The sequence below is a fragment of the Mus musculus genome, chromosome 2 (genome assembly GCF_000001635.26).
Source record: "Mus musculus strain C57BL/6J chromosome 2, GRCm38.p6 C57BL/6J".
In the NCBI taxonomy this organism is placed as follows: Eukaryota; Metazoa; Chordata; class Mammalia; order Rodentia; family Muridae; genus Mus; species Mus musculus.
Genome location: NC_000068.7, coordinates 103,249,875 through 103,321,709, shown reverse-complemented (window position 1 = coordinate 103,321,709; position 71,835 = coordinate 103,249,875). Strand labels below are relative to the sequence as shown.

At 43.8% G+C, this 71,835-nt stretch overlaps 1 protein-coding gene across 9 annotated transcripts; it reads left to right on the top strand.

Moving 5' to 3' along the window:
• Positions 1-18,434: 18,434 nt before the first annotated feature.
• Ehf (ets homologous factor) lies at positions 18,435-58,279 on the top strand. 9 transcript variants are annotated; one of them, XM_006498703.1, is made up of 9 exons: positions 18,435-18,655; positions 38,090-38,189; positions 41,947-42,192; positions 44,876-44,938; positions 47,588-47,656; positions 47,757-47,825; positions 53,493-53,552; positions 54,548-54,743; positions 54,839-58,279. In XM_006498703.1, the coding sequence occupies exons 2-9, from the start codon at positions 38,093-38,095 to the stop codon at positions 54,936-54,938; spliced, it is 900 nt and encodes a 299-aa protein (XP_006498766.1). In that variant the 5' UTR covers positions 18,435-18,655; positions 38,090-38,092; the 3' UTR covers positions 54,939-58,279. The 9 variants fall into 9 exon arrangements, with proteins under 9 accessions (XP_006498766.1, NP_031940.1, XP_006498762.1 ...); NM_007914.3 differs by having other exon boundaries at positions 18,514-18,655; positions 53,490-53,552; positions 54,839-58,277; XM_006498699.1 differs by lacking the exon at positions 18,435-18,655 and adding an exon at positions 18,795-18,935 and having other exon boundaries at positions 53,490-53,552.
• The last annotated feature ends 13,556 nt before the right edge of the window (positions 58,280-71,835 follow it).

Here is a 71,835-nt window from a genome sequence, read left to right as displayed (position 1 = left end):
CTCCTTTTGTTTATTTGGTACATTTACCACCTACTTGATTAGCCTCTTAGATCTTCCTTTAAAATGAGTCACTCACTAAAGAAAGAGTTCTGGTGTTCTCCAGCATAGCATGGCGACTACAGTTCATGACACTCTATTTTACATTGCATAAAGAGTTTGAAGAGTTAATAAAAGCCACCAAGCTAAGAATCGGCAAGTGTTAAAGGAGATGGAGAAGCTCACTCCTCTGATTTGATCGTTACTCACTGTATACAGGTATCAAGCACTACCCCACACCCCACAAATATGTACCATTTACTGTATTTCAGTGAAAAGGAATATTCATGCATTTATAAAGCAATCATATCACTACCAGTAATAGAAAACAAACAGCAGTAGCTGTATACACACACACACACACACACACACACACACACACACACACACTTTGTGTGTGTGTGTACATAAATACCTATGCTAAAATCCAGCATGGGAATGAAATTCTCATATTGGAACTCCAGTTCTTTCTATGAATGTGAGATGTCTGTCCACAAATGGAGAGACTTCCTTTGAAGTGGGTAAAGAATGAAAGAGATCAGAGGAGGTGCACTTTTCTCTGTGATTAACTGGGTAAATCCAGGTCCCTAGGTAATCTAAAGCCATGCCATTTCAGGTGACCATTAAATACTACAGCATTAGAACGCCAACTTCATGAGGGCAGGGCTGCTGTGGTTTCCCTCTTGACGATCTGTTCATTCACTTGCTATTGTCCCAGACCCTGGGTCAGTGCTTGGAATGTATTACGTCTTCCATATCTAGTGAAGACATTGTTCACCGGTGCATGGCCCAATTTTTCCATCCCTTATCTTCTTTCCACACTGAAAAAACTGAATATAAGTCAGGAAGAGTATTCAATTGGCCACCAGACACCATGTTTGCTTTATCATAGCTCAACCACTCAGGTCTGAGAATGCTGGGACACTGATCAGTCCTGTATCAGTCTTGGCTTCTTCCAGTTCTTCAATGAACGTATGACTGTTGATGTGGGGATCAAATGATATTGTGAGTGGGTAAATATTTAGAAAGCAGAAAGCCTTCTGCACAGGGAAAAGTTGAGTTGTTTATAAATGGCAGAGATGTCTGATTGTAACTCACTAATGTGTGGCCCCCAGCTGCTGTGTGTGAGCTCCTTCAAAGCCTGGCTGTCCTCATTGTCTTTGCCTTCTAATAGAGAACCTATTGTTCAAGAGGAAAGCTCTCACTGAACAAGCTCACTGATACTATTGAGATGAGCTCCTGCATCCTACTGAGTGTTGGAAAGGGTGACCTATGAGGCTGATGCCATCTTCCCTGTGTTTATTTTTAGTAGAACCATTATTATACCGCTACTAATATTACTAATAATATTGTTCTTACTAATAATGCAGGGAAACTCCCACTTGTCTGTGACTGGGCCAGTTTTGCCTGGAGGGAGAGGCATGGATTCAATGACCTTCTGATCTTCCTCTTAGCCCTTTGGTTCTATTATGACCTTGTAAACCCGAGGGTGTTCTGTTTCTACCCTTAAGGAGTTATGGTTAGAATTAGCCAAAAATATCACCCAGTTCACCTCCCAGTGGTCACCGCCTTTCATGATGCGCCTGTTATTCAAGGCTTACGATTTTCTAGGATATGACAGTGAAGTGCTAGCAATGAAAATGAAGGTAGCAGGATTTATGTGTGACATGCAACAAGCTGGTGAGGCTGTCATTGTCTGATATGTGTCATCTACAGAGGAGGTGGCATCCAGATCATGCCTCATTCATTAAGTACATGTTTACAGATTCTTAGGATGCACCAGCCACTCTGCTGGTCCATCCCAAGAGAGTCACAAATAAGACATTGTAATGAAAGGCTCTAAGAGCTTAAGAGAGGAAAAGTCAAGGAGAGAGAATGCAAGAAGCCTGTGTCTGTGTGTGTGTGTGTGTGTGTGTGTGTGTGTGTGTGTACTGATTTGTGATAAGATAGTTAATCAGGAAAGGTGCCCAGAGGAAGCTGTGTTTGGGCTGTGATCTAAAGGATGAATAGCTAGAAGAATGAGTAACAAAGATTAATGAACATATTCTGGGCATATGCAGAGTATACTACAATAGTTTAGGGGAGAGTAGCATGCCCGTTTGTGGGAGTGTGATATTTTGAGATGTAGATTTAGGTTTCAACCAGTTTGCTGGCTTCCAACGCTTATATGTCTCAGAATCTCCAAAGTGATAAGTCTGAAATGATATTTATGATGATGAGTTGACTAATGGATGGCCACTACTAGGTTCCTTTAGAGTACAGCACTAACAATGGAAAAACACGGGGGCTGTCGAGATGGCTCAGTGAATAAATGTGATTGCTGCTATGCCTGGTGTTTTGAGTTGGATCCCTGGGACCCAACTGATGGAAGGAGAGAACTGACTCCTGCAAGTTATCCTCTGACCTACACACATATACAGAGGCATGGACACACAGCCCTCTATACAAGCAAGCAAGCAAGCAAGCAAACAAGCAAAGAAACAAGTAAACATTTAAGGGCAGTATATAAGGAAAAAAAAAAAAAACAGGGCTGCTGAGATGGCTCAGTGGGTAAGAGCACCCAACTGCTCTTCCGAAGGTCTGGAGTTCAAATCCCAGCAACCACATGGTGGCTCACAACCATCCGTAACGAGATCAGACTCCCTCTTCTGGAGTGTCCGAGCTACAGTGTACTTACATATAATAAATAAATAAATCTTAAAAAAAGAAAAGAAAAAAACAACTAGCCCCGTGGTTAGAGAGTTGTAGTTCAGTCCTGATCTGCACCTGTGAGGATGAGACAGGGTCTGGAAATTGAGCTAATCAACAATGATCAGTGATTTAGTCAGTCATGCTGAGCTCAGTGATGTTTCCAGAAAAACCCAGCAAGATCTGAGCCCTGGGTTTCCCGGAAGATGAACAAGAAGGCATCCACATGCTGAAGACGGTGGTCCTGAGTTCCATGGGAACGGAAGCCTATGCGCTGGAGACTCTTCTAGACCTTTCCCTCTGCAGCTCTTCATCTGGCTATCAACCTGCATCACTGAAATATCTATTACAACAAACTGGTAAATGTGTCTCCTTGAGGTATGTAAGTTGCTCCAGAAAACTAATTACAACTCAAGCAGCAGGTATTTGGGAACCCCAATGTACCCCTGTCTGAAGCACATATCCTGGAACTTATAATCCACAGAAGTTTTGTGGAACTAGGTACTTAACCCGTGAGGTCTGACACTATCTCTGTGTGACCAGAAGACACACAGCCAATGTCTTTTGTTGTGGGGGAAATCCCACAGGAATTTCATCACCAAAGTAATCTGTGTTACGAGAATTTTGTAGAGCAAACTGAATCTATCCTATTAGTATCCAGGCACTAAAAGGAGGCACTATGCCAGGTGAGAAATACTTAAAGATTGGAGATGTGGCTAGATGCCAAAGTTCCTCTGCATTATACCATAGAGACTAGTTTTCATTCCAAGAGGCAAGGAAGCCACTGGTGAGTGAACAAGAAGATCCACATTCTAAGAAGAACTCTAAGCTTTCCTGTGTTTCCACCTGGTGCTCTGAGTATATCTCCCTTAAGGGGCTCTAGGCAGGCATTCATATGACCTACCAAGACAAGAGTGGCATTGCTACCACCATATTGGAGTTTAGGGCCAGCTCACAGAGAGCCTAGAACAGGATGCCATTAAATAGCCAGTGCTAAGTTAACAGAGGGAAGGAGGCACATGTTGGGGTCTTGCTTTCCTGGTTCGCTGATGGCTTCCACCTTTAATTAAGAGTTACGACGTCAAGCCTCTGTGTCTTCTCAACCCTTCCTCTCCTCCCTTCCCCACCATGTCCTTCACTTCTCTTTGTCTCCCTGATATTCCCCCTCTTCTCTCAGCTTTCTCAGCTGGTATTCTGAGTTCCACCTATTCCAGAGAAGTGCTGATTTTGATCAGAGAAGAAATAGTGTAGATATTAGCTAAGAGGACTGGAAAAGGTACCTGGTGAAGGAAAGGGAAGGCCTGGGCTTCTGGACCTGCCTCCTCCAGTTACCCACTATGGCCACGGAGACAAAAACCTTTTCTTTGCTGATGTTCTGTTTCCTTATCTCTAGCCTGGGAAAACTATCATGGGGATGATCTCCATAATATCCACGGAGCAGTAGGACTTAAGTGAGGTTTCTGTTGTGAAACTGTTCCGTAAACTGCAGAGCTCTGAATATATATTCGTTTGAGAGTCTACATTGCTTTCCTGCAGGGTTCTACTAGAGAGATGGCTGGGATGGAAGTGGACAGATCTCTTGTAATGGGATATGTTGGTTTTCTTTCTATATAAACAAATTTTCATTTGTGGCAAAATTAAAATGAAGAATGTGGCCTTCCCCATTCTTACTTCCTAGGAACAATAACTAGGTGGTGTATATACTCTTCCAGACATACTCAAAAGGAATATATGTGTGTGCATTAATATGTATGTATGTATGTATGCATATATGTATATGTGATATGTCTGTAATAAACACACACATATATATACACATATATATTTCAAATGTAATCACTAGCCTTTTTTATAGCACTTATTTGTTTATATGAATTTTTTGTCTCAGCATTTAGAACCACCATAGCCACTACCTCCTCTTCCTCCCTTACCACCCCCCCCTTTTTTTCCTTTTTCTGCACAAAGATGGCACTCAGAACATGCCACACAGGGTAGGCAAGCACTCTACCAGTGATTTACATTTCCAGGCCCAGATCTACCTTCTCAATATTGCTTCATTGCTTTGTAAATGGCCCGTGGCTTATTTAAACACTCACCTACTTTCATTTTTCTGTCACACATTTGTGTGGCCTTTTGTACATATACCTGCAGGAGACATTCTAAGAACTGGAGTTGCTGAGTCAAAGGATATGAGTATCTGAAGTTGTGGCAGATGCTACTAATTTTTTCCCATGAAGATTGTACAATAATATCTGCCCATGTCTGAACTGACCATGTATGCTACTCATTTTGTTGGGGATTTCAACAATTCCTTCCTTGAGTGGCTGTGGGACACTGGCCAACCACATCTGTCTTATGCATGGAGTTCTTCATTACATCAGGAGATTAGATCATTTGAAGAATGGTTTCCATGATAAAATGGAGGGAATCAAGCCCTCAGATGTAGAGAAGACGTATGTTGAGGATTAAGCAGACTTTCCCCCAATTCCTAACCTGCAGTGCAGAAGCAATGGGGACACTGGACTTTAAGCACACAGTATTGTGTCCTTTATGATTTTGTTCTTAGAGGAAGTTTGTATTTGGAAGGGTGGTACTTAGAGAGCATGAGGTAGGCTAGCCATTAGCTTAAAAGAGTATGTCTCTGTCACTGTCAAGCTGTGGTTGTGCTCATGTCCCGATCACATGACCAGGCATCACAGGCCTTTGGTGTTACTAGATGCAAAGCTTCTGGTAACCAAATAGCCCTTCCATGGAAAGAGCTCATGGGCGGGGCTGTGTGCTAGAGAGAGAGAGCACTCTTGGAGTGGAGAGAGGAGGAAAGGGACTCTGCCGCCTCGGAAACCTTCAAGAGCTGTTGGAAAATAGCAGATTTGGTTAGAGTTTATATTAAAACACTGATCAAAAGCAACTTAGGGAGGAGAGAGTTTATTTTACCTTATTTGCTTACAGTCCACCATGGAGGGGAATAAGGGCAGGAACTCAAGGCAAGGCCCTGGAAGTAGGTGCTGATGCAGAGGTCATGGAGGAGAGAGTGTTTTCTGGCTTGATCTTCCTGGCTTGCTCAGCCTGCTTTCTCCTTCAACCCAGGACCACTTGCCTAGGGACAAAGGCCCTCCCAAATGAATCCTTATTCAAGAAAATACCCTATATACTTGTATACAGGTCAATTTGATGGAGATATTTTCTTAATTAAAATTCCCTCTTCTCAGATGACCCAGTCCTTGTTGACAGAGCAAAACAACTACTAACCAGAACAGATCTCTATCGTCATGACTGACAAATACAGCTGCCACCCCCTTCTCTGGGGTAAGAACTAGTTGAAAGCTGGTTCCCAGTCCCACTGTCTTCACTTTAAAAATTTCTCAAAATGGATGACTGGAGAGGTAGCCCAGCAGTTAGAAGCACATCCTGCTCTGGTAGAGGTCCTGAGTTTCTTTCCTTTCTCCCACATAAAGTAGCTTACATCCATCTGTAACTCAAGCTCAAGAGGATCAGATTCCCTCTTCTGACTCACCTGTATTCACATATGAACCTTGCCATCCATATCAACAGATAATTTAAAATAAAATAAATATTTAAAGTTTTATACGGCTGGAGGGATGGCTCAGAGGACTTGAAGATCTTACAGAGGACCAGAGTTTGGATCCAGCACACATCAGAGTTACTCACAACTGCCCATGACTCCAGCTCCAGGGGATCTGATGCCCTCTTCTGGACTCCATAAGCATCTGCACACACAAGCACACAATGCAATCATGCACACAAGTACACATTATTATATACAAGCATTATTTAATTGTATAAATAATAAATCTATCATCTATCTATCTCTATCTCTATCTATCTATCTATCTATCTATCTATCTATCTATCTATAATCTATGCCTGTCTATCATCTAACTATTTCCCAGAAGGTCAGGGGTCAAGTTTGCTCTACTTTGGAAAGAATGATATAAATGGAAATTGTGTAGGACTGATGGCCAAGAGCTTCAGAAAGAGAAGGTAGACAACAGGGTAACTTGGCAAATGACTCATTGTCATCAATGACCAATCTGGAATACAAAGAGACCTATCTTACTGTAGACCAAAATGCAACCTGGAGCATATGAGGTGTGACCTGCGGTTAGAGGTTGCTGCCACAAAGGCTGGATACATGAGAATGAAAGAGCTTCTCTTCTCTTCTCTTCTCTTCTCTTCTCTTCTCTTCTCTTCTCTTCTCTTCTCTTCTCTTCTCTTCTCTTCTCTTCTCTTCTCTTCTCTTCTCTTCTCTCCCCTTCCCTTCCCTTCCCTTCCCTTCCCTTCCCTTCCCTTCCCTTCCCTTCCCTTCCCTTCCCTTCCCCTTTCTTTCTTTCTTTCTTTCTTTCTTTCTTTCTTTCTTTCTTTCTTTCTTTCTTTCTTTCTTTCTTTCTTTCTGAGAAAAAATGAGCCATAGTCACAGGACAGTGGGACAAACCAGGACTTCCATTGCTGAACTCGCAAATATCAATTTGTACATATTTGACAAGTCTACCACCCTCTAACCTCACATTCTCTCCATCCTCTTGGAGAATACTGGGAAAGCAAGGGCCGATGATATGGACTTAGCAGATGTGACTCTGGAGGAATCCCATGGAGACCCTGCAGGGTGATCGAAAGCTCGTGACATGTTTGGTTTTGGTTATTTGTTTTACAAACTTTACTTGGGTCCACAGTACCTGGTGGAGTCTCTGGACCTCCTTGGAAGTCTTTGAGGCTGTGATTTATGACCCTGTAAACTAGACGGCCCTTGGCCTTCTTCTTGTCGCAGCTCCAGCTTGTAATTATATTGGCCACAAGTGGCTGCCTGGCTTTGTTCTGCAGTTAGATACTCCTTCCTCAGTCCCCTCTGTTCCTGAGTCATTCTCAAGCTCCAATATGCACATCCAGACTGGTGAGTCACTTGCCATCACCTGAAAGGGCAGTGTGGGTCAGGAGGAGGAGACACTGCCTTGGGGAAGGTGCTCCTGAGGACAGCCCCTTCTCTTCTACCAAAGCTCTTGGAAAGCAGGGGCTTGAGGGCTATGCTGCAAAGGATGGGAGCTGGGCTTGCCAATGTGGACAGCCTTACTGAGAGCTTCGCCTATGAGAGCAAACACAACAACCATGGGCAAGGCTTTCAGGTTAGATGGTCTGTGTTCTAGACCTTGTTCTACCACTATAGCCTTGGCCCAGTTTCCCACTTCTCTGAGTTTGGGTTTCCTTAGGTATAAAGCAAGAGTAAAGGTAGCCACTGTAGGCTGGGGATAGCTCAGTCAGTAAGGTACTTGCCTTGGAAGTGTGAGAACCTGAGTCTGAATCCCTAGAAACCATTGTAAACATCTGGGTATAATGGCACATGTCTGTAATTTCCGTGCCAGCGGGTGGAAGGTGGGAAGGGAGAAGAGGAAGGAAGAGGAGAAAGGTGGGGAGAGGAAGGGGAGGGAAGAGGAGAAAGGTGGGAAGGGGAGGTAGAAGGGGAAGGGAAAAGGGGTGGATGAGGGGACAGGTGGGAGGGGGAGGAGAGAGGGGAGGAGGAAGAGGGGGAGAGCAGTTGAGGAAGGGGGAAGTGAAGAATACTCTGAAGAGCTAATGGGCCAGCTCTATCTGCCTGTGATGGTGTCTCAGGTCAGAAAGAAACACCGTCTCAAATAGATGGGAGGTTCCTTGGGATGGACACTTGAGGTTGTCCTCTGATTCTACATATGTGTGCCATGTATAGGTGTGCCTGTATACACACACACACACACACACAAATGTAACCACTGCCTAAAGCACCAAAGGGATTTTGCACATTTAAGTGGCACCAGAGATAATGATGACAGCAATGACGACAGGGACAATTTATATTCATTTTAAAGATGATTAAATTGAGTCTCAAATTGTCCAAAGTGAGATAATTAGTAAATAGTGGAGTCAGATACAAACGTAGTCTGTTTCCAAGGTAAGAACCTCTCCCTCTGTAATTAGTCTGTGTGCTTGTTGTGGGCTGGCAAACAAGCTGCCCATGCTACAGTGGCAATATTCACCCAAGTGGGTTCTGGGTTTTCTCCTCGAGATGAAGCTGGAAAACGATGTAATAAGATTATGTAAATATTAACTCAGGGTTCTGGGAAAGCCAGCAGGGCTTCGGGGTAAGCCATCTCCCAGCAAGCAAAGGCTTGCCCGCTAATTCTCAGGCCTTATGAGACTGATCAGGTTGCCCAGTGTGGAGGCAAAGACCAATTTGCTTCTGTTTGGAGGGGAGAGCAGCTGTCTGCTCCCACTGAAACTAGGAGAGAGTTCCTTGTGCATAATTAGAAGGTGTTTAAGGAGAAAGGTCCTGAGGTCAGCCTCAGCTGGCTCCCATCTGGCCTTTCCACCAGTGTGACCTTGGGAAAGTCACCTAATTTTTTTCTCAGCCTCAGTGTTCTCATACTGAAATGTGGGATTATGGTGGTACTTTCTAGAGCCTTTTTGAGGATTAGGTAATAAACTACATGTTAATAAATCGGTATCCGGTGTGTAAGCGCTTGATCAAAATAATACAGCATGGCAAAGTGAGGGTTTGGTGCCCAGCATGCTGCAAACATGACTCTTCTTTCCTGCCACATGTTGGCCACCTGAAGAGATGGCTGCTCAGCCAGCATTAAGCAGCAAATGGGTTCTTTGATTCAGCAGCCGCTCCTCCTCCTCACATGGCTCTCAGTGTAGCACCCACAGGTGTTAATCAATGTAGGCATTCAGGGTACATGAGCTCCCTAACACACTTCTTCTCTGTTCCCCAAAGCAGTGTTGAGAGTGAGGAGTGTTATCAAGTCCATTTTCAGATGAGAAAACGGTCTCAGAGATGGCCTCTAGCTTAAGGATGCAGGGCTATGAGAGATGATCAGGCTGAAAAAATGTCAGTGTGGCATGCACCCAAGTTGGCCAACTTTGCTAGTTTACCTGGGAATGTGGGGTTCCACAGGACATTGAGTGTCAAACTGGGGCAAGATCTAGAATGGGTTGGCCACCCTAATGTAGCCTTCCTGCTGAGCTTGGCAGGGGTTCTGGAGGAGGGAAAGGGTAAGCAAGAAAAGGGGCAGGCGTGGAGTGAAGGCTGAAGGTCAGTCTTGCATTCTTTTCAATGATTCTGGCCTGCCCCTGTCCTGAGGTTCTCGGTGACTCCCTCTTTCCTGTAGTTACCACATGGCTACAGGATGCTTCTATGGGCTTGGTGCCCCATGAGGGTTGAAGCTATCTCCTTAGTCTTTAGCTTGGAGATCTCAATGCACTGCCGTAAGGAGGACCCTGAACTTGACCTCAAGCTTTGCCTGCTGTTTAAGAACTGTATGGACCCCAGAAACTCACAAAACCCAACAGAGTCTATATTATATACCAATGGAACACTGTGGGGGATCTAACAAATGTAAAGAGGAAACAGATTCTAAAAGATGAGCAACTCAGGAGGCAGAGGGAGACAGATCTCTGTGAGTTCCATGCCAGCTTGATCTATAAAGTGAGTACAGGAACAGCCAGGGCTACAGAGAGAAATCTTGTTTTGGGGAGGTGGGATGGGGTGGTGAGGTGGAGGGAACCAAACTGAGAAAGAGAGAGAGAGGGAGAGAGAGAGAGGGAGAGAGAGAGAGAGAGAGAGAGAGAGAGAGAGAGAGAGAGAGAGAGAAAGGAAGGAAGGAAGGAAGAAAGGAAGAAAGAAAGAAAGAAAGAAAGAAAGAAAGAAAGAAAGAAAGAAAGAAAGAAAGAAAGAAAGAAAGGAAGGAAGAAAGAAAGAAAGACAGGCAGAAGGCAAGATCTTTAGCCAACATTAATGATTAATCTCAACCCTGGAGCTGGTGCCATGGGATTTGATTCAACAAGTAGGTTTGGATGCCCTGCTACTTGAGTGGAGTAATGTTAGGCCTTCCGGAGACAGGACCACAAAGAAGACTCGGGCTGGATTTGCCAGACTGGCAGGGAAAAGTGGTAATCTGAAAGTTGACTTCATCACAGTCTGTATCTGCCACAGTGGACCTTTTTCCTGCCTACCTGTGACTGAGGCATCACTGCCGGGTACACCCTAAGCAGGAGGCAGAAAGCCCCAGGCTTTTGTTAAATCTTGAGTATTACTTGCTTCCACGAACAAAGGATCCTAGGAAATGCAAATTCGGAATGAAGGCAGTTGGGGAGGGCTGCACGGGAAGATGGGGAGGGGCTGTCTTGCTCATCTTCATCCTGTCTGGGTCACAACTGGACAAAAGGGAACAGGGAGGTGCAGGGTGCTTTATAGAAGACACATACTTGGTGTTGGGATGTACTCTCTGAGGTTGGAGGCTTAGAGACTTCAGAATAGGAATTTAAGTGGACACGCAAGAGGAAGTCTCTCCCTTGGCAGGATGCAGTACTGAGAGTTTGCTATTTGCCATGGCTCTAGCAGTGTGGAGTGCCCATCTTTAAGTCAGTTCTCCCTGCATTTCAATCTTTTCTGTTTCTTTGCTATTGTTTTTGCTGTTTCCATTTTTTGGGGGGTTACAGAACTTAAGAGTTTGCTTTCAGTTGACTCACTTTTACTTATTAATTTTTTTCACATCGAAATCACATAGCTTAAAAAAATGATGATCTACACTTGAAATCATCTTGCATGTCACCCGAGATGGTATGTTTCCCTCTGAGGAATATGAGCCTGGGATAGAGAACTGGCAATGATTTTGACAAAGAGAATGAATTGGATGCTGTTTTGAGAAGGTCACAGATGCAAGGGAGTCCAGAATAGGGCATATAAGCTGTATGTGCATGTGTTTGTGTGTGCCAGGGAGGGGAGAAGGGAGAGAAGGAGGGAGGGAGGGAGGGAGGGAGACTGAGAGAGGTGGGGGAAGGAGAGAGACTCAGATACAACTGTGACTAAGATGGTAAGATATTTTCCAAGTGGATTTTGCAGTCATTGGGTTGATTATAAGCCCCCAATCCTCCCTCTCTTTGGGTGACTATCTTTTCCAGCAGTTCTGCCCTGTGCATGGTGGATGCCATGAAGAAGAAGGGAAATACAGTGAATGGAAGGCTCAGCTCTCCTCTGAGAGAGGCTTCATCGTGATCTTCAGAACTCTGGATGCCTGGCAGTTACACCTTCACTGGTATGGTTTTTGTGGCTTTCTAGGCTCATCTTACTTGATTCTAAGAGAATGCTCCCCTCAGCCAAGGCTCAATTTCACAGAGCTTTGTCCTCCTCCTCAGCTTGGCCTTCAGTTCTCAAGTTAAGTTGACCTACTAAGCTGGGAGAAAAAAATGGATTAGCAAAAGTGAGGTGCTTGCCAGGGGTACCCATCCCTCACCATGACCACACAACCTTGAGCTCTAAGACTGGATTCCCTGAGGTTTTCTGCCCTGGTGATTCTAGAAACTTCTGAAGAGCTATAGGCCAATGAGTCTGAGGGCCATAAAGAAGGCTTTGAAATTTTTTGGTGTTGATGGGAAAAATCCATCAACATTGTCTCAGTGTTGATGGAAAGGAGTCAACAGGGAGTGGGGCTTGCCTGTCTGTAGTCTCTTCTTGTTGGAGTGACTCCGTTCTCTTCTCTTCTTATAGCATTCTTTTCTTATTAATTTTAAACCATGTGTGCGTCCATGTAAATGTGCATGTGGAGGTTAGAGGTCAATTTCAAGTGTCTTCTATGACTTTGTACCTTACTCTTCTGACAGGATCTCTCACTGAACCTGCACATCAACAACCAGCTAGACTGGCTGCGCAGTGCTCTTCATGGATCTTCCTGTCTTGTCGTCCCCAGGGACAGTGTTATAGGCACATAGCACCATGCCTGATTCTTTTTTTTTTTTAAAGATTTATTTATTTATTATATGTAAGCACACTGTAGCTGTCTTCAGACACTTCAGTAGAGGGTGTCAGATCTTGTTAGGATGGTTGTGAGCCACCACTTAAGAATCAGGCATGGTGGGGCTCTGAACCAAGGTACTCAGGCTTGTGGACGGGTATGTTACCGAGAGAGCCATATCACCTGCCTATCTTAGGCCATTCTTTTCAGAATCCCAGAGCCTTTGTGGTTTCCACTGTAAGGAGTTTTATGCATACCGTGGCTGGTCCCTCTTATTGGCATTGTGCTCCCAACAGAAGTTTTCACATGCACTGACTATGCAGATTTTGTTCTGTTTGTAGCCAAGTTCCTTATTTCGGTTTTACTGTACATCCACCTACACTATATATATATATATATATATATATATATATATATATATATACATACATTATATATTCTCCCTCTCTCTCTCTCTTTATATATATATATATCAGAATTTCAGAGCTATTAGCCTCCAAATCATGACTCGTATCAAACCTCCTTGGGTCAATGTCATGAAAGAAGTTAGCTGTCAAAATAGGACTGTTTGGCATATAGCCTGTGCAGAGAGCAGGAGACTGACTGATTTCAAACCCTGAACTAACACGTGATTACTAAGAGTTAGGGTGGGGAGAGAAGAGAGAGAGAAAAAAATCAGAGACATGTCTCAACATCAGCAGGGAGATTTCATCTGGATTTCCCCCAAATACGAAATTATTCAGAAATAATTCCAGAGGTTTTTTTCCTGCCTCCTACCAGCCCACAGGTGCAAATGTTTTGAATAGCCTGAATGGATAACTTATTTATACAAATGAGTATTTTGCATAGACCCTGTAGATGTGCCTGTCTCCTTTCTGATAGCACTTCTGGGAGTTTCGAGATGCGATGCATTTGGTCCAAGGGCATGGACAGTGCTAGCTTTATCTGGAAGACGGTTTTCAGAATGGCTGTCTGGGTGGTCACTCTGAGACACCAGAAGCTGCTTGTTCGATGGCCACAGGATAGTGACCTTCTCTCTCAGCTTGGTTTCCTTGCTGTCCTCGGTCCCTGCTGCGATCACTGTCACAGCCCCCTCTGCTCTGTTCCTCAATTTGTTTCCAGATGTCAGAGACTTCTCACGTGGCATATAGCCTATCCAATGCCACCAGGCCTGGTGAGCAGCAGGGTGACCTTTGTATCAAAAGACCCTCATGACTTCCCGGACAACACAAAATCCCTACTTTTGTAGTGGGTTTTCCCCTCAATTTTTATTCTGAATATTCAGCTTTTCCAGTATTAGATATTGAAACACAGGGGATGGAGACTGGTCCCTAAGATCCAGGTCTGTCATCACAGTTTAGACTTGTTCACATTGGTGTCTAGTTTTAGTTTGGTCCTCTATTCATTCACTTGCTTTTACTTGTTTGAGACAAGGTCTCACTCTGTAGCCCTGGCTGGAGTTCAGTCATATGCTATAGACATCCTTTTATTAATTTTTTATTTAGGGTTCCCTGATAGTGGGAAGGGCAATCTTAAGCAAAACATAACCTATGAAAGCAACTGATAATTGTACAATGGGATAACGGGAGTTAAAAACAAGATATTGTGTGTTTGAAAACTGCTGAGAACAGATTACAACTGTTCTTAGTCCAAAAAATGCTAAATTTTTGTGTTCATGCATATGTTAATTAGTTTGATTTATTCATTCCACAAGGCATACCAAAGCATCATGTTGTATACCTTAGATATATTCAATTTTAATTCATCTGTTATAAAGAGACACAGAGGGTGGGAAAGCCTGCTCTAATTATGAAAAGCTTTTCCCCATAGAGAAAAGAAAATTCTGGTTACAGAAAATTTGTCTGGCAGAGGTCAACTTTTGCTTGGTCTTCTGGCCCTTTCTGAGACTGAGAATTGGTCCTGAGAGTCTGGGAGTAGTTTGATTCGAGAACCAGAGTGATTGTCCCCACAGTGGAGTTGGGACAGTGTGTGAGGCTGGTCCTGAGGGAAGATAAAGCCAGAGAGGGAATAGCAAGATAATACACTGTAGAAGAGGTAAGGCAGGGGCAATGGTGCTGGGTAGGAATTTAGGGTACTTCTGTTTTTTTCTTTAGTGCTTAAGTAGGGCTGGAGACATGTTCAAATGATGGAGAAAGCTGTCTGTTTGTCTGTCTGCCTGTCTGCCTGCCTGTGTCTCTCCATCTGTCTCTTGCCACATTGAGCACTTCTCAGCATCACTGGCTCCTCCCTACTTCCCAGCGAGGCTGTCTCTCACCTCAGCAGTGCGGAGGCCTTGCTCAGCAGCTGGTGGGTGCACAGATGTGATGGTGATAGCCACAGAGAGCTCTGTGCAAACACTCCGTGCAAACGTGAGGACAACAGTCAACCTATGACCTCCCCAAGAAACAGAAGGCCACTTTCAGGGCCTGTGAGATCATTGCAGGGTCCAGAAATCTAATCATTAACGTTCAGAACTTAAGAGGATGGTAAGACCTGTCGGGAAGATGAAGCAGGTTTCTATTCAGAGTATTTGTGTTTCTAGAGACTTTATGTACATCATATGTATGAAGTCTAGTTCCTTATTTGGCTATAACCAGGCTAATAAGTGACTGACTTTCTACCTCCTGTTAGTTATACATGGAGAGACAGACAGACAGACAGACAGACAGACAGACACACACACACACACACACAGAGAGAGAGAGAGAGAGAGAGAGAGGGAATATTTCTTGTTCCTGTTCAGCTTGTGTTAAACTTTTGTTTGTCTTTTATTACATATCACACTCAGTAGATACAGATCATCAGGAGAGAATGAGAGACAGCAATATACACAGACACACACTTGCTTTCAAAGATGAATATAGGCTTCTAGTTAGGGTCTGAAGTGTAAAGCCAGTGAGCATCTGCCTTTGTGCAAAACAAGGACATCACTGCCTTTGGCCTTGCAATGACATCGGGGCCTTGTCTGAGCCTTGGACCCCTTAAGGCTTGCTGATCTCAGACTCTCGGTTTAACAGTTAGGTCCCTCTGTTTCTTACTGTGTGTGTGTGTGTGTGTGTGTGTGTGGTGTTTGTTATGCCTGTGTGTATGCACTTGAGTGCTTGTGCACATAGAGGCCAGAGGTTGACATTTTCTTCAGTGGCTCCCCACCTTAGGTTCTGAGACAGGAACTGTCAGTGACTCAGCAGGACTAGCTGACCAGCAAGCCACAGGGAACCTTTTGTCATCCCTAGTGCTAGGATTGCAGGTGCATGCTACCGTGCCTGGCATTTTACCTGGGCACAGTGGATCCAAACGAAAGTCCTCATGTTTGTACAGTAGGCACTTTACTGAGACATCTTGCCTCAGGACTTGACTCAGAGGCTTTGTACAAGTCCGATGCCTGGCAGATTTCTATTCAGAGTATTTGTGTTTCTAGAGACCTTAGTATAGTTCCTGGTTCTATTTCCTTCTTATCTGTCTTCCAGAGAACCTTAGAAACATAGAGTGAATGATAGAAATCTGTGGTGATAATGACACTCTGCCCAATTCTTCTTCATCTACCTACCTACCTGCCTACCTAGCTAGCTAGCTACCTACCTACCAGCACTGTCTTTTTGAAATTGACTATCAGGTAAATGACTTCATCTGGAGGAGTTTCTCCATGAATGAATGCCTAGGAATCGATCTCTCTCTCTCTCTCTCTCTCTCTCTCTCTCTCTCTCTCAATCTCTCAATCTCTCTCTCTCTGCCCCCCCCCCCAAGATGGAAAGTACTGTTTTAGCTATTGTTTTTCTTTTAGAAAGGTAAGTTTAGTCCCAAGTAAAGAAAACAATCAATATTTAATACAGACCCACTAATTATAAGACACTTGGTTAGGTAATATATATTAATATATGTATACATATATATTCATATGTATATTAATATATACAGCTGTGGAGGTACGTGTGTGTATGTATATATATATATACACACACACATATATATATATATATATATATATATATATATATATATATATACACATCCACAGTGGCTGTGGCTATAAGTTGACATCCCACCTCCACCAATGCCCCAGATTGTCCCTTCTCAGGAGTGTCCATCTAGCTTATTAGAATTAGTGTAAAAGGAATGGAAGCAGAAAGAGTCTTGCCTCTTCTTGATATTAAAAGGCCCATAACTAAGAGTGGCTGGGCCTGGGCTACGGAGCCACAAATTTTAGGTATTTGTATTTGATGTTCGTACTTCAGGACTATACACACCATACCCCTTACCAGACTCTGCTGTTTCAGGTGAAGGTCACGCAAAAGTGTGGAGAAGGCTAAGGTTGCTTCCCTAGAGCCCCCCCCCCCGCCCCCCCCCCCCCCCCCGCAGCAAACACCCTATGGTGGGTGGAGTTAGGGTAGCTTGATTCATCTCTCCAGCAAAACTCCAGCTGGCTGTTCCCTGGGGCCTCTCAGATCTGGAGCTGATAGACTAATTGGGGCTAATATGATAATGGGCAGTGATGACATTTACTGTTTTTATAAGGCCCAGGGCATACATTTGCATGTCAACAGAGCCTTTGGCAGCTAGATAAGGTTGAACTGCAGGGGAGGTGGGTTTATTTGCTGGAGGTTAAAGAGCAGCTTCAGAGAGTCACCCTAAACCCTAAACATTAAGGATGCCAATACCTCCTTTAAAGACCCCTCCAAACCCACCCTTGCCTCACCTCTGTCTTTTGAACCTGGAACTTCTCTGAATTCATGGTGCTTAAACCAAGCAACAAGTACAAGAGAGCATTGAAGCTGGCTGGCTCCTGCCCCAGTCAGCAGCACAACAACCATTTGGGTTTTGTTTTTTCCATGAACTTTTGCATACACACACACACACACACACACACACACACACTTTTTTTTTTTTTTTTTTTTTTTTTTTTTGCCACAGAAGGAACTGAGTTGTGATCACAAAATCTTTTTGCCAAACTCCTTCCTGTCTTCCGACAAAGGGAGAAGAGCCTCGCCGAGTTCAACAAACCTGCCAGGGGATGCTTTGCTCATAGAAGGCTGGTGTCCAGGAAGACCCAGAAGGGAAAGTTAATGGTTAGGGGATTGTATTTTTCCTGGCCAGGGTAGTCGCTCACCTGTGCAGGTGGAGAAACATGTGGGACCCAGTGAAGCAAGAATCGGAAACTCCCTGTGCACCCTTAGCTCAGGGGGTGGGGATCTGTGAAATCCGTAGGTCCCCTCAGCAGTTCACATCTTGCTCAGACTGGCATTTGGTTTTCTCTTTTCTGGATCCTACAGGGAGGGCTGATAAGCAGTACGATGCATCGTGTAAGAGTCAAGGGGAAGGGAAGACAAGCTGGTCCTCCAGCCCTTGTCTGGCTGAGGATTGTTGCCCAAAGACATTTCACAGTGGCCCCTCCCTTCCAGGGCTGTCCGATCCTCTGAGGTGCTTACCTGGGACTGGGGAAAAGCCTCTGAAATTGTCAAGAGTCACTACAAAGAGTTGGTCATGATGCCCAGAGACAGACAGAATGGACTAGAAACTAGAAGCTCCTTCCACGCCGGGTACCTGCACAGCCAGGGCAAAGATCTTGATGACATAGCAGAGGACTAAATACGGGTTAGAAAATGAGCCGGATGTTTAAGAGCACCTCAGGCCCTCTTCCTTCATTTGCTTGACAGGGACTTGGACTTGGCTTTTCTATTCCCCCTTCCTCAGAGCATCTTTTGGGGAGCGAGATACTTTTCACCTGAAACTGCCTCTAAGCTGAAAAGTACAGTCACGACCAAATCAATTCCTCATCCATTAACAGGTCGCCTCTGTTCTTGAGACACAGGCATAACCTGGTTAGACCTGTTTTGTTTGAACACTAACGTCTGAGTTGGCCAAATGCAAATGAGCCAATGTTTGTAATCCTTTATTTTATTTTTTTAAAGGGCCGGGCAGCCAATCAGAGGAGGGGGAAGTGACTTAGGGAATTCCCGGTTGGTGGCTTATTGCTTAACATCCTACAAAATGATTTTAAATTATTGTCATATGCATTTATCTTCACTCTGATGAGAGCTCAGACGTGATAAGGCCGTGGCTCCCCATCTCGGTAGGAGCTGGTGTGATAGCTTCCTGCCTTCTTCTTCATCACCAGAGCCATAGGACTTCCCACCCAGAATCTTTAGGTAAATGAGGTAAGTCCTCGCTTTTAAACTTCTTTTGAACCTGAGATTCAAACACCTGCTCGGTGGAAAGACAAGCTGTCTTGAAGCAGACAGGTGAAAATAAACCAGAGGCAGCTGGCAGGAAGTAGAGCTTGTGTTCCCCTGGCTCCCCCACTGGGTCTTGTTAGAGTTTATCTGGGTGAGAGCAGCTGGGTTACTCCTGTGTGAGTGTTATCTGTGAATTCCCTACATTGTCTGGACTGCCAATCAGTGAGAGTCTAAAAGCCCCCGGTTTCTCTCTGCCCATGTGGTATGTATGCCAGAGCTATATCCCTGGGTTAGATTTCTCTGGGACAAAAAAAAGCAAACGGAGACAGGTGACTCTGATGTCGCTCAGTGACGAGCTGGCTGGCTAAGGGATGGTAGTGCTCAGGGTGAGCTTATGGTCTCACAGTCTAGAGGTGTCTTGACTGATATTTCTTCTGACTCAGGAGCTATAGGGAAAAGCCAATTCATCTTTAGTGTATTCCAGTTTGAGGAAATAGGTGTAGATAGGTAAAAGAATCTATATTCACAAAGGCGGCAGGAGTCAGGTGGTCAAGGTTAGGCAGGTGGTACCCTTAAAAATGATCCTAGGCAAAAAGAAAACTCAACTTAGGTAGATGATTTTTACCGTATCACAAGAGGACAGACCAACCCTTTGTTTTTCCACAATGGAATACTATGACCAGACAGGCAGACATGACTCACCAGCAACAAATGTCCTGGATGCAGGGACTCTTTTGATTTTGTTTGTACACTATGAACAAGTGTTGGTCTCAGTGTGGATAGAGCCGAGATCAGTGGGGGGATGAATCTTGTTGGTTCATGAGAGCAACGAAGTGGCAAGACCACGTTAATTTTCTTGTCTTCCTTGGGACTCTGAAATCTGCTTTGCGCGATGATACATGTTCTGGATGAAGCATAAAATTCTCAGAGTCCTCAGGTGTCTCCATTGTTTTTCCACATTGATCTCAGGGAGAATGGGGGAGTTCAGAGTCTGAGATTTCTGATGGAAACGCCAGTTGGTTCTGTGGACACTGGTGTGAGGATTTATCAAGGCAATATCTTTCAATGGATAAGGAGAAGTTAGGGATCCGGAATGGCTGGGCGCTACTTTCCTTGAGGTCCAGGGAAGAGTCAATTTCTACAGAAGAGATAAAGTTTCTTATTTCTCTTTACAGAAGAGATAAAGAGAATTTCACAGTTGAGAATGCTATTAGAATATGGAGCCATGTGGGACTAGTTTCTGCTGCATCACTGGAGAGTGGCATTTAAGAACTGTGGTGGGAGAGACTGGAGTTATTTGGAAGTTTATAACCACATTTAAACACTACCAACTATTACGAGTACCACCTCCCATGTTTCTATTTCACTGGGCAGAGACGTTGAGAGAGCAATCTTGAGGAAGCTGTGTTAGAAGTTCTGTGACCACTCATGAGACCCTTATCCAGGACCTCTTCCCATAGTTGTGGGTATGGACGTGTGCTTGACCTAGGCCTCGTTTATGCAAAAGGTCCCAGAGTCAATAACATTTTTTGTTGTTGTTGTGTGTGCTAAAAATTATATTACCTATATCCACACAAGTTTTCTGATGTTTTCCTTATTATATTATTATAATACTGTGATTTCTTATGTAAATACCTTGGGTCTTTCTAAACTTCTGATAAGCCCCACTCATACCTATGACTCCATGTTTGTGGGTACCCTCAGGGTCTCCCATTCATTGGCTGGTGTTACCTCAGTCCTCTTTCAATACCTTTGAAGGCCTGAGAAAAAAACAGAACTGAGACTTCAGCTCTGTTCTTGCTGGTATTCGCTTAGCTAGTTGGTATTATTAGCAGGTCAGAGGTAAGTGCTTTGGGGCCGTGTTCTGCTCTAAGGAAGTGGGATTTTGCTTTCCGGACCCTTACTAGGTTTTATTTCCTTCTGATATCCTCCGCTCTTTGGGGATTTGAGAACCAGGCTGTGTTCATTGTGCTTCCTTGCGTTTTTAACATGTAAGAATGTGGTTTCATATTGTATTGTCACACACAGTTTTGGAGGCTTACACGAGAGCTTGCTCAGTCTCCTCTCCCTTTGGACAGAGGCATCCCTAGGCCTTTAAAAACAGATATCGCCTCTGAAGACTTCTGGGAGGTGAAGTGGGGTGGGTACTCTAACACCAAAACAGAGCTCAACAGCACACGGGTCTCTGGAGTGAAGGAGCCTGATTTCAATGCCACCATTTTGCTGGTGTTTTAAGCTATTTCTCCTGATCAGCTGGCGCTCCTCTTCACGGAACTGAAGCTATAGACTTTTCTGTTGTGGGTGGGGCCCCGGTTGGAAGCATTGGCTTGGTGTCTCAAGACCATACACTCTGCCCCTGCTTCTGTTACTATTTAATTGAGCACAGAACTTTCATCTTGGGTAAGACAAATCTGTAGTAGGGTCACCCTCAGAGCAGTGAGGCAGGAGGCTGCCACACTGGCCAACTTTCCTTAAATTGATTCCCTACAGCTGATGGGAGAGGGTAGATAATTCATTTTATTGACATTTTTATACTTTTATAAAATGGTTTTAAGCGGTACAATTTATTCTAAGGAACAGGCATTTTGCTCTTATTAAAATTTGTGATTTTTTAAAAAAATGTTGGTCAGAATTTTAGAGGGCCAGGTACTAAGTTATGCAGGAAATTGTCAACGTCATGGAGAGAATGGTTGTTCATGATAGCTTATCTTAGGATGGGATATATTTTCTAGCCAAATGGCATCATGGTGAAGAAGCCAAGATGGTCGGCACTACACAATTCTATCAGTCTTTTATAGTCAGTTGATGAAAACTTCATTACCTTTCAGACAGGAACAAGGATTATTTCTTAGGGACCTTCCCTGAGGCTGTCTCTGTCTTTGGAGTGATCAGAGTATACAGAACAGGGAAGGTGGTTGGTGGGACAGTGCTCACCAAGGCAGTGAGGAGACCTGGCAAGGCTGTGTGGCCCAGACCAATACATTGCACATCTCTGGGTTTGAGTTTCCTCTTTTGTACATCCTGATTATTTTAAAGATATGTTTGAACTTACAGATTCTGTCAGCTATGGTGACCAAGGATGGGGGCACCACTACGTTGAGGGTTGGAAGGATTAGCGTCTATGAGAACAGAGAGAGGGGTAACAGATGCCCAGAGATAGGAAGATTACTAGGGGCTCCTAAAGGTCTCCTTTAGGGTCTTCAGAACTTTGACTGAGACTGGTGAGGTATGAAGCTGGCACCTGGCACCTTCAGAAGGGGTCTCAGCAGCTAATGACACACGCTATGGCATCCTAACCCATGGGCCAGAGCTAGTTCGATAGCAGAATTGGGCGGCTTATGATCAATAGAGAGCAGGTGATTCGTGACTAGCGTTTGAAGAGACACCTCGGCTACCACGGGATCAGCCCGAGGTGAGCCTTCCACACATTGGCATCCACTCCGCCTGAGCTACATTAGTTTGTCCATGGGCAGCTGAGCAGATGAGAAAGATATGGACCCTGTCCTAGAGGAAGACTCGATGGTAATCATGGGGGCGACAGGGCTGGTCGAGCCAACTTGAAGTGCATGCTGTTCCCAGATGGCTCAGCTCTGGATCTGTAGCAGACAGAGCTTATAACCGGGTCAAGCAGAGTGCCCCACTTAAAGAGGCTCCTAGGGTATTAATTGACTCGGTTTTAAAAAGAGACGTCCTGTTAAATGCTCCTTTGAAAATGATTTCACTAGCACCTAACCACAGTCTGTCTTTGGCTTGCCTTCTGGGGCTAAGCTCCTTATCACCTGGTCACTGGCCTCAGTTGTATTCCCTCTCCTGATCTCTCATTTACTTCCTAGAATTGTAGTCGTTGGTGAGGAGTTTTGGACTATTTGCTTACATTATGATGTGTCGAGGTGCAACCAAAACATGATTTCTGATGTTACAAGGTTAAAATAAAAAGGAGCGAAGAGCCAAACAGATAATTGTGTTCCTGTAAAAAGGGACCAAACATCCTACTAACCCCACTATTTTACTGTGAAAACTTATCTCAGATAACCTTGTCTAGCTGCACGGTTTCTTTGATGATGTAACTATGGGGAAGCTGAAGCGGCTTATCTGCTGTTTCTTGCTCTCCTTGTATCACAGACTCATGATAAGCAGACTCCGAGGCTAGGACCTTAAGCTGGGTATGGATCTGAGAAACTTTAGTTAATATTAACTCTTTCCCCACCTGATACCACCGTAACCCTGATGAGCCTGTCAGAATAAGAGAGGGGTTTCCTTGTGTCTGACAACAGAGTGCTGATCGTGGCCACTGTGCAGTTCGCCCCGGGATCTCTCTTAGGAGCTTTAACAAGCTCTCGCTCGGTAGGGCTGCTGTTACAGTCTGGAGGAAGAGATGAGTGAATTTTGAAGGGGCAGAGCTAATGTCACGTCTGTCCTCCAGGTGACTGCTGTCCAGACTTGTTTTGGCTTTGCGTGGGCTGTAGATTTAGCCTGAAATTCAGTGTATGCCTAACATTTTTTTAAAAAAAGATTTATTTATTTATTTAAATGAGTACACTGTAGCTGTCTTCAGACACACCAGAAGAGGGCATCAGATCCCATTACAGATGGTTGTGAGCCACCATGTGGTTGCTGGAAATTGAACTCAGGACCTCTGGAAGAGCAGTCAGTGCTCTTAATTTAACCACAGAGCCATCTCTTTGGCTCTAACTTCGTTCCCTTTAAAAAATTAAAGAGCAGCTAGTTGCAATTCAGACATCGTCCCTCTACTGGCCAGAGGCTTGTGGGACTTTGTGAATAAAGATTGCTTGTGTCTGAAGGGGTGGGCACCCTTGAGTTCTCATAGCTGGGGCCAAGGGTTTGCTGGGGTGTGATAAGATGAACCCGGGGTGTAAAGTCAGAATACCTGGCTTTAAATTGGACACTGTCCCTGGATGCTTGAGTGCCTCTGGGTGAATTCTGTAAATGTTAGCATCTAAGACTCTTCATCTGGAAAATGGGATAATAACATCTACTGTGCAGGGCTAGTAAGGAGTAAATTAAGCAAAGAACATGAAAGCACCCAGACAATGCTCATGAATAATTTGTAGTAATGATTTGTAGGCTGGGGCCTACATAAAAGTATTCAATCTGGGTGTTGGAGCAGAAGGAGTGTTAAGTTCCAGTTTTGTTTTCGGTTTACCTTTTCCTGTAATGATTCTAAACTCTGACCTTGGGGAAGAAAAACCGGATATTTAATTTTTACTGGAGATAGTGGGTATCAGGAAACAAACAGGATGGTCCCCATTAATAGGAGACCTCCAAATTAAGCCTTACGTTGAGCTGGCTTCAAGCCACAGCACACAAGGGATGGGTTTTGGCATTTCTATCCTGTGCCCGGATACCTCACATGTAGGAGGCCCTAGAAGAAGTGTCTTTCTTCTGGTTGTCCACCAGATAATTGTGCTGTGTGAAATGGCTCTCGTTCCTACAGTTCTTGAGAATTTCCCTAGGTACCTACTGAGCACTGCGGCAACAAACATTAACCTCGGGCATCTGGAGGCTTTGGCAAGTGTGTGGGTGGGTGGGTAGCTACTTATTTTGCTGCGATCTTGTGGCTCTGCCTCTCAGTGAATTGTTGAGATGTTGGAGACAAGTGTTAAATCCTTTCTAAAGACCAAGTTGAACAAATAATCCTTGCTTATTAGTAAAACATGCGGAGTTCTAACCTCGTTTCCAAAGGAAGAAATTCAGGGGAACCTGGGAAAAATGATATTATTTTCAATAACTTTAAATTATAATTTAACACATCCTCTTAATATGAATATAGGCAAATCTCCTCATTACTATTAGCTGGTACAGTGATTATTTTCAAGACAAATCATTAATATTTTTATATCATATCGTACTTGTTACAGAAATATCAATGTATCAACATCTTCCTTCACAGAGGTAATTAGATGTGGGACAGATGTTCTAATTCAGTGTGTTAATGAAGCACACATTGTAATATCACACACTTAGCATAATTAAGAGTGAGGCTCACAAGCTTTGCTAGAGCGCACAAGGATCCACGGAGAACTAATGGGGATGAGGACCTAGGGCACAGCATTCTCTGGCATAGGAAATGACCACTGAGTAGATCAACTGTCCGTATTCTTCACCACAACAGCAGAAGGTGTTCTTTCTGCTTGTAGACGATGGCCTTGGCGTTGTGGATATATTTGGGTGCAGGGCATAGAGAGGAGAGTAATGATAACACTAATATTAATAAATACTGTTTGCCAAGTGTCTGCTGTAGGATAGGGTTTCAAGTGTGTTCAATTTTATATGTGTTTAATCCTCTAAACAATCTGAGAAGGCAAGATCATGGGGCATCCAGAAAAGAGCATTCCACCCTCAGTGATGACAGAGACTTGATGTGGTAAAGGCAAATGTTAGGGCTGTTGTCTTGGAGGCAGCCAGCATCAGATGTGACTTATATGGTTATGTAGGTATGGCGCCTGTTACATAGAGTCTGGTTTTAGGAAGACTATTTCATTTAATATCCTGTTGCTATGCTTTTGACCTGCATATTCATATATTCATATTTCTCTCTCCTCTCCTCTCCTCTCCTCTCCTCTCCTCTCCTCTCCTCTCCTCTCCTCTCCTCTCCTCTCTCCTTTCCTTCTGCCTCTCTCCACTATGTAGCTAGGGCTGGCCTGGTACTCACTGTATAGACCAGGCTGCCTCAAATGCCTTACCCTCTTGTGTCTGTGTCTCAAGTGTTAGCATTAGAGCATGCGCTATCATACCTAGCTTAACGTACTTAATAAGGCTTCACCAAGGAGCTCTTCTTTTCCTTTTGCACTGAGACCTGCATTCTGTAGCTCATGGTGCCTTTCATCAGGGTGAGGTTTTTGAAATCGTGATAATTCCTGGGGCCTGGTAGTCTGGGAAGTTGCTTTGGAGGACCGTGTCCATGCTCATCTTCCTCATCAAAGGAGCAAGCCTGAGGCTTGGGTCAGAAGAGGGGAAGATGGAGTTGCAGAGTTGGTGAATTCCTTTTGAGTTTACACTGAACGTTTCCTTTGAAACAAGCAGGGGAGGGGCCGAGTCATTGTTAGTGTTGTGAAACTGAATTCCCGGGGAAAGCCTTTGTGGGGTTGAGGTGCTCACCTTCATGGTGGGCTTTCATTTTCTCGTTTCCAGACAGCTTCTTCCACACATAGACCGCTGAGTTAAGAGAAGCAGAGCTATGGAAAGCTTTGCTGGGTCTCTCTTGGTGGAAATTAGGCTCCCAGAGGACACACCCAGTTTCTTTAGGTTCTGAGGTATTCCCAGCACTTGCAGGTCTTCTCTCATACTTCTGGTGCCCTCCGAAGGAACTCTAAATTCTCCTTAATTTTCTTCAGCGTTTCCTGCTACTATTAGGGCTCATTTGTTAAGGCCAATAAGTCTGAGGTGGCTTTCAGCAGCCACTTCAACCCCTGAATCTACCTGGGGCTTTCAACAAGAAGCAGGAGTAAAGGGTTTGCTTTGGTTTGGTGTTGGGGATCGAATTAAGGGGCTCTTACAAGCACAGCATGTGCATCTCACTAGAGGACGTCTTCAGCGGCTCCACTACTCAAGTTGAAGGTTTCCTGATTCTTTCTGGGGGACCATGAGTCAGAATGTGGTAGGAATTAGACTCCCATGTGCTCAAGGACACCTCTCCTTCTTGAGCACAGGATGACCAGCAAGTCTCCTCATCACATTTACGGGGGAAAAATCAATAAGCCATCTTGACATGCTTTTAAATGAAAAGTATGAGGTCCTAGGAGACTGATGCCTCCTTTTTAGTGACAGAACGATCCATTTCCAAAGCTATACAGATCTCCGAGGCTTCCCCCACCCCTTTCCTAATTCACTTACAGGACGCCCTTTCTATTTACTAAATCAGCAGTAAGATTTTGAATTTCACTGTGCCTTTTTTATTTATAAAATGGAGATTTTTTTTTAGTACGTTATGTTTGACATTCTCATGAGGATTCCAGGAGATTATTAATGTACGGTTTGGCTCCATTCAGTCTACACAAATATGAACTGCCTTCTCTATCTTAGTTGTTGTTGTTGTTTTGTAATTATACAGTTTGTGAGACTTCAGATCAGTGGCTGCTAGCTTGACATTTTGGTATTTTCCTGGGAGGAAACTTGACTCTTGAATTGGTCAGATCCATTGTCCTAGTCCATCCCAGTCCCTCCCTGCCTCCAGTCCCCACCCCTTCCCTCCCTCCACCCTTCCCGCATTCCTGCGCAGTTGGTCTTATTTATTTTCAGTCAACGAAGGGTGCTGTTAAACCCTTTCTTCTTCTGCTGCCTGATTTGATGTGAGGAACTCCACTCCCTGCCCTGCTCATGACAAGAATGCTTGGGAGTGCTCAGCCAGCCATGTCCCACCTGTGCTGGATCACCCTGTCCTTAACACTCAGAAGAGAAGGCACAAATCCTGCCTGGTCCACAGCCCCTCCCCACTGCTCTCTGACCCTTTAAACCCCTGATGGTAATGGGCCTGTGGTCCAGAGAAGGCTGGGGAGGAGGTGTTTTTGTGGGGAGCCACGTATATTGCCTATGACTATGCATGAAATGAAATATGAAGACACTTCTGACCGTGTGTTGAAGGTTGGGTGATGATGCCACTGGCTAATTGATGTCGTTCATCATCTCTGTTGAATGACATGTTTAGTACTTGGTGGCCCTTTAAGGCTTAAATCATCATGGATTTTTGACAGACTAATGAGAAATGAGAATATTGTGTTGTTTGGCTTACAGAAGAAATCACACTGTAATCTTCTCAGGTTCATTTCCACCTGGGACTTGGGATCTCAGAGTCTGATGCAGAACACGAGGGGAGCTTTTACAGCCTGGCTTTGGTATAAGTATGGCCAGCCTCATTTCTGAGATGGGAGTGCCATAGTCTAGGGACTAGGCTAGATGTTGGGCACCTGCGAGAGAGGCCGGACTGAGACTGGGGATGTGTGTGCTAAGTCTCCACTCTAGCTACCTGGTAACCCATAGACCTAAGCACCCTGCATTTCAGAAGTCAATCATTTGAAGAGTGTGGTTTGAGGTTGAATCACCCTCCAGGAGTCCCTTCTTCACCCTTGTTCATCTCATTCCTGATCTGATCCTGGCTAGCTGGAGGCTGGCCATATCACTCTGCAGACCTTGGACACCCCTCAGTGCCCTTGCAAACCAGCCAATGGAAAAGTACAAAGTCTTCTAGCTCCTGGGCCTTGCCCGCTCCCAGTGGCCTATTTGATACCTCCTTTTCTTCGGGAGAGTGGGAGGATAGCATCATAACCGAAAGGACAGGGTTTTCTCTGGTTTTATAGGAAAAACAAATTGGCATGAAGGCTGAGTCAAACCAGCTCAGGCTGTTTGGGCAGATGCCTTTCTTTGCTTTTTCTTTTTTTTCTTTTTTTTTTTTTCTGTTTATTTTCCAACAAATCAATGCTTAACTGCATTGTTATCGGAGTAGAGCAACAGGTGCAAAAAAAAATCCTGCTGCCAACTCAAATGAAGAGGTAGGGCTTATCCCCTCTGGGAGGTATTCGGAAGATAACAGAAGCCCCTGCCAGCAACTGAATTAACAGCTCTGTGTACGGTGGGTTTTATGTTAACAACCTACTCCTAACCCTCTGACACATAAACACACCATTGTCTGGGGAAGAGACTTGCAGCCATGCTGACAACCTGCTGCTTTATTCTGCCCCAAGTGGAGATTGGTTTTGGCTGAGGCTTCTTTGTGAAACTCAGAGGTGTTATCCTGTCTGCCAACTCCATGTCTAAGTGAGGGTTTTCTCAGAGGGCAAGGGTATGGGGTTGCTGGAGAGGTGAGGACTCAACTTGCTTTTTAAATTTGTTGAAATTCTTTCCATGACTACTTCTCCCCAAATAACAGAGAGAGTTCCCTGGCTGTCTCTGCTCTTGCTCCCATTCTATTATCAAGGTGATGAAGGAGCTCAGGGGCCTTTGGAAAGATCTGTTATTGTTTTGAAAGTGTGTCTTGGCTGATAATCTATCCGTGTAGGGCTACATCTGGGTCTTGTTCATATTCTCACCCCCCCCACCCCCAAGCAGGATGCAATACATCTAGTATATATGTTAATTGGAAGATACCAGTAAATATTTGTAATAGTTGAACAAGTATTTCTCAGAGATAAGTTTCCTTCCCCTGAATACTGATTCATCAATGTTGAAGGGTGTAAGGCTTAGCACCTAGGTGGTTAAATAATCTTTTAAAAGTGGAGGTGAGACTGAGTCAGGTCAGGGATCACAGCAGCCAGTCATAAGAGCCTTTTGAATTAATGCAACAACAAAACAAACATAAGTGCTATCTAGAAATGCCGGGTTCTGTGATGAGAGCGGCTGTTCAGTCTTCAGAGATGCACACTTATAAGTAACTATACACCTAGGAATGTGGCAGTTTGGGGGTCCTGAGCATCAGACTCTGTGTCACGCTGGCAAACAGTATAGCAATGGGCTCTCTACAGACAGACAGACTGAACCTTGAATCCTCTGGATGGAATCTTTTGTCTCTGACCTTCCATGAGCTGTTTTCATGTTTATGGACATTTCCTTCAAGACTGATGTCTCGAAAGTCACCTGGTGGTGAGAGATTGAAGTGAGAGCAGGTAAGTTTACAGAGCAGACATTTTCAGCTGGGAGAGTGCTCAAGGACTCTAACAGAGGCAGATCATGGTTTGGAGGTCTGGGCAGGATCCCATGCAGTTTGAAGCTCGGTTCTTCCTTGGGTGGTGAGCACGCTCCACAAGAGAGTCAGTCAGTCCCCTTTTCTCAAGCCAATTTGAAAGGTGGTGGTTGTAGGAGTCATCTGTGATGTTTAAGCCTCCACATCTCTTACAGTCCATCCTAGGCTGCGGGAAGAACGAGGCCTGTGTCTGTGATTATATTTTCTTTACCTTATAGTCACTGGCCTTTTAAAATCCTAAGGGGGCCTTAGCAAGGAGACAGATTTTTGAGGTTCAGAGGTGCTAAGGAAAATGTCAAGTTCTTAAAATTACACACCTAGGATGTGACTTGGTTCCTGCTTCAGGTGCCACTGGCAAGAGACAGTAGAGCCTTTCTTGCTCCCAGTGGGAGGCATCAAGGCAGCACCAATGCCAGGTAAGGGAACAAAGTTGAAACCTTGCAAAACCTAGGGTTGCTAACCCATGTCTGCCATGAGGTTTCTTTAGAATTCTAATGTCACATGAGCACAGAGCTTTACTTTATGTTTTATACTAACTATATTGGTATCCATGGTAACTATCATGATGTCCATAGATCTTTAGGTATCAGCAGCTGATCCTTAGAAAAACCTGAGGCCCATAGAGCAGAAGTGTTGAAGCAGAAACATATGCACGTTTTTTGGTAGAGGGAGAGAACACTTACTTCTCTTGAGGCCTCAAAGGGCTCTGTGACCTTTGGCTATTCAATCTTGTCCCGGCTTGTCATATCTGAATGAAATTGACAGAGGTACTCTGTGGGTTATTTCAGACAATCTCGTGTTTTGATCAGTTTTGGTGCCTGCCACTGTCAGTATGTACCATCTTGTCTGGGTCTGGCACCAAGGCTGATAGAGGTCAGCACGATGTGACTATTTCCCAAAGGCTTACTGTCAATAAGGTGTATCTGCCAAAGAGCCATCCTCTCTCTCCCCATATTGTATGAAAATGCTCAGTGTTTTAGGAATAATGTTCCAGGATGCTGCCTCTGGGAAACAAGAAATGTCTGCCTCAAAGTACATTAGAAAGGTATGAAGTTAGCTATGATGTAACTCCAAGAGGATCAGATACATTCTGCAAGCTTGATTCCCATTTTAATTAATTTGTAAAAACACAAATTGTGACCTGTGTACCATTCAGCTACATTTTCCATAAACATAAATTTTCTTTTCTCCTGCTTGGGAGTAGTCCTTTGAAAAGAACAGTCAAATTGAAACAGGAAGTCAGCAGGAAGCTCTCGAAGCATCTTCAAGACAAAGGCTGTGTATTCAACCTGCTGGCAGCTTTGATTAAGGGTGGAGAATTGTCTGGTGGCTGCAGCTGTCACAGAACAAGTCATTATTTAAAAGGCTTAATTGCTTTCTTGACTGGAGAAGTCAAGGTGTCCTGTGGCAGCCAGTTCTGAGGCAGTGTGAGGAGTGTGGTTAGGTTTTTGAAGAGGGGAGCTGTGAAGGAGGAACATTGTGGCTTTCACTCTCAATTCCCTCAGACCAAGGGTAGGGGATGCAACCGCTAACCCTGATGATAAATCTGGTCCATGGTGCAGGGCCTTCTCAGTATGCCTCCCACTTTGTGATAGAAGTGAGCAATAGACCCTTGACCTGGCATCTAATTCAGGTAAAGCCCCCATAATTTTGGGCCAACTTATTTCTCAAATATTAAGCTGGAAATAACTTTGTAGATTTATCTAGGGGGCAGTAACATCATATATACAGGTATGTATGCATGTATATATGTATCTACTTATTGTGCATTTTATATGTGCTATTGTATAAGCTTAATAAAGATACAAGGCAGTTCAGTGACACAAGAAATGCTGAGGCCACATTTGAAACAGAACTGTGGGTGCAAATGACTTGAGGGAGGCTCTAGGCTCTCCTGAGAATTGTTGTTAGACTGAGTTTGAATTTTCATCTAGTTCCAATCTTGCTGAGCCCCATGACCTTGAACAGGTTGCCTAACTCCACTGAGCCTCCTGTTAGATGGCGTAATGCCTCCCGGAGTTGTGGTAACCATCCATATCCACTCAGATAATGGCTCAATACTTTAGCACTCCAAGTTTTAGTTACTATAATATAACAAAAATGATTTAAAAAAAAAACGGCATTTGGTCCTTATTGGGCATCCTACCACTGAGCAAAAGAAAGACCTGCTTCTAGCTGAGCAAGCCCATGTTGGACTTGTTTGCCAATTTCTGGAAGATTCTCTGCATGTCTAGAAAAGAGGCCAGTAGAACAGTCTTTGCCCTTGATAGGAGTCCTGAGGCTGAGCAGAACTTCCTGTGAGATACAGGGCTTCATTACCCTGTCAGAATCCCAAAGGTGTCTCCTTCCTTTGTTTTTCTGTGTCTATACTCCAGATTTCAGATCCTGATCTTTGCAGCCACTGAGTATTCTGTATTACGGCGTTGTACAGGGCAGAGAAGCTTGTGCCCATGTTTTGTTAGGGCCATGGTGCTCTCCCCATCTCTGCTTGTTCCAGCACAATAGCCAAGGGCTGTGGGCATGCAAAACCCGTGGTCACATAGAGCTTGGGAATGTGCGCCCTTGCACAGGGCTTGGCAGCCTCAGGCTCTGTGGTTGGTGAGAGGTGAGGGAACTGGTGGGATGGTTTTTCATCCCTCAGGCAAGAACTGTGCCCATAGGCAAATAACATGACTTCTGTGAATAGTCGTCCAGCTGCAGACTGCTCAGCTGTGGTATATAAATAGACCGCATCCACTCAGCAGCACCAGGTGGGATAGATCAGGAACCTGGAGAGCAGGCTTAAGGCTCGGCTGCTCTAGCAGCTGGGCCTGGAGAAGTGTGCAGATGACAGAGGTCTGAGGTTTTGTTTGAAATGAATTTGGTGCTCAGTTTTCTTCTTGGAAGTTCAAAAATGATGAGAATCATGAATATTATTAATATTATAATTATAAAAACCACCTAATGTATACAAAGTATTTTTTATGTATCTGAAACTTTTCTGAGCATGTGCTAGCTGTCTCTTCTCCTTTTTTTTTTAACTCAAGAATCCTAAAAGAATATCCTCATATCATAAATGAGGAAATTGAAGTCTGGAGAAGTTAAATAACTTGTATGAATTTGCCATGTTAATAGTCTAGCAAAGCTAGGACTTAAAGTATGGTCACCTGTCTCCATACCAATGGCTCCTAGACCCTTGCACCCTTTTGTTTCTGAAGAGTTTGGTTCTACCCCAAGAATGTCCCTAAAGCCAGCCAATTTCCAGCTTAAGAAGAGAGTCATCCTAAGAGCTAATTAATATTAGACAGTGGTCACATGTACGATGCTTGAGTCCTTTCCAAACATTCTTGTTTACTTTTGTAACCTCCACCTTTTGTCAGCTGTAAAGAAGACACTACTTCCCCACAATGAACATGGCTATCAGACTCTCAACCTTCATGGCATATGTCATGATCCTTGGCATTTAAGGACTGTCTTGGAGATACAGTAAGTTGACCTGAGCAGGAATCGTCAGATGCTTTTGAACATGTCCTTCAAGCTCAGAGCCATAGAGACTCCATCTCTGTGGCTAGACCTTGCCTTCTCCCATGTGAAAATGCCCCGCTACCAGCAGCAAAAATGTAAGACTCTCAAATTTTAGTCAGGTCAAGTGTTCCATTCCTGCTGTATGTGTTTTTCCCAAGTGGTCCAGTCTGTGTGTGGTGGCTGGGATGGCTGTCCTCTGAAGAGAAGGGAGCTTTCGATGGAGGCCTAGAGGAAGTGTGGTCCCAGGGCATCATGTAAGCCCAGAAGCTCCCATGGTTCGCATCTTAGAGTCTTATGTTGTTTGCCCCATCCATTGCCTTCATGGACTTTAATTTGAAACACAGCTCCCAACCAGGGGTGACTTTGCTCCAGGGGACACATAAAAGAAAGAGAGAGCTTATAGCATGGTGAAATCTGGTGTGTAGGAACCATGGTACTGCTGCATACCCTACCTGTGTGTGACGATTTCCACAACAAGGAGTGTCCCAGCTGTACCTGCATACTTGTTTCTTACAATAGGATTCACAGTAGGCCCAGGAATGGCTCCTTGACAGATAACTTGGTAGAGAAAATGTGGTTCACATATGCAATAGGCTAGTGTTAAGCCATGAAGTGAATGGAATCTTGTTATTCGTGGCAATGGGGAGGGAACTGGAGGGCATTACGGTGAGGGATAAACCTGTCATAGAAAGGCAGACATTGCATGCTTGCTTCTACTCCTTGGTGGTAGGTGAAATAATGATCTCATAGAAGAAGGGAGAATGGTGGAGTTAGAGGCTAGGAAAGTAGCAAGGAAGGGGGTAGAGAAGAAAAGGTTAGCAGGTCACAAAATGCAATTAGAGGAAGAATTAGCTCCAGTGTCCCGCAGAACAATAGTGTAACCACAGTCTACAATCATTCATTATATATTTCAAAGCAACTGGGGCAGAAACATTCCAAACTCAAGCAAATGACTAGTGTTGGAAGGGAGGAAATGCTAATTATATATTTTATACGTGTATGAATTGCCAGACTGCACCCTCCAAAATACTCACATATCCTAGGTCTTAATTAGAAATTTCAAGAACGAATCATTCAGCCGCAAATTTTGGTTGTGGGTGCGCAGAGAAACTGCTGTCAGCCTCTTTCTGGCACGAGGAGAATCTGGTCCTTTGCGCCCCTGCCCTGCCACTGACAGCACTACCAGTATCCATCCCTCAAGCTGAGGATGGAGAGAAGTGAGTCCTGCTTTCAGGTCACCTTGTGCACACGGCACAGGAAGCCTCTCTCAGCCTCTGATGTATAGATCGAGTCCCAGCACAGGTGAGACATGTTATAGCAACACCTCGGAATTTTCTATGTAAAGACAAGAAAGATAGGGCTGCTTTTAAGTTGGGTTGTGTGCATGCCATGCACTGGATTTGGACACTCCTAAAGCCACTGTAGTATTTATTCTTCAGGACAGCTCTTTTTTAAGCTTAGTGACTCAGGGTACCCTGCCTCCCACCCTCATCATTGCCTGGGTTCAGAATGAGGAGTAGATCTAAAGTCACAAAGCCAGATGGAGTCTGGAACCTAACTGGGGTTCTGCAGACCCTAGACTCGATTTCACACATTTAATATTACTCTCTCTCTCTCTCTCTCTCTCTCTCTCTAAAAGAAAGCTATGATGAAGGCAAAGAAGGGAGCTGAAAACAAGTCCTAAATAATCTTTTCTCCTTTTAATTAAAAGGGTAGCTTTTTATACTCCACACACCATGGAAAGTCTATATTAGTACACGGGGGTGTGGGTGCGTTGGTCATAATTGGGCTTTTTTATAGTTCTCCAGGCACATTTATTATCTATTATCTCATCTGATCTCCTCAACCGTCCCGAGAGGCTGTTGGAGAACAAATGTCTACATTTTTTTTATTTGAGAAGCTGGACCTGGAAGGGAGTAGATGTGGCCAAAAGCACTTGGCTAGGCTAGTCCACCCAAAGTGACTCCTGTGGCTTACGGGGTTCCTCGTGGCTGCTGTGGGGGTCTAGGACTGTCTCTACTCACAAGCCTGGGGGAGCTCTGCTGAACTCTGACTCACTAAGGGCTAAGCCACATAAACTTTTTTATGAGTGGTAACCATTTAAAGGGCCTTGTAAAAAAGGCCCCTCACTATGCTGCCTGCTTTCCCCTGGAAACGGGGGCGTTCGAAGGGAGGAGGGTTTGGGGAGGTGCAGAGGGGGAGATAAGCAACTGGGACCCCCTCATCCCAAAGGCTTCTCTGTGAGTTGGGGATAGTTATGGAAGTTTCCAGGCGAGTGTGTAGAGAAATGATGTGTGCCTCTAAGGAAAGGAGCCTGATTAGAAGCTGAGAAGTGTGACCCAAGACACCAAATTCTTTTAAAAAAAATGTTTTTATGCTGCTGCTTATTAAACTTTTTGTAGATTTGTCTTTCATGTGTTGATGCGTGAGAGTGTTCTACCTACATGTATGTATATGCACATTGTGTGTGCCGGGTACCTGAGGAGGAGTGAAAAGCACACCAGGTCCCCTGGAACTGGAGTTAGAGGTATTGTGATCCACTGTGTGGGCACTGGTAACTAAATCTGGATCGTCCACAAGAGCAACAGGGGTTCTCGCCTGCTGAGCCACCTCTTCAGCCCCAGTTCTTGTTGCGAACTTGTGAACGTCTAAGATCTGGACATAAACAGTGTCAGGTGATTGTTCTTAGGCTTTGAGTTTGGAGATATGCACATTGTATGGCTGGGGCAAGTGAGGCTCAGGGCGTTTTGGGCCAAATAGATACAGAGGTCAGCATCATGTACAGTGAGCAGAGGAACTAGAGTTTCTCCTCAACTCAGAAGAGTGGGTCCAGCCCCTATACCACCTGCCTTCTCTTAGGAAGTAGAGGACAAATCCCTGAATTGGGAACAGGGGAGGTGCTTACTGGATCCAGTAGGTTTTGTGCCCACCACAGCCACTTTGAATCAGCCTTGCAGGGGAGCCCTGGGAATCAATGCTAGGAGGACTATCTCTGCCAGCCTCTGAGGCTGCAGGACTGTTCTCTTCAGCAGGGCTGGGCTCTGAGCTGCAACCCTTTCGGGGTTAAAAAGTAACCTTTCCACTGCTTGTGGGTGAGCTAATGCTGCCAAGGAAGAAACCCAGCCTTGAGCAAACAAACGCCAGGGCTGGGCTCTGTCCCTCCCCAGCTGCCTTCTGAGTCTCACAGACTTTCTCCTGCCTTAAAGCCCCTGAAGGATGAATTAGCAGAGGGGTATTGTTCTAAAAAGCCAGAGGAGAAAATGTGGTCCCCCCCCCCCCGCCCTGTGTGAAAGGAAGGTTTGATCTGATTAGTTTTCCTTCTCTCAAGGTGAGAATGAGACAGGCTTCTGAAAGGGGGTTTGAGAGTCAGTTTTACCTTTTAAGATTGAGAAATGTAGTCTCAGGGTTGGTTTGAGTCCAGGTTATACACAGAGGTAGCCATTTTTCTCACAGTGGTTTCTTTTAACTGTGTCTGACCTTGTGCCAAGTGCCACAAATGTAGACCGGCGTTTGATCTCTAACCAGTGTCCAGGCTAGATGTGACCATCTGCATTTTTACATATAGGAACTGAGGAGGGCTAAGAGATGTTGAGTAACCCGTGTATGAGTTCACACTCAGGCTAGCAAGTGGGAGAGCCACGAGGAATCCCAGCTCTCCTGGCTTCAAAGCTCTCCTGTAGGTGCCAGGACAGAGACTCCAGCTCTCCTGTGCACCCTCCCAAGCTTCTCTATCTCAATTGTCTTGGTTGTTTTTACTCTGGCTTGCTTTCTTCACTTTCCACTCATGCCTGGCACAAGCTAATGTGTTCACCAAGCATCAGTGACCATAAGAGGTCAACAATTACAAGTGGCGTCTGGCCCAGTTCAACCCCGAAGTGCTGCTCTGTCCTCAAGACCCATAGTTGGTACTCAGCTCAGTGAATGTATGGGTGTATTATATGCTTTCTCAAGGTTATATATATTTTCTTGATATGTTTTCACACAGAACCAACTAGAGGAGCTGAAGTGTGTAGTTAGGTGTGCGCGCCCATGTGTGTGTGTCTGTATGGAATATTTTGAGGGGAAGGGCCATTCTGTTGACATGGGTAACACCTGAGGATGTAAAAATTCCTCCAAATAGGACAAAAACAAAACAAAAAACAAAACCCACAAAAACTGAAAAGCAAACAAAAAACCCCCATCCATGACCTGTGGCTATCCACACTGCGTCATTTTATAAAGATGGAGGGGACGTGCTTCTCTGCCTCTTGGCTAAGATGAAGTGTGAGGGAGGTGAGCCTGTGAATAGACTCACTAAGCTTCAGAAGAAGCCTTCCCCCACCCGCATGACTGCACACACACCTGGGCTCTAACTTGCAGTGTGGGGGTTGTCCAGTTTAAGAGTAAGCACATCACAAGTGTTATGGATTTTTTTCTGAGATGTAAAATTTTTACATCGTTCCAATGTTCCATACTGGCTCTTGATGAAAACTGTTTTCCTGGGTCCCAAGGCTTCGAAGCCAAGGCACTTGTCTTGAGGATGATTTCAAAGCCTGTTGGATCTTCCAGGTCTCTATCAGAAGAGATGCTAGCTATAACGTTTTAGCAGAACACAAAAATCTTAGTTTTTCGTACTAGAAAGATGAAGTGTCTGCCATAGAAATGAAAGGATTACTAATCTTAGCCCAGAGCCAAAAAGCTTAAGGAGCTCTACTTAGATTGGATGGAGGCTCTCAGTTGACCAGTTGACCCCACGGAGAACGGGGCACTGAGGAAATGTTCCTCGTCCCTAAGTGCAGAGGCTACTTGTGTGGGGACTCACAACGTTGTCTCACACAGGGGCTAGGTCTGAGATTTCACTGATCGAAATTCCACCTCAAATAAGACCTCTCTGGTATTTTCACTTTTGTGAAGCACTTGGATGCTGGCCAGGCTTGCCCTGCAAGCAAGCATTGTGTTTTCCTCCCGGCTTCGTTTCTGATCAGAGATTATTCATTTATGAATGGGTGGCTGTAAAAACTTGCCTCATGCATATGAAAATTGAACCTGGAAAATTTTAATTGCCATGAGTTTTGCTTTTGCTGAAAGGGCTGTGGCAATGGGTGGAAGGGCACGTTCCTTTTTTCCTTTCTTTCTTTTTGTCTTTCTTTCTTTCTTTCCCAAATGAACTCTATGTTCTCCACTCTCCAGTGACATTTGTCTACGAGGCATAGATTTAAGGACTGTTTGATCCCTTGCAGATCATGATTCTGGAAGGAAGTGGTGTAATGAATCTCAACCCAGCCAACAACCTCCTTCACCAGCAACCAGCCTGGACGGACAGCTACCCCACATGCAATGGTAAGGCTTATCCTCTCCTGGTCTTCCTTTGTTTCCAACTTGATACTTGGAAAACAGAGGCTTTATTCATGGGTTACATGGAGGCTAAGAACAGCTCTCTCTCTCTCTCTCTCTCTCTCTCTCTCTCTCTCTCTCTCTCTGTCTCCTGATCATTGAACCCAATGTCTTGCCTAATCATAGACCCTACAACTGATCTATACATTCTCATAGGAGGAAACTTTTAATGTTGAAGGGCTCTGTGGGCTTCCAGAGCTCTATGTTCAAAGCCCATTTGTGACAGACCACCATCTTCTTCCAAAATGAAAAGATCTGGGTTGGTAAAAGGTGTTAGATGTGATATCCCAAGGGATGGGAGACTCCTTGTTGAAGCTTTCAAGTAGTGTTTCATTAGGATATCAAGACAAGTACACACATGTGTATTTAAAACAGAGAGAGAGAGAGAGGGAGAGAGAGAGGGAGGGAGGGAGGGAGGGAGGGAGGGAGAGAGAGAGAGAGAGAGAGAGAGAGAGAGAGAGAGAGAGAGAAGAGAGATTGCTTGTTTTCTCTCACTTCCCAGTTTAAGGAAGAGATAGACCTAGGAAACTAGGTGAACTAGGTGTTGTCTTCTAGTGCTTTACTCTGGAACGTACAGACTCAAAGTAGGAGGACCTGGTGACAAGACTTGTGGGTAATGTTTGGTGATCCAGCCTGTGGCTCACAGTGAAAGCCGAATCCGGGGCCCTGTGCTTCACTGTGAAGGCATTCAGTGTAGCCAGGCTGCTGGCACTCAGTGCGCTCCTCACCTGCTGCTAATTTCCCCTCCAGAGCTGCTGCTGCTGTTCACACATTTACCTTACCACACAGATGTGTCCTGTCAGAGAGAAGAGCTTGAGAAGCAAGAGTGAGGGTAACGATAGGGTGACATTCTCCGCTGAGTGGCCTGTCCACGTGGCACTCCTCTTTTAACTTGGAATCTCAGCCAAGCATGGCAGGAAGCGTGAATGGGTGGCCTTCCTGTTTTAGATTACTTGTCTCCTCAAACTGCTGTCCTTTCTGGACAGTTACATAGTTTGTGGCAGACCTCGAACTTGCTGTGGGGAACTAGGAAAAAAAAAAAAAAATCTAAAGAGAGCAGGAAGTCTTGGCATGCCCCAGGCATTGTCTCACTGTTGGCTTTAGAGAAAGCTGGAGCAGTAGATACAGCAGGAGTACAGTTCAGACGTCACTTTTATTTCTTTAACTCTGGAGGTCCCAAAGAAGTCCCCGGTCTTTATCAAGACTGAAGGGGAGAAGACAATTGAATGGGAGAGTACAGCACCCTCTGGGTTTTCAGTTTTCCTGACAAGAGGGACACTGATGATCCTCTGCTTGAGGAGGGAGGCATCTTCTCCTAGCCAACCTCAGGCAAGTTTCTGTCTCTCCTCTCTCGGGTTTGGGGTTTGTACAGAATATCAAAACAGTAATTAGGTTCACATTGAGTGCACAGGAGATGGGATCCCAGCCCTGCCACAGATAGCAGTGGGATTGTTTTAGGAATAGAGGCCACCAGCCAACAACAACAACAACAACAACAACAACAACAACAACAACAGTTCTCATCTTTAAATAGTGTCACATGTGAGGTACAATAATAATAAAAATAGTAGTAAGGACTTGGAAACATCCACTATAAACTTTGTATTTTATTGTTTCTATGTCTCCAAAGTATAGCCTATGCTTTCCCATCCTTACTCCCCTTGTCCTGTCGCTGTACCCTGTAGGAGAGGGTGTGGGGATGCTTTTGCTATTTTTCTTGTAAATACATTTTCCTCACAGAACACTGTCCCCTGATCATGGCTCGGCTGTGGCTGCTGGAATTTGGAGTAGCTATGAGTACTCATAGGAGACCAAATTTGGGTCAACTGTGTACAGTTCTCTTAAGTGAGCACGAGGTAGCCATGTGCAGAGACCACTAACATGTATCATGTTCATCAGTTTACCCACCGGAATGCACTTCACATCTTCATCCAAATTACCTCACAGTGCATATCTATATTCCTGCACTATTTGCTCTTCAGCTGAAACGGAATCATATTGATTATGTAGTGAGCTTCCATTATGGCTCCAGTGGAGTTTTTATGGATATATGAAGATGAGTAAGATTGGAGTCCATGACCTTGGACATACAGTTTGCAAAGGAGAACAAGCCAGGACTCAGAGATCTATAAAGATAAGCAAGGCAGGACAGGTGCCGTGGATAGAAATCACAAGCTCGATTCCTGGAGGTTCAGGTCTCAAGGTAAGTTAGGGAAATGGTGGTGGCTCTGAGTTCAAAGGAAAGGGAGCCAGGAGCTCAGCAGCAGTAAAGGGGAGGGTAGAAAGGGACCTGGGGACAGACAGCACAGAAAAAAACCACAGAGGACATAGGTCACTTCAAAAACAGTTAGCAAAGTGCTCTGATGCCTGGCGTGGCAGTTCTGTATCTTATTTCAGGGGATAGTGGGACGCTACTGAAGGAAACTGAGTGGCAGCTGGGTGTTGGAGTAGCGATAGCCATCATCCAGGGGTGAATGGATGGTGTCACTTCAGAGAAGAGCAAAGCTATCCGAGAAAAAGAAGCCTAATTTAAGGCCCCACTTTTGGTTAAAAATAATCTGTATTTGAGGAAGTTCAGCTTTTGTCTCTCTGTCTCTCTGTCTCTGTCACTGTCTCTGTCTCTCTGTCTCTCTGTCTCTCTGTCTCTGTCTCTGTCTCTCTCTCTCTCTGCGTGTATGTGTGTGTGTAAGAGGTTTAAAAAGAGTGGTAGAGAAGAACTATCTTCAGCCCTCTGCATCCCAGGTTTCCATACCTACAGACTCAACTAAATCCGAATTAAAAAAAAGAAATGCATCTAGGGGCTGGAGAGATTGCCTACCACTAAAGTGCTTGCTGGGCAAATATAAGAATCTGAGTTCAGAGTACTTGAGAGCTAGGCAGATGTGGTAGTTTGCATCTGTAATTCCAGCACTGGAAGGCAGATAGGTGGACAACAGTATCGCTCTGGCCAGCCAGTCTAACCAAATCAGTGAGCGCCTGGTTCAGTGAGCAAACCAGTCTCAAAAAACAAGATGGAGAGCTATGCTAAACACCAGAAGGTGACTTCTGGTCCCCATACACCCACTTAATACACACGCACATGCACTTGTATATGTACAAATCCACACACACACATACACACACACTGCATCTGAACTGAGCAAATACATAATCTTCTCTTGTCATCATTTTCTAAACAGTCTAGCAGTAACTATGTACAGAGCATTTACATTGTTGTGGGGCTTGTAGTTACTCTAGAGATTTTAAAATGCAGTGGGAAATATGTAGGTTATATGCAAATATGGCATTATATAAGGGATGTTTTTGGTATTCATGAGATGTTCTGACAAAGTTAATGTATTTGCATGAGTACAGTCATCTAGAAAGTAGATGAAACTATAACCAATTCTTTCATGTTGGTGCTTCTTTGAGGGTAGCGTAGAGTGAGCTCAGAGTACTTCAGATATCATGTGCTATCTAGTATTCAGAGATGGACACCACACTAGGAAGAATATGAAAATGCCCTACCACAACTGGGTAAAACCCCCACATGCTAGGAGCCTGCCATCCAGAGCACATTCTGTATTCAGCTCCTGTGCTGATGCTCACAGGACAGGGGCTATGGTTGAGGTCCCCATGACATTACCCACAGCCATAATTCTTGTGTCTGAGACCTCTCAGAAGCAAGAAGGGGCCACTCACAGGGTCATGCCCTATTTTGCAGTTTCCAGCGGTTTTTTTGGAAGCCAGTGGCATGAAATCCACCCTCAGTACTGGACCAAATACCAGGTGTGGGAATGGCTGCAGCACCTCCTGGACACCAACCAGCTAGACGCTAGCTGCATCCCTTTCCAGGAGTTCGACATTAGCGGAGAACACCTGTGCAGCATGAGTCTGCAGGAGTTCACGAGGGCAGCAGGCTCAGCTGGGCAGCTGCTCTACAGCAACCTACAGCATCTCAAGTGGAACGGTGAGTCGTGCCTGGGAAGAGCAGGGGTTTCACAGCAGGTAGGGCTCCTTCTCAGGAGTGACAACTCCAAATGACTGTTTTCCAGGACAGGGAAGTAGCAGAGAGAGGAGAGGAGAGGTATAAAGCCTAGGGTATGGTATGTGTCTAATTCCTTAGAAACATTCATGGAACTCTTTTTGTGGGTACCTTCATTTCCAGAGAGACAGAACTAGCTGAGTTATCCACAGGGTACATGTCACAGTAAGACAAGATTTTCATACACACACACACACACACGTGTGTGTGTGTGTGTGTGTGTGTGTGTGTGTGTTTACTCAAGGCATTCAAGTGTTTTACCTGTGTGCTTGTGTCTGTTTCATATGTGTCCCTGGTGTTCATGAAGAGATCAGAAGAGGGTGTTGGATCTCCTAGAACTGGAGTTATAGATGGTTGTGAACCACCAAATGGATACTGGGTACTGAATCTGGATCCTCTACAAAAGCATCAAGACCCTTTAGCTTCTGAGTCATCTCTCCAGGCCTCCTTTACATTTTCTGACAGAGTCTAATAAACTTCATTTTCAGCCATTCATTTGCTTGTTAAAGATCATCAATAATAAGAACAAAATAATTTAAAAAAAATATTGGCCTAAGTTTTAAAATTGTAATTAGAAAAATTTTTTGTCCTGTTATCTTGAGATCTGGTTGGACTTTGTAGTTCTATAACTGGCCTTGAATTCTCTCTGTCACTCAGACTGCCTCTAAACTCAAAGTTCTCTTTAATTATCCTTCCAAGTTCTAGGATTACAGGAATGAACTAGTACACCCACCCCAGACCCAGGTTCTTAAAATAGAAGTCCAGTGTATATAAGAAGGCCACTGAAACTAGATCTGTGTATGTGGAGGGGAGAAGGCTAGTCCCACCTCTCCCCGTTTCCTTTAATGCATAGAACAGGGGCTAGAGAGGTGGCTCAACAGTTAAAAGCATGCACTGCTCTTGCAGAGTTGGTTCTCCACACCCATTTTAGGGGTCTTACAAGCTCCTATAACTTCAGTTTCAGAGTATCCAATGCCTATGACGAGCCATACTGCATCTGTGCTCATGTGCACATACCTACACACAGAGGCATACACGTGAGGACATGCACAATACAAAAAAATTAAAAAATAAATATTTAAAAATAGATCTATAATAAAAATATTTCTAGATACACAGGGTGTTTCTGCATTGATTTCTGGAATAGTTCCTAAAACCTCAAGGCTTTCTCCTCAGGTCTCACCCTCACACAGAGGCCACCTTGCAAATTGTCTATGGTGACAGTCTACACACACACACACACACACACACACACACACACACACACAGATAGAGAGAGAGACAGAGACAGAGACAGAGACAGAGGCAGAGACAGAGGCAGAAAGAGAGAGTGTTGACCCATTGGAAAGTGTGTTTATGTCTCAGCAAAGCTTGTGTTTGACAAGTAACTAGGGCTCAGTAAATGTGAGCTCTAGAGCTGTGTGGACAGCCTGTCATCAGCAGGGAGTGAGGCAGTGACGCTGGCAGCTACCATGCCATTTTGGATGACCTCATCTGGCACCCTGGCATTCTCTTCTTTTCACTCACCTCATGGTGGTGGTTACTCATTTTTGTTTTTTCTAGAATCAAACAAAACAAGGCTCTATTATTTAAATAACCCTCAGGAATCTTTGCAACAAGCAGACATACATTTGAAGAATTAGAAGTACCACCTCTAATTGTGTCTACTTCTGGGAAGCTTTGTTCTGACTGAAACCTGAGGCAGGGAGGCCTGGGAGGTGTGGTGGCCATCTTTGGCCCTCTATTACTTGTTTTGTCTTGCTGTTCTTACCTGTGAGTGCAAAATGGTAGGAGTTTCCAGTCTAGGCTTCTTGTTTGAATTTCTATACGTATTCTATTAATTGAAATTTGTTATGGATATATTTATGTGAACTGATTTTTATGGAAAAATGCTGTGCCCATTTTAAAGATGGGAGAACTGAAGGTAAGAAATATGAACTATCGAACTATCAGTAATTCCTGTGGGGGAAGAAAATCACTACTTACTCACTTACTTGTGTGCCTTTACACATCATATTCAAGAGGAGTTACAAACAAAGATGAGGTTATGTGGCAGGAACCATGCGTGTGAGTGCTGAAGGCACAGGTAAAGGAACACCCATGGTATTTCATCCAGATGTGTCCTACAGATGAATCTAATAAAGGTGGGGTCAACTGAGCTTAAGATCAAAGACTTAAGTGCTAGAGAAGTTAAAACACCTTTCTGTGCATTCTCACTCCCATTTCAGATGATGTCTTAGTGTGAGAAAGTACCATAGGGCTCATAGAAGGAACTCTACCCTCTTCAATCCCCTGAATTTACAGAAGAGATGGAGACTAGACTAGCAAATGCATTTCAACTCCAAGTATTGGAGAAGATGGCCTTCTGGTTTACGACATTCTTTACTTCTACCACCCAAAGATCCCACTGGAGCAGATGCCCCATGTTACTGGTTTTCTGGGATCAGAGATGGTCCCAGGCTTTGATGTGCCGAGACTCACCAGGGAGACTTCCATGGGCCAACAAGGAAGGCAGCAAGATGGCAGAAGCTCTTCAAAGCAGCCAGCTCTGTCCTTATTGAAGTGTCAGGTTTTAACTCCCACTGAATTTGCCATCTGTCCTTCACAGGCCAATGCAGCAGTGACCTTTTCCAGTCCGCACACAATGTCATTGTCAAGACTGAACAAACCGGTGAGTGCTGAGAGGCTGAGGGAGCCAGCTCAGCCAGGTAGAGCCCTGGGGAGAGTCAGGGGGAGGGAGAACAGGAGACTGTGGCAGAAGAGGAATCCATGGAGGTGTCTTCCCTGCCTCCAGTGGGCCACTCCATTGGAGGCCTCTTTCTTGACCTTGGGACCACCAATTCAGTCTAGTGTGTGTGGTGAGCTGTCCTGCTGCCAGCAGCACCTTGTGCCTGTCTGCCAGTCATAGCACCAGCCAGATCCAAGGCTAGTAGCCAGGTAAACACAGATTTTAAGGTGGTCTTCCTTTCCAGAAAGAGTAAGGCTCAGGTCAGAAAATTAAGGGGAAAGAAGAGAGTCTTTGTTCTCCTACCTCTGTGGGAGTGAGCTTCACAGGGAGGGAGCTGCTGTCTTGATGTTGTAGCAGCATAGTGCCTGGGCCCAAGTGAGCTTCCACAGGGACGTTTAAAGGTGGCTAGAGAGGCCAATCTCCATCTTGAGGCCATTTCTACTTGAAAGATTCTGTCTTGGGCTCTGAGCAAAGTCTATAGTTTCATAATGTCTACATTTATTTTTAGTTTATTTCCTCTGTGCCACAAACTCCTTGCTACTTTTAACAATGTCAGCCCATTTTTATTCTCCCAGCATCATGAGAACAGCTTTGTTAATGTTAATGTCCTAACCATGTGATCTGCACTCATTACATTTCAGGCTGTAGAATCCTATCCTAGACTAATTCTCTTTTTTCTAGAAATTGCTCCAGCCTGGCTGTCCTCACTTGACATCCTACCACATAATCACCAGAAACAACAACAACAACAAAACACACACACACACACACACACACACACACACACACACCAGAACAAAATAAAACAAAACAAAACCCAACCAACCAACCCAAACATAACATGCAGGTAGCACTGCTCTTGGGTCACTCCCTATGACCACGTCAGATAGATAATACATCACGTGGGCTGACAAACTTCGCCTTAGGTCTCTCTGAGGGTTGTGTGTCAGTTGCCAAGGACAGAATTTGACCTAGGGGTGAATTTTGAGTCACTTGGCACCAAAATTAGCCCATGCAGTTATTTAATCTTTTATAAGGGCCTTGGTCTACCATAATTAAAGAAAAAAAATAGCTCCTGAACATGTTAATTAGGCCTTCCTAGGCCTGTCCTTCAACTTGGGTGCTCTGTGTTTTGTAGGCCTGCCTAGGTTCTGGAAACAGATTACGATTTGGCTTAGAGAATGGCCTTGGCCTTACATATAGCCCCACTGTACGGGCCAGGGTGATATTGGAGAGGCCCCAAAGAAGCTGGTAAACCTCCTTGACCGACTGGACATTCTTGTGTTGCTGGTTTGGAAAAATTGAGCACCAGGGTGGAGAAGGTCCACCCTGGGAAATGGGGAGAACCTACTCAGAGGGGCCACCCTCCCAAGCTCTCTAGAGGTTGTTTTTAGAGACAACAACAGATGTACAAGGTGACCCAACAAGGACAGAGGGTGTAACCCCAAAACATTGGGCTTGGAGTGTCCAAATACATATCTGTGAGTTCAAATACCAGCTAAATCCCCATGTCATAAACAGGAGGACTTAGCCAGTGAGTCAGGTTTTAGACCATTTATGCCATTAAAAACAAGACAGAGCTCAGCCAGTAGCTTGTCATCCTGGTCCTCACATGTGGAACCTAGGTATCAGGAAAACCGAAGCAGCCCAGAGTGGGGGCCAAGGACTTCATGCCAGGAAGAAGGTGGGTGCATCAGGCTCTTGGCCAGCCTGAGAGTGCTTGTGTTGGAAGCAGGCCTGGATCTGATGATCATGTGGGAGTTGGGCTTACTTGGAGTAGGTGGAAGGGAGTTTCCTTCTGATCCGAATGAAAGCTGAAGTGTTGTGTCTCACTTGGACTAACTTGAGACATGGGGTAAAGGAGAAGAAGCAGGGAGTGAGGGAGTGATTTCAGCTTCTCCCAGAGATGAAGCAAAGGCCCACCCATAAAAGCGATTTATGTGATTTAGTAACATTTCCCTGCTTCTGAATTTTGAGAATTCTATATCACTCCTTAAGCTACTCAGAGAAAGCCTAGACTGCAGTGGCTGCCAGTCAACTGAAGGGAAATTTACTCTTCTGAATCCCAGCAGTGAAGGAATTGTTGGAAAACTGGCCAGTTTTTTTCTTTTTTTTTCTTTTCCTTTTCTGAAAGAAACACATCAATTCCCCAAGAAAGAAGAATGTTCACCAACTCATCACCATACATGTGCTCATCTCCAGCAAAGCTTTCCTTCCATTCCAGACTAAAATTATCCTGGTGATTAGGTGGTAGGATAATTGTGTCGTACTTGACAGTGAGGAAAGCCAGGCTGGAGCAATTTCTAGAAAAAAAAGAGAATTAGTCTAGGATAGGATTCTACAGCCTGAAATGTAGTAAGTGCAGATCACATGGTCAAGACATTAACAAAGCTGTTCTCATGATGCTAGGAGAATAAAAATGGGCTGACATTGTTGTAAAGTAGCAGATAATTGAAGCCGAGTCTTTCTTCCTCCTCCTCTTGGCTGCCCTTCCTTTCCCCATTACCTCTTAGATGAGCAGACACCTAGAATGGGAACTCTTCCACCCAGGGATAACAGTTGTTGATGTTCCCCATTCTTTATCCCTTGTAGATCCTTCCATCATGAACACATGGAAAGAAGAAAACTATCTCTATGATCCCAGCTATGGTAGCACAGTAGGTAACTACCTCCCCGACTCTAAAGGGCCTTTTATACTCTGCCTCAGTGCCGTGTCATCAGGAGGGTCTCTCAATGCCCCTTCCCTTTCTGTTTCCTGCAGATCTGTTGGACAGTAAGACTTTCTGCCGGGCTCAGATCTCCATGACAACCTCCAGTCACCTTCCAGTTGGTAAGTTGTCCAGACACGGGCTGGGCTTGCCTTCCACCTGTGCTTACTAATTATCAATAAAACTTACCACCACCCACATTTCTACCTCACCGGAGCCTTTCTCATTAAAAAGCCAGGGAGTGAACTGAGTTGCCATCAGCATGAGCAGCCGCTCTTCCCAGCCAGCCATACACCAAAGCTTATCTGGTCACATTCCTCAGTGCTCTCCTGTAGCATCTGTTTCACTAGTTTCTTGAGACAATGAAAACTCCTTGTGGTCCCTCTATTTTGAACATAGATTTGCATTGGAGACAAACCTGGTAAATTTATTTGTACTTAAATTCAGGAGAAGGCTAGATTTAATTTTCAATTGCATCCCAAATACACATTTTGAACTACAGTTGGCTTTAAAGAACTCAAAACACCTCTGGACCTATGGGCCTGGTCTACAGGTAGAGTGATTTGGAAGTCTGGATAGAAGGCCTGAACTCGAAGCCCCCTTCCCACCTTTACTTGAAGCCTAATCTTGATGTCTCATCAGCATTCTGTAATCAGAGAATCTGCCCTGTGTCAACTATATTTGCATTGAGTGTATTGGTTGGCGACTGGATACAACTAGGGGTTATTCATGATGCTTTGTCAAAGGTTACAGCAAGATTGGCACACTGGGGGTTGGGTGTGGGAGAGGGCTTTCAGCCAGTAGTGCATTTATATGTATGCTATAAGAATTAGCTGAACAAAAGATTTTTGTGTTGTTCCTTGCCCTGGCCACTTCTAGACCTTTTTAGGTCTGTGAAGCTGAGCCATCGTTTGTAGCAGAAGTGTTCCTCAGGAATTGACCTTGGGGATGGTGACAGAACTGGAAATTAGCAGTGTCTGTGTGAAAGAAAGGGTGGACTTAATAACTCTCCATCGTCATTTGCTTTAGTTGAGTGTGTTGTGTGAATTGAACTCATCAGAGCTTTTAGTTAGAAGTTTTGTGCAGGCCAGGTCCCTTGAAAGTGAGAACTAGGAGCTAGTTTAAGCACTTCAGGAATTGTGGTTGAGATTTGAAGCAGCCCTCTCCCAACCCCCACAGAGCCCTCAATGTGAATCCCTTGAAGTGTTTTGTGTAAATCAGGAAGGGATATTTTCCTTCCACCACATCTGCCACTATGGAAGACACGTCCATCTGGATAATTTTCTGTGGCAACGGTTGCCACCTACCTAGAGAAGACTAGCAGCTTCAGGGCTGAGGAAGGCACCCAAGTCACCCTCTAGTTTCTACTCCAACTTCCGGTAGTTGTCACCTTCCCTGTCTTTCCTGTTGTGTCTTTAACATGTGACAGAAGATGTCAAGTAATGATAAAGTTGAACCAACTGCTTTGAGAGCCTCCAGGGTTTTTAAGTTCTCCAGACTCCTAGGAAGTCAGGGCCTTGCCACCTCACATCCATGTCTGCTTCCCCTTTGGTGCCTTACATCTTCTAGGATCTCAGAACAGCAGTGGCTCAAGGCAGCAGATTATGCCCGCATGCCGTCACAGCAAGGTGTCGCTGTCTTCCGGATCTATCTAGTATGGTTTTACATGGTCCTTAAAATGAAATTTATGAATATTCTTCTCCACTTCCTACCCACCCCTGCCCCCATTTTCACCCGCCTTAGTATCAGGTTAGAAAACGAGACAGATAATCCAAGCCCTCTAATCAGAGTTAGTTTCCTAAAAAAACCAAAACCAACCAAACAAACAAACAAAAACCAAAACAAACAAACAAAACAAAACAAAAAACAGCTCTGTAGTTGGTGTATTCTTTGGAGTCTTAGGTCTGGCAAAATATTAATTGCAACCATGCACAAATCAGTTCCTTCCAGAATAGTTTGATTTCTACTGGATGGAGCCAGAATGCCCCCAAAGACCTTTACCATCTGTCCTACTTTTGCCATATCAAGTTCCTATAAAATAGGGTGCAGTTAAACATCTTTCTATGTTTTCATGCAAGTTGAAGCTGCGTTAAGGTGAGGCTTGTGTCAACTGATGGTCTCCTTGATAGTGCCAGCGTGGAAGAGAGCTTCGTTTTGATTTAGTTTATCTGCCCATCCCATAAAATGGCTGCTGCCACCAGTGCTCTGATCTGCTCAACAGTCCCGAAGCCAGTCATGCCAACTCAGGCTTGATGTGTTTATCTACTGACTTGTTGAGCCTCCAGCTAGGGTGGCACGGTCTATTAGAACACCGAAATTTGTATATCCCGTAAAGGAATGGCTCACAGCTGACTCATATGCAAATCCATCTAATCTCTGCTCTCTTGCGAAGTAGCTAGGCCGAAGGCATAGGCTTCCACTTACACAGCAAACTTGGGGTGTCTTATAGCTTCCACCTGGACCCACAGACACCTTGACCCCAAGTGTCTCCCTTCCCTGGGGAGGGAAACAAGAGAAAGCCAGGCTGGACAACCTCTGTAGAGCTAACCATTATTTTATAAAGATGAATCACCTGACCACAGGGCTACTTCAAAGGTAGCTTTTATTTTGTGGCAGTGGGGAGGACAGGGGGGTGGAAGAGAGGCAGTTGTATTAAATGAGCCCCTAGATCAAAAGGTTTTTGAGCTAAGGCTGGTAGGGTTTTTGTGGCTTCCTTTGCCTATTGGCAAGAGAAGAGTATCTGAAAGAAACTCATCTTTTTTCCCAATTGCTTATTTTTCCATGTGATGACAAGAACAAGTGTGTGTGTGTGTGCATGTGTGTGTATGTGTGTGTGTGTATGAGTGTGTGTAGAATTTCCCTAGTCTTTTAATCTAGAGTTTGTGAACCCCCTGAATGAGCCAGAGATCCCTGAAATGACTAACCAAATTCCATTAGAATAACACACTTGCATTTTCTGGGGGAGAATATTTAGGAATTCATCCACGTAAGGCTACCATAACCCCCCAAGTGATGGACTCTCTTGTCAGGTTGGAGCCCTCATGCATGAACTGAGGCCAGTGTGCCAGGAACTGTGTGGTTTTCTGAAGCTATCCCTGGCTCTGAAATCATGGCCCTGTTCCCTCCTGGATCTCATTGGAGAATGAGCTTTGCTTGTGGCCTGCTGGGTAAATGCCACTCTTTGTCTCCAGAACAACGTGGCCCTGTCAGGGTGATGTATCACTGGGAAACCAAACGGGGTGGGTGCCAGACCTGTTTTAATGTCATCATGTCCTGGTGGGGTGTTGCAACCTTGCCCTGTCAACTGCAGGGGGCCAAGAGGTGTCCTTCCCAGTTCCGTGTATCGGTCCTTCTGAATTTCAGAGAAAGCCACATAGGGCCAGGCCCTGCTGGTATCCATGCCAGGAGAGAAATTCTTACTCAGAATGGGGAGTTTCTCTTTTGTTTAATTCCTTTTCCTGCCCCCTCGTAGCTTTGGGGATGTGGAAGTGTGAGGTGCTTAGGGATCTGATGGGTGGAGGCGCCCCCATCAGCACCACACACCAGGAATTACAGCAGTAGGACAAGGGAATGATGGCTTTGTTTTCTGTTGATGAAGACACTGTGGAAGTAGATGGACTCTTCAGAAGGCGTTCGAGAAGTGTGTAGTGTGACCAAATTGCCTCCCTTTAGGAAAGAATCATGAGCAAAGCTTCTAGGAGCCGACCATTGATACTTCCAGGCCATTTCCTGAATCCTTTATAGATGCAAACTGTGCATGATAGTAGTACTAAACGAATTATATAATACTACCTACTTTATATTGTTATTGTATGAATGATAGAAACTATGTAAAGTGTTCAGTATGGTGCCTGGCACATGGCAAGAACTCAATAATTAGGAGTGGTTTTCTTAACTATTTTGTTTCACCTTATCGTATCACTTTAGCTTTTGTGGTACTGGGGGTCAACCTTTGTGCAAGTGCTCTAATGCTGAGCCATATCTGCAATCCTCTTAATCGATTTAACTGGAAATAGAATAGCAACTTCTTCTATCAGATGCAAGCCTGGGCCCCCTCCCTGTGCACACACTGTTAATGCATCTAGAATGCTGTTGAAAACCTCACCAGAGAACCCTAGACTAGAAAGCTTGGCTATAATATCACAAGAAGAGATCTGTTTTGCTTAATTTCTGTAGTGGATTGTCTTGTGTTTAGGGACTATTTTATGATTATGGGGTTTGGGATGAGCTCAACAATGGTCTTCACAACACCTGAGGTGCCCTTGGACATATACAAATATAGACACACAGATACAGAGAAATCACACACACACACACACACATATACATGAGGGAGAGCACTATGTTGTTAGTTTTTTAAGAAGAGGTTTTTAAATGCATTTATTCTATGCACATGAGTGTTTTGTCTGTACACATACACACACACACACACACACTTACCATGTATGTTCCTGGTGCTCATGGCAGTCAGAAGAGAGTATCAGGCCTCCTAGAACTAGAGTTACAGGTAGTTATGTACCATCATGTGTGTATTGGGAACCAAATTCTTGTCCTCTTGAAAGAGCAACAAGTATGCTTTTAACTGCCGAGTCATCTCTCCAGCTCTGCCTCCTTTAATTGATCCATAATAACAATATATTTATGAGTTATGCTGTGACAGCTTGGTATTTGTGAATAATAAGTGATAACTAAGACAGATGCATTGGCTCCCCAATCTCTGAAATGTTCCTCATCTGAGTGCTGGGAACCTTGGGACTTCTTGGTTCTGGTTCTTTGTAAGCTATGTAATAAATCACCATGCGCTATATTTTCATCCCATTGGCTGGCAGAACAATAGACTTTGTTCTTCCAGAGTAACTACATTTTGTAGAGCGTCACCAGCCTCCTGCTGTCCCTCTTGTCCCCTCTTGATCCCTTCATCATTCAACTTTTGTTTCACTGGGATTAAACTTTTCAACCTGTCATCCGTACCTGAGAACATAGTGTTTTTAAGACAAATTTTTACATCAGAGAGCTGTCTCTGTCTCTTCCTCCATGGAGATAGTGAAAGAATTACCATAAGGAGTCATTTGTTAAACTAATCTGTGTTTCCATAGTCCACCTAGGCGGTCTGTGCAGAGCTCAGGCCACTCAATGGCCCCTTTGTCAAGGTGATTAAAATGTATCTTTGCATGCCAAAAAAATGGCACTCCTCTGGCTTAAATGGTATCCTTCTTTGTTATAAGTGTTTACATTTTTTAATTATGTTATAAAAACATCCTTTAGATGACCTAAGTCTTTCCATGGCTTGCTGTTTCTCTCCGAATGAGGCAGAAGAGAGGCCTTTCAAAAAATTCCTGTAAGGCATTAGTGGCCAGACTTCAGCTCCCATCTCTTGTCTCCTTGTCCGCATCCACACTGGCTTCTTTCTGTCCTGTGTAAAGACTTTGTGCACAGTAACCTCAGGCACTTTGCACCTATTGTCCTCATTTATGCAAAGCTTGTCCTGGGTTCTCTGCATGGCCAACTCTCCCATATTCCTCAGGTTCTATTATCACAGAAGTCTATCTCTCTCTCAATAATAATAAATAATAATAATAATAATGATGATGATAATTGATATATACATATTGGTCCCCATTTCTTACCCTGCATTCTTTTTCTCCATAGCCTTTATTCTTTGTTTTGGCACTGCCACACAGCCAACAGTGCCAGCACACCGTGGGTATTCAGGGAATATTGGCAAAGTGTGTATGAGAAAGATAGTCATAGGAGATATGTAACCTGAGGTGTTCTTCTCTCCTTAGCAGAGTCACCTGATATGAAAAAGGAGCAAGACCACCCTGTAAAGTCCCACACCAAAAAGCACAGTAAGTCCCCTGGTGATGTCGCTTCTGTCTCCGTTCCTTTACCTCTAAATGGGACTTGTTTTCTATCAAGATGACTCCCTATGTGGCTGTTTCTGAAAGTGGGGCTTCTGGGGATTTCTTTGTCATCTTTCTTTCTCTAAAATTAGGATACTAAGTGGATAAGAACTTGTGGGCAGAAGGTTAAAGGTTTTCCTTTGTCCAGGAAAAAAACAGGATGGCCCAAGGAGCAAGATGGAAAGGGGTGGCTGCAGTACAGCACTTGCTCTTGTCCCAAGACATGGCTGTCTGAATGCTCAACTCTGTTCTCAGGGAGTTGGATTTTCCCCAGGGATAAAACCTTAAGAACATATCTGGACTATCAGAGACATAGGTAGAGAGGCACAGAGAAGCATAAGGATTGTAAAATCTAGAAGGGATGGGACATCTTTCCTCCCTGCTTTCCAGCATATGCCATAAAAGTGAACCCATGGAGTCCCTCGAGTGGCCTGGGGGAGGGGCGATGACACGAATCTCCTGAAAGTAAAATCAAATTCCAGTAGCTGCCTAGTTTTCAAGTTGGTTCCCCGACCCGTGTGATAACCCACTCTACACAATGTTCTTGGAGTTAGGACTTCAGTGCTCTAGTGCTATCATTTGGATGAAAGCACAGCTGTGGGGACGGCATAACTTAACCAAATGAGGTGCTAGGTAAATGATGGAAGGTGGTTGTCCAAAATGAAGCCCAGGGTATTTGTGAACAATAATTAGAAGCATCTAGGCCTGAATTACATGGTTAACAGCGATTCTTTAGTCCTGGCTTTGCTAGTAGTCAAACTGTGTGGCACTGGCTAAACCACTGAGATTCCCCAGTCCCCAGCTGTATTAGTTGTTCCTTCTAAAAGCACTATTTGGTGATTCTATATCTCAAGGCAGAGGCTGTCACTCCACATTCGTTCTCTCTGTCCTGTTCTCTGATTTGCACCCTTGCTAAGCCATTGTGTCTTGCTTTCCACCAGACCCAAGAGGCACTCACTTATGGGAGTTCATCCGAGACATTCTCTTGAGCCCAGACAAGAACCCAGGACTGATCAAATGGGAAGACCGTTCGGAAGGCATCTTCAGGTTCCTGAAGTCAGAAGCTGTGGCTCAGCTGTGGGGGAAAAAGAAAAATAACAGTAGCATGACATACGAGAAGCTCAGCCGGGCTATGAGGTGAGCTAATTCACGTTCTTCCATGGCCAGGCCAAGAGCTGGTGCTCCCTGCCCGCTCAGGCTGAATGGCCACCTTACTTGTTTCCTTCTTACAGATATTACTACAAACGAGAAATCCTGGAACGTGTGGATGGACGACGGCTGGTCTATAAGTTTGGGAAGAATGCTCGTGGATGGAGAGAAAATGAGAACTGAGGCTGCCAGCCCTTGGGACACAAACCAAAACACACAGCAAATGGATTCTGATCAATGAAGAACCGGACGTAAATATCTCAAAGACTACTTTTCTGTGATATTTATGTACCATGAAGGGACAAAGAAAATCTACTTCTGACGGGAAGAAGGAACACTACAGTTGATAAAAAAAAAATTATTTTGTTACTTTGAAGTATGTCCTTTTGTGGGGAACAAATGTACACAGTTTTCTGTGAACTATGAAGCTGTATGTGATTGTGATTTGCTGTTGCCTCTTCGTGAAGTTCTTTTCTACCCCCAAGAACAACAGGGCCTGTAGCCTTGTGCTTCTTGCTAAGAGGAAGGGATAGGAAATGAGGGCATTAAATGTTTTCAAGTGTAAAATGGTTTAGAAAAGAAAGGCAATGTGTTCTCTGCACCTAAGCATCTGTGTGACCTCAAGAGAAATGGGATTGGGTAGGGAGGACAAAGTCCAGGGTCTCAGATTGGTGGGATCAACCCAAAAGATGCTGGGAAGTTTGACTTGAATTGGGAGATAGTGAGTGGAGAGTAGGAACTTTGACAGTCCAGAGTGGCCTATAAGCACAGCATGATCACAGGACTGGGAACGTTTAAATACGGCAGGTGAAGAGTTTATCCTCAGTTATGGACAATTTTCATGTAGACCCTTCATCCTTGAATGGTTGGTTAAAAAAGTCAGTTACCACATGCAGTCACTTCTAGCTATTGAAGAGTTCAGTCCAAATATTGAAAATTAAGTGGGACAGGAAAATAGTGGCCTGGAAATGATCGATGAGCATGCTCTTGTATCTCTGTAGTTCAAGGTTTCTCCATGGGTAGAGTTGCCATTTGGGGTTGGGTCATTCTTTGTGGTGAGGGTTATACTGGGCATTGTAAAATGTGTGGCGATATCCATGACCTCCATCAGCATTTTGTAACTGTGACAATCTGAAGTGTTTCTAGATATTGTCAAATGTCTCTAGGAGGACAATAGTACCCTTGAGCGAGGACCACCAATTGAAATGGACAGTATGAAGGCAGTCGTTCAGTCTCAGAATAGAGAGATCTATAGACACTTCTAGTCTCTAGAGTAAAGCAAAAGCAAGACCTTGAAGTCAATATATGTTTATTTTTTAAAATAGTAGGGACAGCAGGATGAGAATAAATGGAGGAGATTCTTTTCAGAGCTTCACATGAAAACCAAAGTCAAATAAATGCAATGATGTATGGAAAGTGCAAGAGAAGTTGTTTGCACAGAGAATGCAGATATTGCAGAAGACAGTGCCTAAGGCAGAGTCTATGGATGTCTCTGTGTGATTCTCTCTCTCTCTCTCTCTCTCTCTGTGTGTGTGTGTGTGTGTGTGTTTGTGAAGTTACTAGGGGCCTCTGTCAGTTTTCTCTCTGCTTCTCCTTCCCTGTCTTTCCCTGGCTGTGGTCGAGGATGGCCAGACCACATGTCTTGGGTTCATTTATTCCTGGGTTCTCTTATTCCTGTAACTGGATTTGACCCTTCCTACACCTACTTCATTATAGAGCTATTGCTGTCAGAGAGTAGGTGAATCTGGAGAGGACCAGTGGGAACAGTTCTGCAGATAAACAGATTATGCTGTTGGCTGAGAGTGGCAGTTTCTTGGCACCCAGTTCCCATTTAAATAGACGGGAGTATTAAGTTCTCTGCATATCTATTGTCTTGGCTTGAATTTGCGGTGTTTTCTATGTGCTATTCATGACTTTGAGAATTCCAGGTAATCAAGCTATGCCAATTTGGGGTGTAGTGGTGTGCTTCCCACCACAGTTTGAAAAAAAACAAAACAAAACAAGACATGAAAGTCCTACAGAAAAGCACCTCTTTCTTTAGGGGATCGTTACCTAGTTATTAAGTTCATCTGAGATTAATTGGCCACAGGATCACTAAATATAGTTTCTTGAATATTCCTAAGTGTTCTATTAGTGGTTTCCATGGGAACTGAAATCAAGTAATGGACCATTAATACTTCACAAGACTCAGATCATCTGAGACTCCTATAGGACTTGATGAAATTAAGCAAGGTCCTGGATCCCAGAAACAGGTCCACAGGTTCTTCGGTATGCCGAGCAGGAGAGACAATGCCTGAGTTTCATTCACTGAGCCTTCCTTCAAGTTCCCAGCTGATTAGACTGTAAGCTCGCCAAGGGCAGGGAGCATGTCTGATCACCTCTGTTATCCTCATACCTGGGATGCAACAGGAGAACTTCTCATGAATGAATGATGACTGTCTTCTGGGAGACTCCTCTGGCTGGGAACCCATCAGTCATATTCATAACTGGGATGTGAATCACTTCTTCAGAACAGAGCATAATAACTAAACCTTCCAGGATGAGAACATTTTACTGTGACACTCTCCTTTGCCTCCCACCTATGCTGAAAAGAAATTCAAACAGCCTGCTTGGTTCCACATGTCAGTGTCTGCTGGATGAGAATTCTGTTGCTTTTTAGAACTGTGAGACTTAACCTGGTTACAAGATGCCAGTAACGAACCCTTGATCTATTTAATCAACGAAGATTATAAATGTGTTTATATGATGTCAATTGCTATTTAAGCAGGAACCCATTTTCAGTTTTGGTATTTAGGGGTTGGTTTTTATTTTTTGTTATTTTTTTCTTCCTTTTTGAAAAATGCTGAGGGATATTTTGATAAGGTTAGTCATGCATGTTAGGTTTTCATTTTGCAAGTATGTCTTTTTTAATGTATAAAAATATAAGAAAAGGGAGAACAGTAAGAAGGGGAAGCACTTACATTACTTTTCAGTACTTTATTAAAGCACCTACTGGGTGCCTTGTGCATAGTGAAACACCATATATGTGAGGAGTATATGTGAGAGAATAGACTATAAAAGTCACACGATCTGGACCTGCAGAGGAATACTGACTAAGAGAAGGAAACACCAGCATGGCAAACTTAGTGTTAACAGGTGAGTTACCCTCAGCTGGGGACTCAGGACTCAGTTTCTGGAATAAGGGAGACCATTAAGAAAACCAAACTTCTTGGAACTGTATCTCACAAACTTTTGAAACATGTAGACTTCAGAGTTCAGCTGAATTTGGATTAATCATTCTGTAGCTATCTGTATAAATCTCACTCTTCTTGCCACCTGGCTTCTGGGTTGATAATTGGTGGGCGACAACCCTTCTGCCACTGTTTTATTTTTATTTTCATTTTTATTTTTATTATTTTTTAAATCATGACTCTTTCCCCTTAAGCTGTTAAATTCAAACAATTTATGTTTAATGAAAGAATTCTGTTTTGTTTGTTTGATGGGTCCCAGAAAACACTAATAAAAAGCACAGAGGCCATGCTGGAGATGTGTTTCCTTCCTTGGGATAATCCACCCTACAGACTAAATGTTGTAACAGAACATGGACAGCTTTGGTATCTGCTTAGCACTCAGTGGTTTTCTTTCTTTTTAAGATTTTTTGTGTGTATGTGTGTGTGTGCCTGTTTTTCTGAATGTAGACCATGTGTGTGCAGGTGTCCTTGGAAACTAGAAGAGGTGTCAAGTTCTATGGAACTGTAATTACAGGTGGTTGTGAGTACCAACGCAGGTTCTGAGAACCAAATCCAGGTCCTCTACAACAGCATCAAGCACTTTTTTCTGTGGAGCCATCTTTCCAGTCTCCACTTGTTGGCATTTATGTCTTCTGTGCCAGACATAGAGCATGAAACAGACAAAGATACTCAGCTCTAATGTAGCTTATATTCTTTTAGGTGGAAATGGATAAGGAAAATCAAACCTAGCACATCAGATGTGTGGACCAAGGGAAAGGATTGGAGAGGATAAGAAGTGGAGTTGTGTGGCTAGTTTAGGGAGGGCTGAGAAGACATTTTGGTAAAGGACTAAGAGTTATAAGAGAAGGAGCCTTAGATGACTGGAAGAGTGTGGCATACCAAACGACCAGCAAATGTGAAGGCCCAGAGGCAGGCATGTTACTGTCATATCTAATGAACAGTAAGTAGACTTTGCAGAAATAGACTCACAATGGTTGGGCACAATGAAAGAGAAGCCAATCAGGGCAGACCAGAGCACAGAACTCCTGGAGGCACACATGAAGGGTCCAGTCCTCAATTTGTGTAAGGTTGGGGAGTTCAAAGGTTCATGCTTTAACTCACAGTTCAAATGATGGTTGTCCCAAGAATGAACTGTAGGACAGCATTTGGTGCTGGGTGTACATTCTCAGTTGTGGGATGCAGCATAGCTTCCTCTTTCATTCTGCCTTCTAAGATAATGCACATATTGTTTTCAATACCTGAGCTCTGCTCTATGATGGCACCTTTCTCTCTGGACCTGAGTCTGTCACCTAACCCCACGGGTGTAATGGAAATAATAGCTAATTGCTTGGGTAATATATACAATGCAAGCTGGTGATACGTTAATTCATTTTATTGAGCAAAATAGTGAAAAGGTTAACCAACTTTCTCAAAGTCACAAACTAGTAATGAGTCTAGCATTGTTTGTTAGCGAAGTCCAGGCCCTTGCCCTGTTTCTCTAGTTTTCTCAGATGCTAAGGTTACACACAGGCACACACACACACACCCCACCACCACCACCACTACCACTACCACCACACATGCACACACACAGGACCCTTCTTTTAAGCATATTGGGATTTCTAAGTTAGATTGTGTTTTCCAGAGCTAAATACTATAGGACTTCTTGGGAGTCTTTATTATGTTGATATGCACTGTAGATCTATAAGAGAAACAGAAAGCACAGCCATTTCCCAAAATCTTTTGGGATGGACTATTTCCATCAAAGAAGATCTCATGATCTACTTTTGAGCACCCAATTAAGTAATTTTTAGGAAAAGCTTCTGAAATATGGATGAGGTGACCTTTTCATGATCTGGCCAAATAACTATGCTGACATATTTCTGTATGCCAATTTAGCCAACTTTGGAGTATGTTCCTCTTCCTCCTCTTCCCCCTCTTCCTCCTCTTCTTCCTCCTCCCCCTCTTCCCCCCCTCCTCCTCTTCCTCCTACTCCTTCTCTCTTTTTTTTTAGAAGAAATTTCTTACTAACTGTATTGTTTATTTGTGTAAATGTGTTTTAGTACCTTTTCAGTAATCAGAAAGAACATTTAACTCTCTGGAACTACCCTTCTAATACTATTTACATTAGGTAAAATTCAATACATTGAGCATCTAGTTTCTTACACTGCCCACCTTTTCTGTGCTGGATAACCATAGATGGCTGGTGGCTCCTGTACTGGACAGACAGGATGCATACATCACCATCATTGGAGAAGAGTCTTTAGATCACACTAGGATCTGAGATGAAAGGTGAGCCAGAACAACTGCCAGGAAACAAGAGGGAGGTAGAGGTAGAGGTAGAGGTAGAGGTAGAGGGAGAGGGAGAGGGAGAGGGAGAGGGAGAGGGAGAGGGAGAGGGAGAGGGAGAGGGAGAGGGAGAGGGAGAGGGAGAGAATATTAAATGTCCTTGTATTTGCTGGAATGATGACAGTGTCTTCAAGAATAAACAAGTTTGATGTTGCTGGTGAAGGCACAGAGTGGAAGGATTTGATTATTTCCAACCCCACAAGTACCCTGAAGTTATTAGTATGACTAGCTTGAGTGTGGCTTTTTGGCTCTAAATATTGGCCTTGATGGAGGATGGTTGTTACAGGAACAGGAATAAGGTCCCCAAATGAGAATGGCTGTCATGCCCACCATGAGCTAAAAAATGGCAGCAAAACTATTGTCCTTCTTCTTTTCAGGAACACCCTCTTGTAACTTAGTCTAGCCCTGTCCCTCCTCAGTAGCTAACTCTCATCTGTAGTGCACACAGTCTGTTCTCTCTGTGCACATTAAGGCATTGACAATGCTCTGCTGAAGGTCATTGGCCACCCATTGTGGCCGGGACTCACTGTTCACTGTTCTCTCCACCTGCAAAGCCCTTCCTGTCAGTCTTGATGTAACTGGCTCCTCAGAGGTCTCCCTTCACAGTCACCTTGTCAGATACATTTGCTCCATCTGTCTGCTTACCCCATACCACCTTCTAGTAGGTTTTTCCATGTTTCATGTTGTCAGAACATATAATATCTGCCATTTCATTTTTCTGTAATTTTTATTTTTTTGAAATTATAATTTTATCAGTTCCTCTTATCCCTTTCTTCCCTCCAGCCTCTCCCATGCACTTACCTTGCTCTCTTTCAAATTCAAGGCTTCCTTTTTATTAATTGCAACACATATACACATGTAATTCACACACATAGGCAAGTTAGTGATATATTAATTATCTTATATTGAATTAAGTGGCAAGAATGGCTCACCCACTTTCTTAAAGTCACAAGCTAGTAGAGAGTCTGACTTTGTTTGCTATTGAAGTTCAAGCCCTCATCCTGTTCTCTAGTTTCTCAGAATCCTTAATGTGTTGATGTACATTGTGAATCTGTAAGAGAAATAGGTTGCAGAGAATGTGTGTGTGTGTGTGTGTGTGTGTGTGTGTGTGTGTGTGTGTGTCTATTCCTAAATACATAAGCACACCTGTTCAGTCCATTTTCAGTTCATTATTTTATCATTTATAATGCTTACTTTAAGTGCTAGGTTGTAAGTCATTAGAGAGAAGAGGCCCAACACCATCACCTTCTGAGAGCAAGGGTATCCCTAAGCTAAGCACCAGACACCATCAGTGTCAGTTGAACATGTAAGTGAAGGGCCTTATTCTGATAGGACTCTCTCTCTTCTTTGCTGTTAGCTAAGCGGGAAGTTCACATTCCCTTCTTGCCAATGATAAATCCTTCTAGGCAAACGTGAATCTTCTTGGTCATGTCATATTCCTTCCATCCCTGACCCAGAGCATCATAAGGATGCTCCGTTTTAATGCTGATGTCATCAAACCTTCCTGTGTCATAATCAACTACTGTCCTCTGCCACACAGCAAGTCAGGAAGGTCACCCATGCTAACGATTAAAAGGGTTGATATGGAACTAGAGGTTATGAATTAGCGCCACTGGACATGACAACTGCAGAGTTCCAGTGTCCCTGAGGCAGAGGCCTCAGAGATGAAGCTTGGGAAAGGCTTTGTCAGCTCTTGTCTCTTCTCTGCTCTGCCATGCTTGTGTGTGAGCAGGCATGTAAATGAGTCCAGCTCTTCTTTCACTTGCTCTCTGCACCTTTCAGTGACCCTACTTCTTTGTCATACTCTTCCTTCCTCTTGCTCACCAATCCTTTCAAGACTCTCTCTCCAAACCTGCCTCTCCAGGTTGGTGAAAGAGCCAAAAGAGGACTTGGTCCAGGACCAGAAATGGTGCCACTTCTCTGGAAAGCTTAGAGGTGACAATAACAAATGGTATTTACCTAAGAATTATTAGCACATCAACTGTTCTCCCCTTTATGGTTTAGCCATGTCATTCAACACTAATGGACTTTTCCAACAGCAAACAGAAAGAGAAGAAGGAAAACAAACAGTACGTTCACACTAGATAGAGGCAGTGATCCCTGCCGGACCTGGGAAAACAGAGGTGATCTCTCAGGTTGGGTCTGAGGACACATCTCACCTGAGCCGACGGTTACAAGACTCTGGACTCTTTCCACTGAGCTTTCTCCTGCAGGGAAAGCAGGAAGACCTGAACAACATAGCCTCACAGTACAAGAGGAATAAAAGGCATCTCACTTATTCGACTAATTCCAATTAGGTATTGATGACAACCCTGTGACAAGAACTGCCGGAGGCTGCCACAGGGCACCACACCCCAAGGAAAAGGTCAAGTGTCTGCTCCAACCTCATATAGTAGGTCAGTGTCAGAGGTCACCTGACATCCAGTTCCACTATACCACCCTGCCTCTATTGATGGCCAGTCTGCCTTTACAAAGGAGAATAATCTCCAGTGGCCAGGCTGGGAAAACAGGTTCATAGCACAGCCCACACAGGCCTCAGAGTTGTAACCATCTCAGCTTTGGGTTCTCAGGAACAGGCAGAGAGTGCTAAGCTGGTATGAGTACTGTGTTGGGGGAACCAGCCAAACTGTGATCAGTGTTAGGTAACTGTGGAGAGACAGGACACTGGTCCTGGGTTCTAGTCCTGGCTCCACTGTTGATGTTAGGAAGTTTGTGAAATTCTCTTATGGTAGTTTACAAATCTGCAAACTGACGGGTTGAACCAAGCATCTCTGAAGTTGCTTCAAGTAAAAAAGTGCTAGAACTTACGAATAAACATTTGAATTCAGTCCATGATTCAGCCAAACATCATAGAAATGGCTTTTTTTCATGGTCCTGGAATGGATTGTGGAGCTGAAGTGTTCACCGAGTCACCTCTGGTGGCTGTGTAGTTTTGGAGAGGCAGGAGGAGAGTGTAGGCAAATGCATCCAACACTGGATCTCTGGACATGCATAACGTTTCTGGAGAAGGCTGCCCTTTCATGTCTGAAAGTTGAATGTAGAGTTTTATTAAAACCACAAATAGGGGGTGGATATTGCTCGGTGGTTATAGCACTTGTTGTTCATGCAGAGGACCTGGGTTCAGTTCCCAGCACCCACACGGCAGTTTGTAGTCATCTATGACTCCAGTTCCAGGGACCTGGCACTCTCTTCTGACCTCCACAGGCACCAGGCACATGTGCTGTATATGCAAAATACTCAAGCACATATAATAAAGAAAAAAATTTAAAAGCACACATAATAATTTGAAATTCAAAACTCATGAAAGACATCGCCTTTTCCTGAGACTCTTGGGTCCCCAGAGTGTCAGTGTAGCAATGAGACTTCAGGCCTGATGACCTCAGCAATGCCTGGGTCAGACTAGACCCACTGCGACATGACCCTGCTTCTATGTGTCGAGTGTCACCTGGCTCATGGGTTCTACCTGGTCAGAGCTGGTGCATCTGAAAGTTGCACAAGTATTCCAGATACTAGACTTTTCATCTACAGAACTGAAATTTGTTAGTAAAATTTATTAAATTTTATTTTAGTACTAGTTAACACCATCATTAAAATAGGTGGTGAGAGGGGCTTATGGTAAATATAGTCTCTAAAAGACATGGTAGGAACAAAACATCAGCGGCCAGAAGCTGAAAGCCTGTGGTTTGATCTTTTGAGAGTATAGTTTTTCCCAATGTAAAAGAGGCATAGAACATTAAGATCGTAGCTAGTCTGTTCTGAGCTATCACTGGAAGCTTTTGCTGGCAGCTAAGAGTCTACAAAAGAACTAAGGAAGTCCAAAGGGGAGAGTAGGGAGTGAGGGAAAGGAATTGTCCTAGCAAATGAATGGAACCCGTTTGATTCTCTATAGGATGGTTTGAGGCACTGGGTACTGTGTAATCCCAGGACAAATGGAGACCAGAATCCTGAGTAAGAGAAACCTGAACTACTATTAATAAAGATGACTGACAGATTTTGCCAGAATTTTGACTGCAGTTGTCTATGAGCCAAATCTAACTCTCCTGCAGCTTCCTGGGAGTCCAGCTTTCAGATGCACCAACTCTGATCAGATAAGGCCCATCAGCCAGGTAACACTGGATGTATAGGAGCAGGGTCAGGTCACACCAAAAGGACCACAGGCTGCTCTGTGGGGATGATTTCTAGTTATCTCTTGGTATATGTCAGATTTGAGGAATTTCATCAACTTCTCTTAATTCTCAGAGTCAGACAAAAAATATTGCAATATTTAAACAGTAGGTTCTAGGGCCAGATCACCTGTATTTGAGTTTTGGCTCAGCTATGATATTAATATCTCTTTTGACCTATGTAATGATATGTTGAACTACTCTTGAATATCTAAAATAAATCTCACTTGATAACGCTGTGTAAATTTTTTGGTGTGCTGTTGGATTATGATTGCTTTGTGGTATTTATTTAATTAGGTTTTTTGAGACAGAGTATCTCTACACAGCCCTGCTGTCCTGGAACTTGCTATGTATTCCAGGCTGGCCTTGACCTCACTGAGAGCCACCTACTTCTGCCTCCCAAGATTAAAGTTATGAGACACCATGGCCAGCTGCTTATACGTTGTTAAGTTTTCTATCTATGTATGTGAGGAAAACTGATCTTCACTTTCCTTTTTTTCCCGTTTGTTGTTATGACTTCTGTTTCAGTAGTAGGATATGAATGAGTTTGACAGACTTCTTTTCTTTTCTTTTCCTTTTTTTGTAATAATTTGCAAAGAAAAAGAATTCTAAAATTCATATAGAACCCCAGAGGAGCCCAAGTAACCAAACTGACACTGAGCATGAAAAGCAGAGCAGGAAGCATCCCGTTACCATGATTTCAACAGCATCTTTGAGCCTACAGTAGCAACAGTAGCGAGGTGCTGTCGTAAGCATCAACCCTGATGCTGACGGACCAGAACAAGAACCCAGAAACAAACCCATTTAACATGCAGTCACTTAAAGCTGTCTTGTTTGCTCCCCTCCCCATACATCCCTTTCCCATCTTCATGCCACCTTCTTTTCTGTTTGTTTTGTTTGTTTGTTTGTTTGTTTGTTTGGTTTTTTTTGTTTGTTTGTTTTGTTTTTTGTTTTTGTTTGTTTGTTTGTTTGTTTTGGCAAACCACTGGATTCAGCTAGTGCTGTCTGGAATGCTGACAGATCTTAGTTTGGGTCTCTTGCAGGTTAGTAGACCTGCAGCGAGCTCCCGAGCACAATGGCCACATCTAGGAGATGGTATTTCAGTAGCATTCTTTGCTATCTTCCAGCTCTTACACTGTTTTCATCCCCTGGTCTTTGAATGTCTTTGAGTCTGGGTAGGTGGTGTTGATAGAGCTGTCCTGTTTACTGCTGAACACTCAATGGTTGCTCATTCTCAGCACTTTGACAGTTGTGAATTGCTACATTCACTGCTGCCCAGTGCGTAAAAGAGGCTTTTCTGGACAAGGCTGAGAGCAGCACTAACCTTTGAGTATAACTATAAATACTTAGAAAGCACACTGACAACCTGTCAGCTTAGTTGAACAAACAGTAGTAAGTTACCTCTAGACCTTAGAGTCCCGGGCCCATGACCACCTACCCAACCCCTGCACACTCCACCAGCTATGGGATTTCGACCAGGATTATAGCACCAGATATGAGTTGTCTACTATGGAACCAGCCTCAAATACAAAGGAAATGGTTAGTTACCTCATAACCGTCATGCCATTATTATACGTCTTGCCTGTAGTTGAGTTTGGCAGCATTCAAGGGTCTCCACTGAGCAAGGTCATTGATGTCTTTTCTTCCAAAGGGCCCTCAAAGCTCTTTCTGGTACTATGAAGTCTAGCTAGCAGGGAAGAAAGTCTTAGGCCAGTTCTAGCTTGATTTCTCAAAGTCTTGCCACCAAAGTGTCTTCAGCAATAGGGTCTTGCCATCTAGATATGGTTGGCAGCTAAGAGCAAGGGCACCCGCTTATGTTGTGTGGTGCTTCTGGGCTTCCCTAAGTGGTAATTTACAGTGAGGGATCCCACATGTTAGCCACGAAGAGCACACATGATAGAAGGGGAACCTTTTTAGAAAGTGCTGTTCATGAACTGGGGTCCATGGTCTGCAGGCAACTGAAACTAGATCCCTAGTTATCGCCACAGAAAAGAACTCAAAATGAGTCCAGATTCTAAATGTAAGATCTTAAACAATAAAGTCGCAACGTTGAAGCACAGGGGAAACAGATCAAGGGATTGCCATAGGTGAAGAAAGAACTGGGTAAAACCCCCCAAAAGCAAGGGCAGTAAGTACAAAAACAGACAAGTGGGGTTGCTCTGAAGTCAGATTCTTGTGAATCACCCCAAAGGAGATAATGGAGTTTGGGGCAAATTATTCATCTGATAAGGAAGTAATGACATGCAGGATGCATTAGGAACTCCAAAAGCCTAACAGCAAAAATAATTGTCAGTCCAATAAAAAAGAAAAAAAAACCCTAAACATAAACATAAAAAACCCTAACAGCTCTTAAAAGATACAAATTGCCATGAAGTGTAAAAATATTGTCAGTGTTGCCTTTAGAATACATCTTTGTGACAAGATTATCTTTTCATCTTTTTTCTTCATTTTTTTTCTCTGCCTTTTCGAAAACTATTTTAAAGTCCTGGTCAGAATCATTTAAGGATATTTCTGTATTTTCAGTTTTTCTCCTTGTTTTGGTCTCTTGAATCTAATAACTTCTGATGGTACTTTGTGTAAATGTGCCAAGGTTCTGAATAATGTTCTTAAACAATCATTAGAGCATCTGTACATTTGACTGAAGAATTTAATCCATTTACATCCAATATTATTACTGGTAGATAAGAACCTAACTACTGTCATTCTGTTAACAAATGTGCATTTTAAAATGCATCCTTCTTTCCTTTGTGTCTTTGTCTTCCTCTTTCGGCAGTGGTCCCGGGTGGTAAGCTTTCGTTTTTTTCTACATATAGGTCTGTTTTGCCAGTGTGCTTTATTCTTTCATGTGCTTTCATAAGGGTAGATGTCATCCTTTTGATCAAATATGAATCTCTTTAAATATTTATTGGAAGACCTCTTTGCAGGTGATATGTTTCTTCAGTTCTTGCTTATTTGGGAAAGACTTGATTTCTCCTTTGCTTAAGCCTTAGCTGACAGTTATTTTCCTTTCAAGATTTCTAGGTAGATAACTTTCGCCTCCTCTTGCTGTGCGATGTCTGCAAATGCATCCTCTGCTGTCTAGTGGAGATTTCCTGTCATGGGATCTGATGCTTTCGTCTTGCCATCTTAAGAATTCTTTTTAAAAGTCTGGCATTTGAAATTGTGGTTGAGTTTGCGGGTCCTTCGGATTTTATGAATAAATAAACCCCCATCACTTTTAAGAGCCAAGACTCAGCTATTATTCTGCTGTATAGATTCTAGTGACTTTTGCCCTCTCTTCTCAAATCCCTAGCATGCAGATATTTGTTTATTTAATCGTGTTCCGAGAGGCTTGAAAACGGTCTTTTTTCTTTCCTTTTTATTCCTTTCCTTTTCCTTTCTGACTGGATTTATTTCAAAAGCTCTTGGTTCAATTTATGAAATTCTTTTTCTTGTTAGATCTAGCTTACTGAAGTTCTCAATTACAGTATATATTTAGATTTTGAGATATTTAGCCATTGTGTCTGCATTTAAAAAAAAATGGCTTCTGCATATTCTTTAAGAGTTCTCACTTGGGTCTCCCCCACCCATTGCACGTCATTGAATTTTAAATCTGAATTCCTTGTGTTTCTTTAGGATCATTATTTTGAATTTTTTTCCAGGCATTTTATTACATTGGGGTTTGTTGGATGCTCTTTTGGGATACCCTCCCTTCTCTTCTTTTTCCTCCCATCCTCTTTTTCTCCCTCTTCTTCCCTTACCTCCCACTCCTCCGTTGTGTCCGTCATCAACTTCTTCCTGAAGAATCTCACTGCATACACCTGTCTGGACTTGAACTTGCTCTATGGTCTAAGCTAAAATTAGACTTGAACACTTTCTCTTTTAGCCTCCCAAGGGCTTGGACGACATGTGTCTCACCACCTCAGTTTCTGCTGTCTATACATCGGGTTCTGGACATTGGGTATATGGCAGTCTCTTCTGCTGTCATTGAGTTGCTTTTATATGGAAAACATATTTCTCTCAACAGTTTGTGAGCTCTCTTTAGGTAGCTGCTTGGCTTCAATGCTAAGTGAGTGCAGAACCCTGTCCTCTTCTCGATTTCCTCAGTTGTCAGTCAGTGGTATCTGCAGGTGCTTAACAGTATAGAGACTATAAGTATCTATAGATGTGGCACTAGATAGATGTAATAAGCTTCTACATGCATGACCATAAACCTTCTAGAAGTACATATGATAGTAATGACAGTTATGGTGCTTGATGTGTGGGCCAGAGAACAGCATGGCCTCACATCTTGAAAACTAACACTATGGGTGCCAGGGCCTTTAGTGGTAGCAGCTATGATGCTTAGTGGTTCAGGTCACCAAGAAGTCGTCTTAGGCCTGCAGAGGAGGATGAATTAGGGTAGCAGTTATGCACCAGGAGTGAGAGAAGAAAGTAGATATTTTGAATCCTTGGGTACCAAAGGGTGAACATGCCAATTCCCTTGGTTTGGTAAAAGTCACCTATTTCTTAGAGTATAGGGAACTTCATGGGGTTGTGTGCAGATGGTTCACTGTGTATAGTTGTTTTAGGGGTTACAGCTTTGTGTGTGTGTGTTGGAATATTTATGGGGTTCTAGGGATGGACAGGTACAGCAGCTACTGGCTCCTAAGGCAGACAGACTCTATCAGTATATATATATATATATATATATATATATATATGCTTTAATGGCACCACACTGTAACAGCTGGGCTCTGAGGGCTGAAGAGATGTTCAACTGAATTCTCTGGAGTAGAACAGTTGCATGGACCCCAGATAGTCAAACTTCCAAAGAGGACAAAGCTTGTAGAGGCTGGAAACCTTGTCTACAGTTAAGATGACAGGTCCCTGAATTACTTCTCTGTAGTAGATCAGTTGCATGGGCTTCAGGTAGCCCTTCACACTTCCATAGGCTTACAGCTTCTGAAGGCTGTGGAGTGTGTCTGCAGCTAAGACAGCTGGTGCCTGGTGATGGTGGAAGTTTCCTTCTCAATTTTTCCTGATGTGTGAACTCTTTTCCTCTCTCTAGAAAAAAAGCCAGTCTTCTCAGGCCATCTGGCATACCTGCCACTTCTTGGTTGACATTCTTGGCTCCCCTTTAAATACAATTATTCCTCTGTGGTCCCTATTCCCTTTTTGTGGCAGAGATGAGGACTGAGCACCACTATCCAGTCTTCTTGGATCCTTTCCCTCTTCCTCCTCCTCAGATGATGATGACAATGATGATGATGATGATGATAATGATGAAGAAGACAATGATTGTGTCTGTCTGTGCGTCTGTGTGTGTTGTGTGTGCAGGTACACAGGTGTGTGCAGGTACACACACATGTGCGTGTGGAGGTCAGATGTTAATGTTGGCTATCTTTCATATTTTTTGAAACAGGATCTCTCACTGAACAAGAGCTTGCTGAGCCCACTAGACTGGCTAGCCAGCAAGTCCCAGGGAATCCTCCTGTGTCCGCTGCTTCTGTACTGCAGTAGCTATTGTGCTCAGCATTTTACATTGTGTTTGGGACAGGAACAAATCCAAGTTCTCATGCTTGCACAGCAAGTACTTTGCTGACTGAGCTATCTCCCAAGCACCCTCTCAGATTATTTATACCAATTTCCCTTTATTGTCTGAGAATTTCATGCATGCGTCTAATGCATTTTGACCAAATCCACCCTCAATTTCCTCCCTTCAGTTTCTCCTTCATTCCCTAACCACTCCTCACTCTTAGCTTTTTGTGGTCTTTTCCTAAACCTACTGAATCTACACAGTGCTGCCTCTACAGCTATGCGCAATGTGGGCAGTCTCCCAGGGCCACATTCCTGAAAACAAAATGGACTCTATCTTTCCCAGCAACCATCATTGTCAATAGCGTTCTGATTGTGTCCTGCCTCTTTGCTGGGGTTCTGTCAGGCCTGATCATGCTCAGGTCCTGTGCACACATACCAGCTCAGTAGGCATGAATTTATGTGTGCAACCAACCTTTTGTGTCTGGATCACTCTGTTTTACTACAGTCATCCACTACCTCTGACTCTCACGATATCTCTGCCCCCTCTTCTACAGTGATCCCTGAGTCTTGGAATGAGAGGGTGGACTAGGGCCCTTTTAAGGCTGAGAGCTCCATGGTCTCTTATTTTACAGAATTTTTTTTTTAAATAAATGTCTCTGAAAGAAAACAAAGGCCAAACCTACAAGTCCTATCTACAAGGGTTCCTAATTCTTTATGATCGTGCCAATACTTGCACCACCCATCCTTTTGATAATCGCCATTCTGGCAGGGTGAGGTGAAGTCTCTGTTTTAATCTGTATTTCCCTGATTATCTCTATTCATCTTTGTACATCTTCTCTTGAAAAGAAAATACACCAAAGTATCCAGTTCCTTTGCTCACTTCAAAAATTATTGTTTGCTTTTCAGTTGAGCTGTTTGAGTTCCTTACACATGCTGTATAGTAACCCTTTATCAGGTACATCATCTTCAAATAGTCTCATTCCATGCATTGTCTTTTTATTCTGACGACTGTTTCTTTTGCTGTGTAGAGCTTTTCAATATGAAATAATTCTATTTGCATATTTTTGCTTTTGCTACCTGTGCTTTGAGGTCCTTTAAGAAATCATTTCTTAAATCAGTGTTACAGAGACTCCCCCTTTCTTCTGAGCAGTTCCATAGTTCAGGCCTTATGTTTGCATCTCCGATCTATCTTGGGCCGATTTTGCACATGGTGTACCATAGCAGGAGCCCAACCAGACTCTTCTATGCCTGGGTATCCCATTTTCCCTAGTACCATTTATTGAACAGACTCTCATGTGTTCTTGGCATCTTTGCTGAACTCCAGTTAATTCTGTCTCAGCTATGTTTATGTTTCTCTTCCCGTGTATCTATGTTTAATGTCACTGCAATGCTGTTTTGATTAATTCATTTTGCAGTATATTTTGAATTTCTATAGTTTGTTGTCCCTGGACACCTTTGTGATACCACATGAATTTTACAAAAATTCTTTCCCGTTATTTTTATAAAGTGTTGTTAAAAACCGCACAGGGATTTCAACAAGCCTGCAATTGTTTTGGATAGTATGAACAATTTACAATATTGGTATTCAAGCTCATAACCATCAGGTTCCTTCCTATAATCTGCATCTTGTCCCAGGTTTTTACATCAGAGATGTGAATTATCTAAGGACATGGGCTATCCAAATTGCTACATAAGCTAAAACATACCCCCACCCCCAACCCAGTACCCTGAGACTATGATAATAATTGGGAATTATAAAAATTTTCTGGGACAGAGATTATTAAGCATTACCTGTTTGCAGGATATCTTCATCTTACTCATGTTCTGTTTCTTCTTACCTGTATAATGGACATTATGTTG

Coding starts and splice junctions, on each gene's coding strand:
- Ehf (XM_006498695.3), top strand. CDS start 22,166: ATGGACCCTGTCCTAGAGGAAGACTCGATG. Junction 47,657..47,756: donor CAGCTATGGTAGCACAGTAG/GTAACTACCTCC, acceptor TGTTTCCTGCAG/ATCTGTTGGACAGTAAGACT. Junction 47,826..53,489: donor CTCCAGTCACCTTCCAGTTG/GTAAGTTGTCCA, acceptor TTCTCTCCTTAG/CAGAGTCACCTGATATGAAA.